This window comes from Bidens hawaiensis, unplaced genomic scaffold, assembly GCF_021521415.1.
Source record: "Bidens hawaiensis isolate Kalapana, Puna unplaced genomic scaffold, B.hawaiensis_p1.1 tig00029067_1, whole genome shotgun sequence".
Classification (NCBI taxonomy): domain Eukaryota; kingdom Viridiplantae; phylum Streptophyta; class Magnoliopsida; order Asterales; family Asteraceae; genus Bidens; species Bidens hawaiensis.
In genome coordinates, this window is record NW_027494794.1 from 47,659 (window position 1) to 119,747 (window position 72,089).

At 37.6% G+C, this 72,089-nt stretch overlaps 1 long non-coding RNA gene and 1 pseudogene across 3 annotated transcripts; both read right to left on the reverse strand.

The window, feature by feature from the left end:
- Nucleotides 1-13,601: 13,601 nt before the first annotated feature.
- Nucleotides 13,602-39,493, reverse strand: LOC143578240 (pleiotropic drug resistance protein 3-like; annotated as a pseudogene). Its single transcript, XR_013143224.1, has 24 exons — nucleotides 39,050-39,493; nucleotides 38,825-38,948; nucleotides 36,912-36,997; nucleotides 36,736-36,820; nucleotides 36,224-36,425; nucleotides 36,129-36,169; nucleotides 35,755-35,808; nucleotides 35,581-35,671; nucleotides 35,191-35,492; nucleotides 34,798-35,079; nucleotides 34,398-34,711; nucleotides 34,028-34,188; nucleotides 33,853-33,956; nucleotides 33,689-33,778; nucleotides 33,587-33,632; nucleotides 33,411-33,484; nucleotides 22,392-22,724; nucleotides 22,011-22,301; nucleotides 21,856-21,939; nucleotides 21,616-21,749; nucleotides 21,267-21,494; nucleotides 14,986-15,151; nucleotides 14,193-14,447; nucleotides 13,602-14,106 (listed from the first exon to the last, which is right to left on the reverse strand). The product of XR_013143224.1 is annotated as a pleiotropic drug resistance protein 3-like (transcript).
- Nucleotides 39,494-44,747: 5,254 nt separating this feature from the next.
- Nucleotides 44,748-46,125, reverse strand: LOC143578239 (uncharacterized). 2 transcript variants are annotated; one of them, XR_013143223.1, is made up of 4 exons: nucleotides 46,024-46,125; nucleotides 45,473-45,946; nucleotides 45,348-45,390; nucleotides 44,748-45,195 (listed from the first exon to the last, which is right to left on the reverse strand). It is a non-coding gene; the product is annotated as an uncharacterized LOC143578239 (long non-coding RNA). The 2 variants fall into 2 exon arrangements; XR_013143222.1 differs by having other exon boundaries at nucleotides 45,473-46,125.
- Nucleotides 46,126-72,089: the final 25,964 nt, after the last annotated feature.

A 72,089-nucleotide genomic window follows, 5' to 3' on the forward strand; every position in this document is an offset into this window, starting at 1 on the left:
CATAATGTCCATACCTTGTTCGAAAAGCGGTCTTTGGGATATCCTCGGATTGGACTTTGAGTTGGTGATAGCCGGAACGAAGATCGATTTTAGAAAAGAAGCTAGCACCTTGAAATTGGTCAAAAAGATCATCGATTCAAGGGAGTGGATAACGATTTTTGATTGTGACTTTGTTTAACGCACGATAATCAATACACATACACATAGATCCATCCTTCTTCTTGACAAATAGGATTGGCGCTCCCCAAGGTGACAAACTCGGTCGAATGAAACCTTTCACTAGTAGCTCTTCGAGTTGTTTCTTTAACTCCTTCATCTCAGTTGGCGCTAAGCGATACAAAGCTTTGGCGATCGGAGCAGTACCGGGAATGAGATCGATCCTAAACTCTACTTCGCAATCGGGAGGAATTCCGGGAAGTTCATTAGAAAAGACATCAGAAAAATTAGAGACTATAGGTACGTCCTTTAGCTCCTTTGGCTTTGACTCTTCAGTGACGTAGGCCATGAATGCTAAGAATCCTTGATTTAAACATTTGTTAGCCCTAATCATGGAAATTATGCTAACTTGACCAGCGTCTTTGTCCCCTTCAATTCGAATCGTTCGTTTATCGGGGGCTTGAAGTTCAACGGTTTTGCTATTGCAGATGATACGGGCATGGTTATCGGATACCCAATCCATACCAAGTACAATATCAAAACCAGCAAGTGCCATTGGTAAGAGTTGAATAGGCAGGATATAACCAGCTAAGTGAATTTTTCCGTTTTTGAGGGCTTTGGAGATCTTAACAATTTCACCACTAGCAGTCTCGAAGCTTAGAGTTTTATTTAGTTTTGTTAAAGGTTCGTTTAATAGACTACAAAAGCTATAATCTATAAAACTTAAATTGGCACCCGAATCGAATCAAACTCTAGCATAGGTGTCGTTTACTAGAAACGTACCGGTAATGGTTTCTGGCATGTCAGCGGCCTTCTTTGTGTCGAGTACAAAGACTCTCGCGTTTCCCTTCTTGTTCTGGCCACTTCCACCTGCACCACCATTCGTAGGTTTGTTCTTTGGGCACTCAAAACTAAGATGGCCCATCTCTTTGCAATTGTAGCATGTCATCTTCTTTTTCCAACAGTCAGCAGCCACATGAATCATATGGTTGCATGACTCACAAACTTTAGGAGGCGGAGCGAAGTTACATCGACCCTTGTGATACCTTTTACATGTTTTGCATGGCGTATCATTTGAATTGAATCGGTTTTGGTTTACGCATTTACCTTTGAATTGATAGTTTCCTCAAGCTTTTTTCTGGTAGTTAGTTGACACAACCTTCTTATCCTCTTCTTTATTGCGGATCATGCCGCCCATAAAATAACCTGCCAATTCCATCGCGGAGTCGGCGATTTGTGGTAAGTGTGACCTCACCATGTCGCGGATTTCCCGCGGTAGTCCCCAAATGTATCTTGTAACTTTGCTGGATTCCGGATTAACCAGCTGGCGAACTAAACGACAATACTCATGGAAATTGGTGTTGTATTCTCGAAGATTCGTCCCTACGACCTTAAGATTGAGGAATTTAGTTTGGATTTGGTCGGTTTTATGCATGGGACAAAACTTTCCCATCAACATTTCTTTTAATTCATCCCAACTCAAATTGTACATCACATCTCTTCCTTTGCTCATAATCATTGTATTCCACCACTCAAGTGCTTCTCCCTTGAACATCAAGGCAGAATATTGGATCTTCTCCTCATCAGAACACTTTCTCGTTATTACAACCGTTTCCATTTCCTCAAGCCACCTCACGGTTGGGATGGCTCCTTTATCACCATGGAACTCCTTCGGTCCATAGTATTTGAAATCCTTGAACGACCACCCAACGACCCTGAGTTTCTTAAATTTTTGTCTAACACTTCCATCAGCATTCGACTCATGAACGCTTTCTTCGACACGAGATGGGTTCGGACGAGATTTTACGGATCTTCGGGAAGAATAACGGAATGAGAATGTTTTGAGTTTTTCGATTGAGACCTAGCCATAGACTCTTCTCTAACTGCATCCTTAATCATCTTTTGTATTTGGCTCATATATTTATTAGGAATAGGTTCCTCTAATTCGTTCACGGGGTCTTTCCCCTTGTCTTTTATTTCTTTCTCTTTTCGTGCATTCTCGTTGTTATTACTTTGTTCAGACATTTTTCTTTTAATACATCTTTTTATATCTGAAATTTTAACAACGTTTCCTTTATTAAACATATATTTTATTACACGTTTATATATATATATATATATATCACAAAAGGATATATATATATATATATTTATTTTACTATACATACATACATATATATATCATTTGATATATGTATATATGAATCATCCTATCTTTATTTCAAGAATGTTTCAACGTTCTTGTTACACACATAATTCACATAACATATAATATTATATTATACACACAACTTCACATTCCATCCTTCTCCACCATCTTCAATCTTTCATGAACTTCCTCACCACTTTCGTTAACTTGTTGCACTTACGAAGAAGTGTCTTTCCTATTTTCTTCTTTTTCTCTCCTTTAATGGCCATCTTCTTCCTCCAATCATCTGTTTCGTGCAGAGCGCGGTCCAAGTGTTCTTCATATGACTGTCGAACTTCGTTGGGGTTCCATATTGTGGAGGTGGGTCGCGGTAACCCAATGTCACCATTTCATAGTGATTCCTTGGTTCTGTATATGGAACTTCAGTCATGTTGGATGAAAGGTAGAAGAAAGCTTTAGCAGTTTTGTTTTGTTCTCTGATCTCCTCAGCTTGCTCTTCTTGTCCTTCACTGTTCGTCTTCTTCCTTCACCTTAAAGTCACCCTATTCAAAATTTTCTCTGAAATCTCGACTTTCATATTTTGACATTTCAAGAATATCTTTGTGTTTCTCAGGTATAGATGGTCACGGCGATATGTTTTTCGTCAAAAATGAGTGTGATTTGATAGACGAATTATGTTCTAAGGGTTTTCCGAGTCTTTAAATCTTGATTTGTTTATGCACCATTGTGATAATATAGATTATCAATGTTTCAATGTAATCGGAATGTGATTTCGATACTCTTGGTGGACTTTAATCGACTTTTGATTATAGTTTGTCGGGTTGATTATGTTTACATAGTTTTTGTGTTTCTTTTTGCTCCGGTTAACCTTGGTATCTCTGGGTTTTGAGTCTCAATCTCATCACCATGAGCTTCATTTTGTGTTTCCGAGTTCAACACGTTGATTGTCTTGATGATTCATTGATAGTTATGGACTAATTGCTTATGGGTTCATATTGTTGACTATCTGTGTTCATCTTCATTTTGACTTTGACAATGCAGGTCAAAGATTAGGTCTAATTAATGGACCATTCGTTCTCCTTAGCGAATTGGAACTGTTTCGTGTCCAATTCGTTAAGGACATATACGAACTAGCTTAGCGAAGAATGGAGTTCACGAATCAGATGTGGATTCGTTAAAAGTATAACGAACTAGATCCTTAGTTTGTCATTTTGAATAGTAATTCGCTAAGACTACTTCGTTAGCTTATTTACCTGATAGCGAATCGCACGATTCATTACTGTATATTAACGAATCGGTGAGATATTTAACGAATGACATTCAATTTTAATTAAATAATTAAAGTATTTAAATTTTCTAAACGCGTAAATAAATTAAATACACATATCTTTTGACACTGAATATACACCATTTATAAATAACTAGACATATATTGATGTTTAATACATATTACGTCTTCACATTTCTCATATTTGTTTATATTTATACAGTAAACATGGCTGATCAAGTAAATCAAGATCCACCAATTGCCGATCAAGGGCAACAAGTTCAACCACCACAACAAGAGCAACAAGACGATGTTATTTTACTACCATTTGACAAGAAACATAATATCTGTGCTTACGTGAATCAAGATGTGGCAAATGTGGATTTGTTTGGGGATATGTTAGCCTTCTTACGATGCTCAGTGATACACTATGCTATAACTGCTAGACCTAAAGTGTATCTGAGTATTATCAGGCAATTTTGAAACACAGCTGAATATGTTGAGGATGATAAATACATTCGAGCTACAATCAATCAAACTCCGATTACAATTGATGTTGAGGTTATTCGCCGTGTACTTCAATTTGGTGATAATGATAACAACCCGAGTGAATTTGACAAACCATTGGTCAAGGGTTTATTCACACGCTTGCGCTATGGTGGCGACATTAATAAATCTATGTTGAACAAGAACAGGTTATGTCCACCATACAAGTATCTTCTACATGTTTTACTTCATTGTATGAATGGTCGTCGTGTTGGGTTTGACGAATGTAGACTTAGCTTACAGTCAGCTTTTGTAGCGTTGATCTTAAACAGGCCATTTAACTTCTTGGAACTAGTCTTTGATCATTTGAAAGAACAAGTTCAGCAAATACTTCAGTCAAAGAAGTTCTTGATGTATCCTCGCTTTCTACAGCTGATTATTCAAGATTTAATTCCGAATTTGGCTATTGATCAGACGTTGGTGAACGATGTACTTCATATGGAACACATGACAGCTGAAACTGTGCATTGAATGTTAACTTATAGAAAGGAGAAGCCACAAAATAAACGGATGATTGGTCATATAATCAATCCGAATTATGTATGTCCTCCTAATGAACGCTGGATCCATGACGATTCGGATTCCGAGCGTAAAGGGGGAGAAGGTGGGAACGATGATGGTGTAAATGATGATGATAATGATGGTAATGGTGGAGCTGGTAATGCTGCTTTTCAAGAGCAACAAGAGACAGTCAATGCTGCTTTAGCTGCCACCATTGCAGCTCAAAAAGAAAGGAAACGGAAAGGGAAAGCGGTGGCAACTGGTGAGACATCAAAGAAGAGACGTGTATCAAAGGGGGCTGGGGTAATTTTTGGGGTTCCACCACCACGTCAATCAACGCCTCAACACTCGGCAGTGCCGCCTACTACTAGCACTCCGATGCTTAGATTGACGACGACGTTAGTGTCCCATGAAAGGCTTGGTTTAATCCCCCAAATGGCGTTATCTGAGATACCAAGGCCTCCTGCTACATTATCTATTGTCCCTTCAACACCCTCGATGAGGCCTCCTCCTCCTCGTCCTCCTACTCCACCACCTCCAAGTGATGTCTCGTTTGTTAGAATCACGCGGCCTCAGGGACCAATCCAACCTGTTCATCCATCACTATTCAACTTGCCATCAAACCGTCAGACTGAGATGCTGTTGAATATTCTCCACCTATATGAAAATCAAGTGACAGCTGATCGTCAGAATCAAGAAAGACTTATGGAGAATCAACGACGGTTGATGAGTTATATCTCATTTTGTCAGAAAGATACTAAGTCGTTTCGTACGATTGTTGAGTCTCAGGGGGTGAAATTAAAGGAACAAGAGGAGTTAATCCTTCAACTGACATGCAAAGAAGATGCCCTAAAGAAAATCAAAGATGATGATAAAGACCCTGATGATTCTGGTGCAGGAGGTGAGCCTAAACAATCGCATGGTTCATCTTCCGGTGCTGGTACTAGTGGCGGTGAAGACTCGGGTAAACAGATTATTATATATCAAGATCCAACTGCTGCTAAACCAATGGAGATGATTGCGGCTAATACTGTGATATTTGTGGATGGATCGGGGGTGGTTAAAAGTGTGGTTAACAGGGATGAGATAAAGGTTGGGAAGTTTGTGGAGAGGTCTCTGACACGGGAGCAGATTTCCATATTGCTTGGGCTTAATGACGAACAATTAACCGTGTTAGAAACTGAGCCTGATGTCGAGGTGGTGAATGAGGAAGGTATATCAGATGATCCGTCAATTCAGATGAATACGGACTTTATTTATGAAGATGAGGATGTTGAGATGGAAGATGTAACTGCTGAGGAGTATCCGGACTTGTTTCAACACACTAATGTTGATCAAGGTGCTTCGGTATTTGATGAACATACAGTTAAAGCGACAGAAGATGAATTGGAAAAGGTGTTGAAGTGTAAGCGGACAGTTCAGTCACTTGAAGTCATAACTGATGATGATATTGCAAGATGGTTCAAACGTCAGAAAGTGGGTAAAATCATCAGTGCGTATCGATACGTTGATCAAGAACGTAAAGACACTGTTGCTGCATGGGTTAAAGAAAACCAAGTGACCTTCTTCAAGACTGTTTCCAAGGTACATGGTGATATTGTCTCATGGCTCTATGATTCTGAGCTTAAAGTATGTATAGTTAAGTGGGAGAAGGGGGTCCAGTACTACGAAACGATGAAGGACGTTCTTACTTTACCATGTTAGGATGTTCATACCCTCGCGAGACGTCCATTTATCAATCGTGGGGGTTACCGAACAGTTGAGTGGTTTCACCAACACTTACTGTTCGAGGTCAATCATGGCTTCAAGTTCTTCAAGCCTCAGGTCCTTAGGTGTAAACGTGTTGACGAGATTGATCCGAGGACTGGCTGGAGAAAACTTGTCCTGAGGGTGAAGCCGCTGAAGACGATGAAAAAGGTTCCTGTGAAGACGATACCTCGAAATATGCATCTCTCATTCAACCGCTGGTACTATGAAAATCGTACTGGCGAGGCCGTCATTGTTCTTGGTAGAGGACTGAAGACTGAGCTCATCAAGATAATCGACCCGATGTGGTTGGTTAATTTATCAGAGACAGATAATGACGTGCTCCATAGGAAGCAAATTTTGTTCGAGCGCCAAGAAGACTACGACCTGGCTATGCAATTCCAACGAGTTGTTCGTGTATGTCATGAGCATGGAATTCATAGTTGCAGAGACTGGCAGTCCAAGCGCTTCAAATAATTTAAAGGCAAAGAGCTCAGACGAGGGGGTGTCTATTAGTCATGGTTTTGCGTCTTGAGTCTTTGTAACTGTCGTTAACGTTTTGTTTATTATTTAATGTAATAATTAGATTAATTATTATCTAGTTCGTTATGTGTAAAGTCTAGTTCGCTAGGGGATGTTAGCGAACTAAGACATTAAGTGTATTCCCTCCTGATTCGTTAGGGGATGTTAACGAATCAGGGGGTGTTTCGTCTAATTAATGTATGTAACGAAGTAGTGTCTGGTTCGCTAGGGGATGTTAGCGAACCAGACCTATCTTCTATATATATTGAACACTGTTCACTGTTAATAAAAAAAGTTTTGAGAGTTAATTATCGAATCCCAGTCCAATCGCTCTCTCGATCTTCAACCTAACATTATACAAACAATTGATATACATATATACTGATAATATATAAACACATACAACACTGAATCTAAGGTAAGTATGAGCTAGATCTATATAAACGTATTAATCGATTATCCACAGATCTGAGATCTGTTAGTGTTATAGTTATTAGATTGATACGATTGTTTATTCGGGTTCCAACAAGTATTTCTGTGTGTTTAATCGGTTTAGGTTTATGTTGATCTGAACGATTAGTTACCAGTTGCTATAATAATTGATCATAAGGTTGTTTGATTAGGTTGAATATGATAAAGCATATAACTGCCCTTAACTGAGTCACAATGGCAGGGACTGTTTGATAACCAGTGCCGTGTGTAAAGCGATTATTGATGCCTAAGGTTTTTTATAGTTGATCAGTCTATAGTTAACCGTTAATGATTAATCTGTTAGGTTGCGTGAGATTACTGTAAGTTGCTTACTTGAAGTCCCAGGTGCGATTTGCTTTTACTATTTGATTGAAACTTGTTTACTTGTTCGTTTGCTAATTATAAACTAAACTATTTGCTTGTGTGATCAGCACTAAAACTTGCTACTTCATAATATTGAACTTGTTTACACGATTTGCATTGACCACATACTTCTGGTGGATACGATACCTTACTTATCCTAGCTACTTAGGTTAATTAGGTTTTTGCATGACTCAAACGACGGTCATCAGAGGGTGAGTTTGTTGATCATGCCCTGTCTCGTGATCAGATTTCTTTATTACTGGGGTTGAATGATGAAGAGCTGGACGCATTAGAGGCTGAGGAAGATGTTGAGGTATTTAATGATGATGAAGTCCAGTTTGACACGAGTATTCCACATGGGAATATGTCGTTTATTAATAAAGACGAGGAGATTGAGATTGAAGACGTTATGACAGAGAAATACCCTGATCTTTAGACACGTTCAAATGTTGATCAAGGTATTCCAACGTTTACAGAAGAGTACGTCAAAGCTGCCGAAGATCATCTCGAGAAGACAACCAAGAAGAAGAGTAAAGTATCAGCTGAGAGGTCGAGTTCGTTGGATCATGATGCTGAGGGATGGTTCAGAAATCACAAGAAGTCCTTGACCTCAAAGGTTATTGAGGCTTATCGGTATGTTGATCAAGAGCACAATCTGGATGTCAGTGCACGAGCCAAAACTAATAAGAAGACTACGTTGAAGGTCGTGCAAACAGTCAAAGGTGACATCGTCTCTTGGTTATATGATTCAGAGTTGCGGGTATGTATTATCAAGTGGGAGAACAACATTCAATACTTTCTATATATTACTGACGTTCTCTCACTGCCAAGTTGGGATATGCGGACGCTCGCTAATCGGCCATTCATTAACCGTGGTAGAAATCAATTAGCAGGATGGTTTTACCAACATCTTTTCTTTGAGGTCAACCACGGGTTTAAATTCTTTAAACTGTAGGTGCCAACTAGGAAATACATCAATGTGATTGATCCTCGTACTGGTTGGAGAAAACTCGTACTTAAAGTAAAGTCGCCTAAGATTATGAAGCGAGTAACGGTGAAGACCTTTCCGCAAGTTCTCCATCTGTAATTTAATCGATGGTACTACGACAAAAAAATGGGTGAGGCAATCATTGTTTTGAGCGAAGGGCTCAAGACTAATTTTATACGCGTCATAGACCCAATGTGGCTCGTTAATTTATCCGAGACAGAAAACGCGTTGCTGTTCGAGAACAAGATCCTCTTTGCAAGACATGAAGATTATGACCGCACTATACAATTCTAACGCGTTGTTCGTGTTTTTCACGCGTCTGGAGTTCATAGTTATGCTGACTGGAAATCAAAGAGGTTCAAGTAAGTTAAAGATAAAGAGCACGAGACGAGGGAGTGTTTGTTAGTGCACGGTTTTGGTCGTCTCGAGTCTTTGTAATCATTTGTATTTATTGTTATTACAATGTAAGGGTATTTTAGTAATTACAAGCCCATTCGTTTAATGTTAAGCAGTCATTCATTAAGTCTGCTTAACGAATGATAGTTAATTTGTTATTCATGTCCACTCGTTATGGATGTTTAATGAATGGACCTTAATCGTTATTGATACATATCCATTCGTCATGGAATGTTGACGAATGGGGTATAGCGAATGAGTCATTCGCTATACCATTTTGTTATTTAATGTAATGAAGACGAATGAACGCTAATCTATATATAGGCTAATCTAGCGTGCAATCGTCTTCTATATATAGGCTAATCTAGCCTGTATAATATAAGTGTGTTTAGAGTATTCTCTCTCTAAGTCATTACTCTTCCAATTTAATCACACACTTCGTTCACAAATTAACCTATTATACAATTACGCATATCATATAACTAGATCCGTTTGTTAATTGATATGACTTGATCAATCGACTATAGCTCAAGATCTCTCAGTGGTTTATCCAAATCCGTGGTATTAGTCCAATAGTTTCAAATTTGCGATTTTCGTCCCTGCGGTTTAATTTCACTTGCAATTAAACCCAAATTCACTAATGTCGTTAAACCCATCAGTGTTCCCGTCATGTGATCAATGTGACATTTGTCAATTTTGGGTCTCGATTGTATTCATATTTGTATTGTTTTATATTGTAAACCGACCCGTTTTGTAAAACTCATGATATATAAAATATTGGATTTTTATGTTACCAAATCATTCCCATTTGTTCAATTTGAAAAACCCCTTTTATGGATTCAAAAACGGCTTTAAAACGATCAAAATACATCAAAAACAAACTTCTGGATGCATAACGAATCACACTAGACGAGCTGGGCCAACACCCCTAGGCACGCCGCGCCGCGCGGCCAGGGCATGAAAGGAGGTCGCGCGGCGCCTAGACCTGTCTGCACATTATTAACGAGTTTTTGTTGTTTTGTGTCTTGTCTTGACCCTTTTTGCATGAAAACTCTTGTGTTTCACACCCATATTTGACCACCAACATTACCCTATAAATACACCACCATCTCCTTCATTTTACACCTGCTCATACTCCAAAAACACTCTCAAACATCAAAGATTCAAGGTTGTTATTATTAGTGTTCTTAAAGGTTTGACTTCCAAAAGTCAAACTGTGTTCAATCTTTCATTATAATTAGTTAATATGGTCTTATTAATAGTTGTTTATGGTGGTGAAACATATATATAATATAATACCCCTTGTTACCTTTGGTAGTTACTTCTCCGATTCCGGTCGGTGAGGTTTCGGACCTCGTAAGGCAAGGCTTCATTGAGGACTTCGTGTTCTTGATATATATAATATCTATATAACTTGTTTATACATATTAATCTTGCTTAACTTCTGTTCATTTTAGTTTGTTTGTCATATTTACAAGTTCTTGGTTATTTGGTCATGTGGAAACCATCTATTGTGAGATGGAAACCGAACCAAATCGAACTTTTGTTTAAAGATTTTGTTGTTAACTTTTTGGTTGTAAAACTTAAGTATTTTCATTTGTACATTATTATACAAGATTTTTGATATTTGGGCATGTGGAAACCATCTATGAACTTGTTGTGAGATGGAAACCTAACCAATCCGATTTTTACTCGATAAAGACACACAAGTGTGTTTTTAGCTATCAAGACTTGTATATTTCTTTAAAAATAGTTTACAAACTGATTTTAATTATTTTCTTAAGTACCTGGAATTGTTGGATCTAACTTGATATCATAACATAGTTTGGACCGACAAAACCGAGCACTCGCTTAACGTGCGTTGTTAGTTCTAAAACAATAGAACTACATACTTGGTTAAGTCTTATTAAGTTTTATTGAGTTATCTCATAACATTCATTATTTTGGAAATTTGACTTTGAGTTTGACCAATTACCAAGACCCAAACCAACAACCCGAACACTCGTTAAAGACCCGTTTTAGTATCTTTATCCCAAAGGAACTTGCACTTTTGCATTTTTCCCACCTTATTACTTAACATAGGTTAAGTAAATGTTAAGGTTAGATACTTTTACCCGATTTCGAGCAAACTTACATTTTTAAAGGGTTATTATTTATAAATTCTTAAATAGTTATGTTTTAAACCTTGAACTTTAATTGTTTACATTTCGCAACATTTACTTTATTAATAGACTTTCAAGACAACCTTTCTAAATCCAAGACTTTCTTTTATTTAGGCTTCAAACGTTAAACTCGTCGTTCCGGCAAATCTCTAAATTGTCATACTTCAAGTTTATTACTTGAACGTGAGTACTTTCATACCCCGTTTTCCATCTTTTGTTTTGGGGGTGACATTTCATCTTATCTAAACTAAATGTTTTATACTTGGGTCTTAAACCACAAACGTTATTGTATCCCTTACTTAAATAAATGCTCGATTTGGTGTTCTTTGATTATATGCTTATGTGTTTATCGCTCTTGGTTGGTTATGTTGATCAATAAATCCTAGACTATTTGGCATCCCCTTATAGCAAGGTGTCGTTAACGTAATGCAATTAACGATAACTATAAAATCCTAGACTATTTGGCATCCCCTTATAGTAAGGTGTCGCTAACGTAATTCTATTAGCGATTTTATCTATTTATCCAAGTTATTGCTTTTATTTATTGTTTCATATACAAGTTGTGTGGCTTTTCTTACTATTTACTTATTTGCTCAAACTTATGAATTGCTCACCAACTTTTGTGTTGATAAACTTTATCTTATGAAATGTTACAGGTTTGCATCTAGGTTGATTATGGAGTTTGGAGAAGAAAACGTCACAAATACCTCTAGCATATTAGCAAAAATGAACAATATTTGATTTGCTATATTTTGTTATACATTGTTGTATTTGACTTATGAATATTGTTATGTGACATTTTCGATGTTGTGAAATGAAATGAGTTTGTTAAATATTGTCGCTTTAAATAGTGTCATGCGCTTATGAGCAATCGTTGCACCCCGGCATGATCCGCCGCCTTTGGTCGGGGTGTGACAATCAACATATGGCTTAAACCTTTCTTCTTCTATAGTCTTGCAAACAAGATCTTCTATGCTCTCGAGATTCATCCCTAAGTCACGAGCCAACCTAATCGTTGCATCAACCTTCTTCTTTGTATGGTCATAGGCCATAGGACAATCTTAACAGCATCTTGAGACTCATCAAGCCCTTCCTCACTCAGCCCGTCATCTCGGAGATGCTCTTCAAGCATACGATTATCAACAATCTCCTCCAACACCATATGATCCGGCTGGTTAATTTTGACATTTTCAGCCACCAATTTTTTAAGTTTAACACTAGAACTATAGTTCATTACTGAAAAGACGAGTCTGGTTCCTCATCAACCCGATTACTTGCATCAATAAGATTAGAGAGCACTTCAAATATGTTATTTTGGCCAATTGGCCCATGAATAGCCCGAGAATAGTTAAATCCCGTCTTAATCTTGTTAGCACCACTCGTGTACTCATACCCGAATTTTTATCCTTACTTGAAACCGGTTTCTCATTATCACTTTTCCCCAACAATATATTACCTGTAGTACTGCCACGAATATAAGGACAAACTCTTTATGACGTCAGAGCATGATTAGGTGGCCTGTTAGTGGTACCATTACCTTTTCGGCTCTTTCAAAAAACAAGGGTAAAATCGACCAATTTATCACTAGCTAGAGATTCAACAATGATATGTGTTTTTTAATGAATGCTCTTTGGCAGCCTTCTCTGCAATCTCTTCCTCAGCATGAGGCATTTTATTACAAAGTTTAAACGAGTGGCCAAACACACAACAGTGGGAACATGTAGCGGGTTTCCATTGGTAGGAATCCTTCAAAACACCTATACGAGCAATATTGTTTGGACTGGCTGGTTATTCCACCTCAACTTCATCCGGTAAGTTAGAGGTGGCCTTTGCTTCAACCAATATACGGGCATGCCCCATTTTACCAGTGTTACCTACCACACGAGGTTGAGTAATTTTATCCAACAACCGAGGAACACCAATGCCACTAAAGAGTTTGCTCATACCCTTTTCCATCCATAATTCCATAGGAACATTATGCATGGTAACCCACAAATGTATAGCCGATGGTTCAACTTTCTCAAGACATAAGCCCGGTTTCCATATATTGAGAAAAATGGGTTCATTATTAACCATCCAAGCTCCCTTTTCTAGCACCGCATTCAACCCGATTTCACTCTTGAATTTGAAGAAATAAAATCTGGCTATATTATGCGAACTCATCTTATTATAAGAAGCTCACAAGTTTTGTAATTTATCAACGTGGGAGGAATTTCTCCTTCCTATTTATACCCATGTGGAATGACTCCACTTTCTTCTTTCTTCCAATTTGAGAACTTTTTTATTTCCTTAACATGAGATGCTTGTCGTTTGACACTACATATCATCTCCATTATCCTCCCATTTCAATTTTATTTTAGTATTTAAATCCGTCTATTTTTATTTGTTGTGCTTGCTAAGTCAATATCGTTGAACAACACAACAAAAGATATGTATGCCATATGATCAACAACCATGGCTGGAACAAGATATCCAACCAGACACCCGATTATTCACTTATATAATTTAATAGTTCATATGGTCCTTACAGAATTTACAATGATATGTACATGCTTGACTTCAACTTCAAATGTTACCTTCTTTGGAAGTTCAGTTTTGCTATACAATATGCAAACAAAATAACAAGAACGATCGGCCATAGAGTAAGAACAACAAAAATGAGTGATAACTGTTCATGATCATACCCGAAATAATCTCTTAAGAAGTCTTCAACGGATTTAATTTCCTCAAAAACAACAATTTTCATCTTCATGTCTCCAAACTGAGAAGTAAGCATTGCATTAAGTGACCATGAAGTAGGAGTCATATAGTACAACCATAACCACCAATTGGGAATTTTCTGCAAGAAATAAAATAAAATAATAAATAGTACATAACAAGTAAAATAATAAATAAAAACGAAGTTAAAGAGTCAACAAGACTTACCGGCTTGGGAATTAAAAATCCGGAAAATAAGTTAAATATTATGTAAAAGGCAGATTGTAAAATAGCAGCAACAGGAAAGCTTGGTGTGATGGCAACAAGCAACATTCCCAAATAGGTGAAGTACATTAATGTGCACAAGAATGCATAAAAGTAGCAAAAAATCTTGTATGTTGACCAAGAATATCCGATCATTGGATATGTTATGCAAACGAAAGCAAGTGCTTGCACGAAGAGATATGGAAACTCAACTGCCACCTTCAAGACAAAATAAAACAGAACTACTTTCAGCGGGTATAATATGGTTCAATATACATAGATATTTATCTTGTGATTTCCAACTATCAGAGAAAAATAAGCAAGTTGGATGGGCTGGTTTCGACTCAAAATGGGTTCAAGGCAAAATGCTAGCTTAATTCTTTTATTTTATTTTATGTTTTTTGTATTTTGTAAATATATTAAATGTTACATATGATATATAGTTTACATTGTTTGAATCATAAGATAATTTCTTTTAAGTAAAAACATTAATGGATATTGCAAACATTAATTTGAATACAAGATAACCGATTTTGACCTGTTTCGGTAGGCTTCATTTTTAGCTAGCTGGTTTCAGTGTTTGACCCATGATTAATCAGTATACAACCTGAACTGACCCGATTATGTAGATATGGATTAAAATTGCCAGCTTTACTAATACCCTAGGTTGAATCTAAGATAAAATTAAACTAGTTTATGAAGTAACTTATGTTAATCCCGACACAAAGAAAAATGAGAAAGATTGATGTTTTAATACCTGCGCGAGTGCATAAGTCCATGATGCATACATACCAGAAAATCTTTCTCTATACAGAACAGTTCGCTCCATTGAAACATGTGAAATAACTGAAGAATAATTATTTATGCCACTGAAAAGTACAACAGAGTAGATGGATCCAAGTATATTGAATAGACTTTGGGGGCTATTTTAACATGAAAGGAAGGATATATAGTATCACATGATTCAAGAGTTGATCTCTAACTACATAAGGTCAGCTAGGAACTTCTATTAAGCCATCTCGTTAAATGCATGCTATATTACACGTACACATTTCAAAAGAACTAACTAATTAATGGTTGTTAGGAGATAATGAACATATTAATTGAAAATCCAGGAAACAATGAAAAATTTGATGTACAAAATCCTCATCATTTATAATGTATTTGCTGGTGCAGATGCGTGAACTCTATTAGGATGCCGATATTAGTAGAATATATAATAGCCGGAACTTACATAAGCACAACTCAAGTTTTGATGCTTGATAAACTTGTCCATAATGTTTCTAACAAGTTTTTTCATTTGCAATATGAATAATTTAGATGTTAATTTTAAACGTTAGAACTTGTGTAGACCACTATATTGAAGATCAAATATCAGCATCAAGAAAGATGAAAAATCTATCTCCAAAATTTTTTAACTATAAATAATGGTGTTGTGTTTCTTCACACGGCTTTTACATAATTTTTCATGTGATGCTTGTTTACTTTTCTGAAAAATATAAAACAATATTACCAACATCCTATATATTCCTCTCTAGATTCTCTTACAATAACATACACCAATTCCAATAAAAGAACCAAATGACTGGAGAGAGAGAGGGAGGGAGGGAGGGAGGGAGAGAGAGAGAGAGTCCAAATGGTGTGTTACATACCCAACTCAATATGGGTGGGTCAAGAGGATAAATCAAATGGGTCATTACAGTTAATGAGCAATAAGGGTAGTCGGAAGATGAAGAGCTAAGATTTAAAAATAAATGCAGCGGTTATTAGGCATTTAAGTTTATATATATGCAGCGATTAATCCGATTAATTTTCAAATATATATATATATATATATATATATATATATATATATATATATATATATATATATATATCTTCTATATATAATGCAGGAGTTATGGGCAAAAGTAAGAGTATGATTTTTAGAGATTTACAATTTATTAAACATATGGTACAACTTCAAAGAGGGACGGAATGATAATTTAGAAACTAAATCTCACGTGTTTTGAATTTTGTTTATAATAATTACAACTTTACTCCTTTAAGTTTAGTTATCTTTTGTTAATTTTAAAAAAACTTACAAGTTTACCCCTTCATCTTTAACATTTTAAATATTTGACAACTTTATTTATAATTATTATTCTTTCAATATATTTTAATATATTATGTTAAAAAAATCACCGATCTTACCGTTGCGACGTGTATATTTTTGTCAACGATATAAAAAACTTTCAAATCCGATGTGTTAATTATAGTGTACAAGTCAATAAAGCATTGAAGTACAAGTGTCTCAAAACGTAGGTATTTATAGTTTAATACTTAAATTCTGCAGTTATCTTATTAATTATTATGTTGTTTATTTTATCTCTTCTAGTTTTCGGTTCCACGTACTCCTCCTGAATAGTTGCTACTTGAAACCACCCAAATTCTAATAAATTTATCCAACAAGAACTTGTATTTCATTTTTGCCTTTCATCTTAAATTAGGGATTTTTTTTGGCGTTCGCGTGCTCTATTGAATCAAATTGCTGAATTTTTGTGGTGAATTGATTAATAATGACCAAATTATCGATTTGGTTAGTAGAGAGTCGACTATTTGTTGGTTGTTTTATCTCAGGCAGTTGCAACATATTTTGATTCTTTTTGTTTCAATTTGTGAAATCGAATTCAGGTAAACCCTCACTTGACGACAAATGACATATATACTATGAAATCGAATTGCTTAAGAAATTTGTTTGTGCAGTTATTCAGGTCTTCAATCAGCCTTGGGGGATTAAATTTTCAGAAGGCTATGTGCAAATTAGGTCAGTTCAGTTCATAAACTGATCTTCCAGTCATCCCAATTTTAAGGTTTTAATCGATCAGAACTGTTTATATGTTGCTTCTTCCTATTGATATTTTCTATTACAACTCCATGATTCATCATGCTTATTGTTAAAAACAGACCAAATGTGTCAAAAGTGTATTCAGAATGCATAAAATTACTTAGTAAAAATTGATTTTTATTATAATAATATAGTTTGAAAGTGATATTGTTGAACTATAGGTGACATTACTATAGAAGCTAAGACTAAAATGCACTTCATTAGAAGAATTTGAAGGTGTGTTGTCATGTTATCATATCTCTTCAAAGTCGATATGAATATTTTTTTAGCTTAATAGCATTAACTATGGCTTGCCTTTATATGATCTCCTATATGATGTTGAGAGGTATTCATGTTTTACTAATTTATAATTAAAAACAAATTACTTTTCATTTGATTTATTTATCCTTTTTTATTTTAGGTTTGTATTTATTCACTAATGCTTCTGGAACTGGTCAAACATTGACGGTAAATGACCTCACTTGATCTTGTAATCATTTTGTTATTTATATAAGTATATATGTTTTGTAAGAATTAATAATTTAACATACTATTAATAGCAACAAATATGGATGTTAATAAATTTTAGGAACTGTATCTGTTTTGAGTTCGGAAATATTGTTTTGGCTATACTCTCTGTTTGAATTATAGGTAGATCTGTTTGCTTACATACATCCTAACTTAGAAAGCATGAGACACACTTGTTATATTCATTGCATTTTTCTTTGATTTATTATTTGAAACCACAACGTCTATAAATGTGCACTTTTATGCAGGTACACTTATGTGAGCTTATTGTCGGTTCCAGTGATCAACAACTACTTCTTGGCTACCCTGGAGAAGTACATATGATTTTTAGTTAAATATATTTAACTTAACCCATTTGACCTGTATTCTTTTTATTTAAATATTTTAGCATAACCCACTTGACCTATTAGATATAAAATTGGTTGGAATTACTTTAACCGTATGTAATTACTATCTGTTACTATGGATGTTATTAAAGATGTTAGAAGGATACTATAATAGGAGCTCCTAGGATTAGGTATGTAACTACCTAATATACTTTGCTGTCCATTTTCTCTATTTGTTTTCATTTTTAAAGTTACAGTGAAAAGAAAAAAAAACAATTATTGTTATTATTTAGTATCCCTACCAGTTAAAAAGAATGCAACTTAGAGTTAGCGGGACACTTTGCATGAGACCTACATATCTTTTTTATTTCATCATTTATGCTACAGCCTACATGTACTTGGAATTCGTAAAAATATCGTTTGATGTTTGGATATGATACTGTTGTTCGAAGTTATAGTAATAATTTGATCATTTAACAGAAAAATCAAATCAGGTAAAGTCTAATGCCATTTACCTTTAAATTATCAGTTTCTTATTAGTTACTCCCTCCGTCCCATTATAAGTGTCATAGTTTGACTTTTAAAGTCTTTCTTTTACAACCTTGACCGTAAATATTTTTGTTCGTGTCTATAATACTTAATGAAAATTATATCAATGTAAAATACATTTAAAACCCAATCCATTCATATATTTTACATCAATATTATATAACACAAACAAAAATATTGTCGGTCAAAGTTAAACAAGAAAGACTTGAAAATCAAACTAGGACACTTATAATGGGACGGAGGTAGTATTACTTATTACTATAGCAAGTTGACTTTTCAGAAGACATTTTCACATTAAATATTTACTTTTTACACATTAGAGGTTGAGTTGTCAAAACGGATTTAGGTTGAAAGACTTCGTATTTAGTATGGGTTGAATCGTGTTTGGTTGAACACAAAACTCTTTTTGTCCATATTTTTAAATAATAATGCTTTAGTGTTAAACATTATTACATGTATAATATGAATCTTTGAGTCAAGTAGGGTCGAATTTGGGTTGCTTTCTACCTATTTAACATGTTCCCCATTTAATCAGGTTTCGTTTTTCCAACCCATTAAGAAACATCACAACCGGTTGTATTGGTTCGGTTTTATTTTTTTGCATACAACCCCCGAGATATATGAAACAAATATTAATTATTTATAGACAAATGTACCCAAAACTATTTGGGTCAACCTAACCTAGCCTAATCTACTTTGACCTGTTACACAAATTAGTAAATAGAAACAAAACAAAGCTAAAAAGGCAACGGATCAATGGTTTTAATTGCCCAATGTGTAAATGCATATTACCACCAAAAATAGCTTTTTTTTAATAAATTATTAGTTTTTTATAAACAAATGAACAAAATGGGTCAATATGTGAATCGTTATGGTGGTTATAGGCATTAGTGGACTGTTTAATGCTTTCTGCAAGTGAAAAGAGTTGCAGTTATAAATGATGTAAACTTACACACCTCTCACATTGCCCACACAAAATGATGTAAATAGTGAATCTTTTTTTTATTATAATTGTAGGTTCGTTGTGAAGTTTTGATGCATGTTTGTTGAGATATTGCAGAATCTTGACGCAAAAGAAGGTCAACTGTCTTAGACTGGTTTGTTTAGGGAGCCAATATTCTATGTTCAAAAAATTTTTGTTTCTCTGTTACGGTTACAAACAAGATGGTGAATTTGTTTATGGGAATGAGAGAAAAGAAGGTCAACTGTCTTAGACTGGTTTGTTTAGGGAGCCAATATTCTATGTTCAAAAATATTTTGTTTCTCTGTTACAGTTACAAACAAGATGGTGAATTTGGTTATGGGAATGAGAGAAAAGAAGGTCAACTGTCTTAGACTGGTTTGTTTAGGGAGTCAATATTCTATGTTGAAAAAATTTTTGTTTCTCTATTACGGTTACAAACAAGATGGTGAATTTGGTTATGGGAATGAGAGAAAAGAAGGTCAACTGTCTTAGACTGGTTTGTTTAGGGAGCCAATATTCTATGTTCAAAAATATTTTGTTTCTCTGTTACAGTTACAAACAAGATGGTGAATTTGGTTATGGGAATGAGAGAAAAGAAGGTCAACTGTCTTAGACTGGTTTGTTTAGGGAGTCAATATTCTATGTTCAAAAAATTTTTGTTTCTCTGTTACGGTTACAAACAAGATGGTGAATTTGGTTATGGGAATGAGAGAAAAGAAGGTCAACTGTCTTAGACTGGTTTGTTTAGGGAGCCAATATTCTATGTTCAAAAATATTTTGTTTCTCTGTTACAGTTACAAACAAGATGGTGAATTTGGTTATGGGAATGAGAGAAAAGAAGGTCAACTGTCTTAGACTGGTTTGTTTAGGGAGTCAATATTCTATGTTCAAAAAATTTTTGTTTCTCTGTTACGGTTACAAACAAGATGGTGAATTTGGTTATGGGAATGAGAGAAAAGAAGGTCAACTGTCTTAGAATGGTTTGTTTAGGGAGCCAATATTCTATGTTCAAAAATATTTTGTTTCTCTGTTACAGTTACAAACAAGATGGTGAATTTGGTTATGGGAATGAGAGAAAAGAAGGTCAACTGTCTTAGACTGGTTTGTTTAGGGAGTCAATATTCTATGTTCAAAAAATTTTTGTTTCTCTGTTACGGTTACAAACAAGATGGTGAATTTGGTTATGGGAATGAGAGAAAAGAAGGTCAACTGTCTTAGACTGGTTTGTTTAGGGAGCCAATATTCTATGTTCAAAAATATTTTGTTTCTCTGTTACAGTTACAAACAAGATGGTGAATTTGGTTATGGGAATGGGAGAAATGGTAATGACTTGTATCTAAAAATGTTTTTATATTTTGCTAGGCGTTTGTTGTCAACCTAAGCTTTACTAGAGTGTAGTTTTTTTTTCTTTTGGATATAGGTTTGGCTTTTAAAAGTCAAGATTTTATCGTCGCCGCAGCACTGCGCGGGTTTCCAACTAGTATATATATATGTGCTTGTTCTGGTTTATAAGATATCCATGTTTTATATATTAAAAATATTAGGGTTTGTTAACCTTGTATTTGGAGAATCGCCACCTCGAATCGGCTAACCGGAGACTAGCCCATCTCGAATCGGGCCAACTATCCTTTAATTTCTTGTTTAAGTTTCGGGGTTCTATCATGGTGTCAAGAGATCAATCTTTTTATTTTTATATTTTACCGTGTGCCTCTTTTTCATGGATTTGTAATTAGAGTGTTACCAGGCATCAAACTATGCAATAAGAACGCAAGAAACTCATGAAATGCATGAGTATTTGAGCTTACATTTTCCTCCCTTGATCCCAGAAGAGTAGCCCGAAGATAAACGAAGCAAAAAGCACATGCAAGGCACGCATCAAGTTGTAGGAAGGACTTCTCCAGTATGACAACCGTTGTTTCCATAAGCAGGCCTTGAACTGACTCCAACCAGTTTGCGGGAAACGTGTTGGAAAGTGCAAATCTTTTGATACAGGAGGTGGTTTACTTAATGAGTTCACAAGGTCTTTATTGCTCCTAATATAGTAGAAAAACACATGAAAGTAATCAGAAAAAAAAAACAAAAACCAAACCTTATGAATAATGGGCTACAAATGGTCGGCTACCATCAGTTAACAAGTTTCAAGGTTTAACTTACTGATTTAAATTTGAAGTAGAATAGATTTGTCCAAAATCAACTCCAAGTTCAACTTCCATTGATGATGAAGCAACCTCTAACATCCATGTTGCTGGATTATAATTGTCTCTAACCTTTGGCACCCCTGAGATGCCCTGTAGTAAAGCATTTCGAATGAGAATAAGATATACTTGTGTTATAATTTTCTTAGTAAGATATGAGTGGCAAACCAAATCATGCTATTTTTTTAGCTCAACTAACCTCAAAGAATTCAATAACTTTACTTGAATTGCAACCTAGTGGCCCATAGTAGATCATTCTCCCTCCATTTTTCAACAAGATTAACTGCATGAACATGGATAAGGAAGTATATAACATCTTTGAAGAAAGAAAATTATTTAAATGTCTCAATTTACCTCATCAAAGGCCTCAAATATGTCAATACTTGGTTGGTGAATTGTACAGACAACTGTTCGTCCTGTTTCAACAATATTCTTCACCGCCCGCATGACGATGGCAGCTGACCTGGCATCCAGTCCAGTAGTGGGCTCATCCATGAAAATGATAGAGGGGTTGGCCACAACTTCAACAGCAAGCGTGAGGCGCTTGCGTTGCTCTGTTGATAGACCATTAACTCCTGGAATGCCGACCAAGGCATCTCTGATATCATTAAGTTCAACTGTTTCCAAGATTTCGTCTATGAATCTCTATACATGCCACAAGAAAAAATAGCCGACAGTTGGAAAAGATATTGATGGTCAAATGCCTGAAATTATTCTATAAATATATCTCATTACATATTTAGTTTTTGAATCAATTCCAGGATGAAGACGCAGCCATGCGGAAAATATAATTGATTCTTCAACTGTAATTTGTGGAGAGTGTATATCAGCTTGCTCACAGTAACCTGAAACTCTAACAAAGGTATCTCGAACTTTGGGATACCCCTCAATCTTTATCTCTCCTTCAACAATGCCACTCGTTTTCCTTCCGGCAAGAACATCAAGAATTGTTGTTTTTCCAGCACCACTTATACCCATTAACGCTGTAAGAACACCTGGTCTGAAAGCCCCTGTTATATCATGAAGTAACTGAAGTCTCGTTCCTGTGAAACCATGCTCTCTCATTTCCTGACAGAACAATGGCCTATTATTCTGAACAACATGTCACACCCCGGTCGTAATGGCGGAAAACCGAGGCGTGGCGACTAGGTCGTGATTGATTGAGCACAATAGTATAAAAGTCTAAATGCATAAACATAACCAAACTGTCAAATATTACATCATCCAGGTAACATGAAACAAATTGTTTTAATACAAAATATCAAGTTTCCAAACAACTCCTAGCCTAGCCTTCATCTCTCTAAGGCCTCTATCAGCTATTAGCTACTTCCTGCTTCATTTCCTGAAAACATGTAATAAAACGTCAACTACAAAAAGTAGATGAGTGAATTCATAGGTTAACTAATACTGTAGTGATAAGCCCTACACAAGCATACTAGGCTAAGTTGTAGGGGTTTATATATAGGGTGTACCATCGGCTAACCCACCACTCCTACAACTTATCCTACTATGCTTGGTATGCTTATCATCTCAACTGAATCTGCAAGAGTTTCGTATAAAGATTCCAATTATTGTTTCCATGCATGCAGGAGGAACGGTATCAAGGATATATGTATAAGATACCCAAGAATCATATGTAACCATGCCATGATGAAAAATGATAATGATGCATAATGATCACACAAGACCTGACATCGACCCCACACAAGACCACACTATGCTACTTGATTTCCTTGATGGTAACCCAAATCGATCACTTTGGGTACCATGAGAGAATTCTAAAGCGTACTTTAGTATCTCTTGGATTCCTAATCGATCACTTAGGAGATCCTTCGGATCCTTAATCGAACACTTAAGAGATCCTTCGGATTCTTAATCGAACACTTAAGAACCCCATAGGTCACGTGTATTCTAAATCGATCACTTTAGAATCCCACATCTAGTGACGGCCTGTCTACCAATCGACCACTTGGAGATCAAACCTATGCACTATTGTGACCTATATTGCCACTGTTCACACGATCACAAGACTGACCAATGAATAATGTGTTTTCATGATAAAGTATAACGGGTACATGACTTTGATTTCCAAACGTCCAATGTTCCCTAAACGCTGAGTGATTCCCATATTTACTCCTGAATATTTGATTATGCATACACAACTTCCGAGAAAGTTAAGGTACGCGTAACCTGCCATGATTACTTGTTTTCCCAATGTTCATTGTTTGCAAAAGATTTGTCAAGTGTTTATGATAAGTAATGTTTGAATAAATGTGTTTTGTCAAAACGTGTACATTTACCATGTTTTCACCCCCAATGATTTGAAAGGCTTTAAAAGAAAAATGGGGGCTATGAACTCACCTTGTTGACTAGGTGTGGTTGCTAGGGCGGTCGGGTGCTGTCAAACGTCGATCCTCTAAGTCTAGACAAGGACATAATAAGTTAACAACGCAGTTTAAGTCTAAGAGTGTAAGCCTTACACGATCTCGAGCAAAAACTAGGTTTTAAAGACGAAACAGCTTGGTTCTGACCTGATTCGATCGAATAGGAACACATTCGATCGAATAGACACACATTCGATCGATTAGACACACATTCGATCGAATAGACACACATTCGATCGAATAGAAACACATTCGATCGAATAGACAGACGTTCGATCGAATACGAAGCTCATTCGGTCGAATGAGTTGGAGACCATTCGGTTGCTTTCCTATTCGGTCGACTGGACTGGTTCGATCGACACATTCGATCGAATGAACTGATTCGATCGACTGGTTCGATCGAATGAACTGATTCGATCGACTGAAAGCTGGGCGACGGAGATACCCACGGGTTTTCCAGATTTTCCAGATTTTTGACCCAAAATCGAAGTTTTTGACATGGAAATGCTCGGGATTGAAAGGGGTATCGATTCCCAGTACTTTTAAACACAAAAGCTTGCATTTTGACACCAAAAATGACGGTTTTTGACCAAGAACACACTTGACACAAAAGTCGGAGTTTTTGCTCGATTCGGGGCGGGTTTTGGTTGTAAAAACGTATGATTTTCAAGAAGATCTTACCGACAACAACGATAAACAGATTGGTGGACTCGAATCTTAGATTGGATGACTTTCTCTCACTACTCTCTCTCTAGAAGTGGGAGTGTTTGGGTGGGAAGTGTTGGTGGAAATGAAAGAGATGGTGTAAGAATACTTGATTTTCCGCTTAAATACTCGGGTGACTCGGGTTCGGGTTTAGGCTACCGACGGGTCAAGACTAGTCGAGTTCATAAGTTTTTAAACAAACTAAAACTTTTTCAGCAAAACTTTTATAAACCATTTTCCGAATAATTATTTAAAATCTTTTTTTTTTTTTTTTAAATAAGAACATTTTATTTTTCAAAAGCATAAAAATTAATATTTTCCAGGCGTAAATGTCGTTTTATAAAATAAACATTTCAAATGATAAAAGCAGATTTCTCCAATGATATGGGTTCCGAACTTATCGTCCAGAACCCCAAAGTGTATAGTTTCCGATGATTCCTTGATTTTTGTCTACCAGTCAAATTCCAGGGCGTTACATCCTCCCCAACTTAGGGGAATTTCGTCCCGAAATTTAGCTTTTTAGTATACTTGATGCATCGATGATTAAGATTACATGATCCCATGATGACCACTATGCGCCACCACTTCTAATATTCGTCTCAGGCACCACCCAAATCAAGCCGAAGGGGCTTATATATAGGGTGTACCAGCGGCTAACCCACCACTCCTTCAACCTTACTTGGGTGTTTCCTTCGACTCCTATTAGATCAATGACACACAGGACGACACACTATTTTCCACTACGAGGCATCATCCTCAAGCTTTACATCAGACATATTCATTTCGGATTGAAGGGGTTTATATATAGGGTGTACCAGCGGCTAACCCACCACTCCTTCAATCTTCCGCGAATATTACCCTCGGTAATTCTTGAATTCAATGTCTCACAGCTGCCACGCTAACTATAAGTCCCTAATTCCAGGTTTCGCTTCAGACATATTCAACTCGTGCCGAAGAGGTTTATATATAGGGTGTACCAGCGGCTAACCCACCACTTCTTCAACCTTTGTCGAATATTTCTCTACACGAACCTTGAGTTCACGACTTCTAGTTACACAATAGCATATTGCTTATACACGTATACACCTGTGACCTTGATGTAATTATATTCCGGACTATAATTACGAGCTCACCTTGTATCAATGTATAAGCTCTATTGTGTGCGGCTAGAAAATTTGACACGACACCACACACATACACACAACCATGCTCCATGAATGCAAGAATGAATGACAAATTTTTGGCTTAAATAATGTATAAATTTCCCCAAAATTCATATGATTGAGTAGATATGACTTGTGCTCCCAGCATGAGCCCTGAGTAGCCAAATTTGTGGATGCAAATAAAAGAATACTTATAAGCATAATAAGGCAACACGATATTCATTGAATAACACAATTATTTGATACATGCTGCAAATGTCATATTGACTTCTAGACAATAGATTACAAGAATAGAGACTAAGAGAACAGATGAGGGTATTTCTCCTTCATTTGATCTTCGCGTTCCCATGTAAACTCGGGTCCGCGTTTGTTATTCCATCGAACATTCACAAGCGGTATGCGGCTACGCTTGGTCTTCTTGACCTCGCGATCCAAGATTTCGACGGGTTCTTCAACAAAAAGCAGATTGTCGTTAATTCGAACCTCGTCGACGGGAATGAGAAGGGCCTCGTCAACAAGACACTTCTTTAACTGCGAAACATGAAAAACATTGTGAACTCTACCGAGTTCCGGCGGCAGCTCAAGACGATAGGCAACTGGTCCGATCCTTTCAAGGATTTTGAATGGTCCAACATACCTAGGAGCGAACTTTCCCTTCTTCCCGAAACGGACTACGCCCTTCCAGGGGGAAACTTTCAGCAGAACACGGTCACCAACTTGAAACTCGAGTGGCTTGCGTCGTTTGTCTGCGTAGTACTTATGCCGACAACGGGCGTCTTTGAGTCGCTGTTGAATGATAGCGATTTGATCGGTTGTTTCCTGTATTAGTTCCGGGCCGATGATCTGTGAATCCCCGGTCTCGGACCAACACAAGGGTGAGCGACACTTGCGACCGTAAAGAGCTTCAAACGGCGCGCATTTAATAGAAGAGTGGTAACTATTGTTGTAAGAAAATTCTGCCAGCGGCAGATGAGCTTCCCAACTATTACCGAATTCAAGGATACAAGCTCTCAACATGTCCTCTAGGGTTTGTATGGTCCTCTCGCTCTGCCCATCAGTTTCTGGATGATAGGAAGAGCTAAGCTTCACACTTGTCCCAAAGGCCTTTTGCAAAGATTTCCAGAACCTGGAAGAAAAACTGCTGTCGCGATCAGACGTAATGCCCTTAGGCACACCATGACGGGAAACGATCTCACGAATGTATACCCGCGCCAACTTTTCCGTAGTGTAGTCCTCACGAACCGGGATAAAGTGAGCGGATTTAGTTAGAATGTCCACAATAACCCAAATTGAGTCATGACCGCTAGGCGTCCGCGGTAGCTTGGTGATGAAATCCATAGCTAACTCTTCCCACTTCCACTGAGGAATAATAGGTTGCTGAAGCAGCCCAGACGGCCTTCGATGCTCTGTCTTGACTCGCGAACAAGTCAAACATCTCATCACGTATAAAGCGATGTCTTTCTTCATCCCGGGCCACCAATAATGAGGTTTAAGATCTTGATACATTTTGCTGCTGCCGGGATGAATCGAGTATCTGGACTTGTGGGCTTCACTTAGAATAAGCGTTCGAAGAGGCTCAGAGTTTGGGATCCATGCTCGATCAAGAAAATAGAGGATGCCGTCCAACTTGGTTTCGAATTTCTGTTCGGCTCCACACGACAAAACGCCCTTGAGATCTCCATTCACAAGCGCCTGATTCTGAGCTTCGCGAATTAAGGAGGGAAGATTGGATTGAATTCTAATAGAGTGCAGCTGGGTCCTTTCTTTACGACTCAATGCGTCAGCCACCACATTAGCCTTTCCCGGGTGGTAGCGGATTTCACAATCGTAATCGCTGAGAAGTTCGACCCAGCGTCGCTGCCTCATGTTCAACTCTTTCTGATGGAGGATGTGCTGCAAGCTCTTGTGGTCGGTATAGATGACACACTTCGTGCCGTACAGGTAGTGTCTCCAGATTTTTAAGGCAAACACCACAGCACCCAACTCGAGGTCATGCGTGGCGTAGTTCTTTTCGTGCACCTTGAGTTGTCGAGAAGCGTAAGCGATGACCTTCCCTCGTTGCATTAAAACGCAACCGAGGCCTTGATTTGAAGCATCGCAATAAACGGTAAAGTCATCGTCACCTTCCGGAAGCGATAGAATCGGTGCACGGCAAAGTTTATTCTTCAGAGTTTGGAAGGCTTCCTCTTGATCTCGTCCCCACACGAAGGGTTCTCCCTTCTGAGTCAGAGTGGTCAAAGGCAAGGCAATCCTGGAGAAGTTTGAGATAAATCGGCGGTAGTAACCAGCCAATCCAAGAAATGAACGGATTTCGGTAGGTGTTTTAGGCGCTACCCAATTTCTGATGGCTTCTACCTTGGCAGGGTCGACGTGTATGCCGTCGACATTGATAACATGTCCCAAGAATTGAACTTCCTTTAGCCAAAATTCGCACTTGGAGAACTTGGCATATAGTTGTTCCTTCCTGAGAAGCTCCAAAATAAGCCTGAGATGAAGCTCATGATCGGTCCTCGAACGAGAATAAATGAGAATATCGTCTATGAAAACAATGACAAACTGGTCGAGATATGGACGGCAAACGCGATTCATCAGATCCATGAAAATAGCGGGGGCATTGGTCATTCCAAAAGGCATAACCATGAACTCGTAATGACCGTAACGAGTTCGGAACGCAGTTTTCGGGATATCCTCTTCCAGAACACGCAATTGATGGTAACCAGAACGCAGATCGATCTTAGAGAAAAACGTAGCACCCTGAAGCTGATCAAAGAGATCATCAATTCTCGGTAACGGGTACCGGTTTTTGATGGTCAGTTTATTAAGCTCCCGATAGTCAATGCACATACGGAAAGTCCCATCCTTCTTTTTGACGAAGAGTACTGGGGCTCCCCATGGAGACGAGCTAGGGCGAATGAATCCCTTGCCAAGAAGTTCTTGAAGCTGATTCGATAATTCTTGAAGTTCCAGCGGAGCTAGACGATAAGGAGACTTAGCAACAGGGAGAGCACCAGGAATAAGATCGATACGAAATTCCACCTGCCTGCTAGGAGGAAGTCCAGGCAGCTCATCGGGAAAAACATCAGAAAATTCACGCACGACAGGGAAGTCCTGCAGTCTCTTGACTTTGGATTCCTTGAGAGTAACACGGGCTAGAAATGCGGGATACTTCTTTTGAAGGTACCGACTGGCTTTTAAGCAAGAAACGATTCTTAGGCATCCACCCGACCTATCCCCTTGAATGGTTAGAATTTCACCAGAAGACAGAGGGATACGAATAAGTTTCTCGGCGCAGATTACTTCCGCGCGATTGCTAGACAGCCAGTCCATTCCCACAACTAGATCGAAGCTTCCAAGACGAAAAGGTATAAGGTCAATACTGAACGATGTGGTGACAAGAGTAAGGGTGCAATATCGAATGACAGACCTCACTTGTGTGGACTCTCCACTAGCAAGTTCAACAACCAAGGCAGGTTCCAACTCGGAAATTTTTAATTTCAGCAAAGGAACCAATTCGCAAGAGACAAAACTCCTATCAGCTCCTGTATCAAATAGGACAGACACCCAATTGTTGTTAAGAGTAAACGTACCAGTAATAACATCGGGGTTTTGGCGTGCTTCGGCAGCTCCAATGGTGAAGGCCCTCCCGCGAGCCGGAGGAACGTTGGTGACGCGAGGGCATCGATTTCTGTAATGGTCCATCGCGCCACACTCGAAGCAGCCTCGAGCAGGGTTAGGCTGAGGGTTAGCATTCCCCACAGCCAATTGGTTGCCAGGACTCCTGCAGCGCTCCACCAGGTGTCCGAATCGTCCACAATTTGTGCACTTGCGGCACAACTCACTTGTTGGGTGATGATAAGAACATAAGTTGCACTTGGGATGCGGCCCAGTATATTCCTTTCTCGGTCTTCCCTGGACTGTTGCGGCTGAAACGGGGGCCATGGAGTTGATAGGCGTAGCACCAGTGATCGCAGTTAAGTAGGTCGCTTTCCGCTTCCTATTGTTCCCCTTTTTCGCTTTCCCATCGGAAGATTTGCCCTTATCCTGATGCAAAACACCGGACCTGAGCTGTTCCCTGGTCAAACGGGCAGTGAGATCGATCACTGCCTTAAGTGTAGTGGGGTCAACTGCAACCGCAATGCCCCTCATAGAGTCCGGAAGACCGCTGATGTATTGCTCGACAGCGCGAGAAGCTGGGGTAACCATGTGGGGCACCAATAGGGAGAGTTCATGAAATCTCTCCGTGTACTTCATGTGATCGGCGCCCTTCATCGTGTGCGCCCTAAACTCAGCCTCCAATTTCTGGAGTTCGGTTCTCGGAACGAACTCCTGCGTGACTAGCTCAACAAACTCGGCCCAGGGCAAGGCTAAGACCGCGTCTCGCCCCCTGGTTCTAATCTCGATATTCCACCACGTGAGAGCCCGTTTGTGGAACATACTCGCCGCGAATTTGACCCTGAGTTCATCCGGGCAAGAGCACATGTTGAATGAAGCTTCGACTTTCTCGAACCACTGGAGAAGACCAGCAGCTCCCTCGGATCCATTAAAGCTCGTAGGCCCAGTGTTAGTAAAAGCCTTATAGAGCCTGTCGGCCTGAAGAGTAGGATTCGGTTCTGGGGCTTGTGGCGCACCCGAGGTTCCTTCTTGCCTTAGGTTGTTAACCAGACCCGGAAGAACTGCTGCAATTTGCTGCGCTATGATGGCAGCGAGGTCAGCAGGGTCAGCATTAACGGACGAGCGACGAGGAGGCATTCTGAAAAAGAAAAAGAACGCGCAAGAATGATACCGGGAATAAGAATAACAGGATAAGGAATAGCCAAAGAATACATCGCTACGATAGACACAATTAAAGATGCAGCACATAAGCACATAGCAAGCACATAAGTGTGGGCGTGTGATAGTGATGCATGAATTATCTAGAGTTAAGGGTCCTAGGTTATAGTCTAGGTCGGTTTCCTAATTCCCTATAACCATTGGCTCTGATACCAATCTGTCACACCCCGGTCGTAATGGCGGAAAACCGAGGCGTGGCGACTAGGTCGTGATTGATTGAGCACAATAGTATAAAAGTCTAAATGCATAAACATAACCAAACTGTCAAATATTACATCATCCAGGTAACATGAAACAAATTGTTTTAATACAAAATATCAAGTTTCCAAACAACTCCTAGCCTAGCCTTCATCTCTCTAAGGCCTCTATCAGCTATTAGCTACTTCCTGCTTCATTTCCTGAAAACATGTAATAAAACGTCAACTACAAAAAGTAGATGAGTGAATTCATAGGTTAACTAATACTGTAGTGATAAGCCCTACACAAGCATACTAGGCTAAGTTGTAGGGGTTTATATATAGGGTGTACCATCGGCTAACCCACCACTCCTACAACTTATCCTACTATGCTTGGTATGCTTATCATCTCAACTGAATCTGCAAGAGTTTCGTATAAAGATTCCAATTATTGTTTCCATGCATGCAGGAGGAACGGTATCAAGGATATATGTATAAGATACCCAAGAATCATATGTAACCATGCCATGATGAAAAATGATAATGATGCATAATGATCACACAAGACCTGACATCGACCCCACACAAGACCACACTATGCTACTTGATTTCCTTGATGGTAACCCAAATCGATCACTTTGGGTACCATGAGAGAATTCTAAAGCGTACTTTAGTATCTCTTGGATTCCTAATCGATCACTTAGGAGATCCTTCGGATCCTTAATCGAACACTTAAGAGATCCTTCGGATTCTTAATCGAACACTTAAGAACCCCATAGGTCACGTGTATTCTAAATCGATCACTTTAGAATCCCACATCTAGTGACGGCCTGTCTACCAATCGACCACTTGGAGATCAAACCTATGCACTATTGTGACCTATATTGCCACTGTTCACACGATCACAAGACTGACCAATGAATAATGTGTTTTCATGATAAAGTATAACGGGTACATGACTTTGATTTCCAAACGTCCAATGTTCCCTAAACGCTGAGTGATTCCCATATTTACTCCTGAATATTTGATTATGCATACACAACTTCCGAGAAAGTTAAGGTACGCGTAACCTGCCATGATTACTTGTTTTCCCAATGTTCATTGTTTGCAAAAGATTTGTCAAGTGTTTATGATAAGTAATGTTTGAATAAATGTGTTTTGTCAAAACGTGTACATTTACCATGTTTTCACCCCCAATGATTTGAAAGGCTTTAAAAGAAAAATGGGGGCTATGAACTCACCTTGTTGACTAGGTGTGGTTGCTAGGGCGGTCGGGTGCTGTCAAACGTCGATCCTCTAAGTCTAGACAAGGACATAATAAGTTAACAACGCAGTTTAAGTCTAAGAGTGTAAGCCTTACACGATCTCGAGCAAAAACTAGGTTTTAAAGACGAAACAGCTTGGTTCTGACCTGATTCGATCGAATAGGAACACATTCGATCGAATAGACACACATTCGATCGATTAGACACACATTCGATCGAATAGACACACATTCGATCGAATAGAAACACATTCGATCGAATAGACAGACGTTCGATCGAATACGAAGCTCATTCGGTCGAATGAGTTGGAGACCATTCGGTTGCTTTCCTATTCGGTCGACTGGACTGGTTCGATCGACACATTCGATCGAATGAACTGATTCGATCGACTGGTTCGATCGAATGAACTGATTCGATCGACTGAAAGCTGGGCGACGGAGATACCCACGGGTTTTCCAGATTTTCCAGATTTTTGACCCAAAATCGAAGTTTTTGACATGGAAATGCTCGGGATTGAAAGGGGTATCGATTCCCAGTACTTTTAAACACAAAAGCTTGCATTTTGACACCAAAAATGACGGTTTTTGACCAAGAACACACTTGACACAAAAGTCGGAGTTTTTGCTCGATTCGGGGCGGGTTTTGGTTGTAAAAACGTATGATTTTCAAGAAGATCTTACCGACAACAACGATAAACAGATTGGTGGACTCGAATCTTAGATTGGATGACTTTCTCTCACTACTCTCTCTCTAGAAGTGGGAGTGTTTGGGTGGGAAGTGTTGGTGGAAATGAAAGAGATGGTGTAAGAATACTTGATTTTCCGCTTAAATACTCGGGTGACTCGGGTTCGGGTTTAGGCTACCGACGGGTCAAGACTAGTCGAGTTCATAAGTTTTTAAACAAACTAAAACTTTTTCAGCAAAACTTTTATAAACCATTTTCCGAATAATTATTTAAAATCTTTTTTTTTTTTTTTAAATAAGAACATTTTATTTTTCAAAAGCATAAAAATTAATATTTTCCAGGCGTAAATGTCGTTTTATAAAATAAACATTTCAAATGATAAAAGCAGATTTCTCCAATGATATGGGTTCCGAACTTATCGTCCAGAACCCCAAAGTGTATAGTTTCCGATGATTCCTTGATTTTTGTCTACCAGTCAAATTCCAGGGCGTTACACAACATATGTTTAATTTCTAAGATTTAAGTATGATAGGTTTGACCAATTACCGTTGGGGGCTCAACATGGTATCGCAGATTTTGAAAGGTAAGTGTTAGTGGTTCAAAAGGTAAAACCAACTTTCCTGTAAGATAAGAGAATGAATAAGTGTCCATTTAAGTCATAAACTTGGCAAAAAATGATATAACATGTCCCATATATGAATTAACTGGTGAGTTCTAGAAACTGCGCTCTAATTGTGAAAGCAAGGAAGTATTGATTAAGATCCGAAACTGTGATATAAGACATGCATCATTGAAAAAAAAGACAATTCTAACCTTCATAAGGCACCAAGTGATATCCAAAAATAGTACCCATCAAAATCTAGTCCATGGCTTTGAAGTATTTGTAGCCCTATGGTTGTGTTTGTAGACATTATCTGCTTTTAAAAGTTTTAGAAAAATGAATATTGTTAAGTAATTCAAAAGTTTGATAAAATGTCTACCAATTTACCTTGTTCCATCTAGAAGATAGGAATTCATTCACTGTAAGACCTATTTCACCATATGACAGTGGACAAACCCAAAATCCCCACTTTAGCCATGATGGCATTGTATCTGTAATTCAAATCCCATTCTTGTTAATTTTCATAGCTCTATATGTAGGAAAATAAATTTAAAAAACTAACTGTATGGTAAAATGAAGCCTCCAAATGATAACAGAAACAGTAATGATATACTACCAACAGTTGTAGAAGCAATCTCAGTTTGAAAGACCGATGCTAAAAACCGGAACAATGATATTGACGTGAAATGCATCGCGAAAAATAGCACTAGCTGACGTAAGAACCTGTAAAACACATGCCACTAAAAACTTTATTTAGTTTTAAAGGAAGGGAAAATTTCATATACCCCTCAAAACATGGTATAGTATCATATTTACCCAAACCATATTTGATATTAATCTTTTTTTGTGTGTAAATATGATAATATGCAAGTTTTTAAGTTATATATGCAATTATCCATAAACGAAAACACATATGTTTATAAGATGATTACCTCTCTGGTTCAGGGCTATATCCAATAACATAATAAGTGAGACATGTCCATATAATGGCTACGAACATTGACAGGGGAATTTTAAGTAGGGATGCTGGAATTGCATATGCCCAAGCAGGATAGAAGTACATATCCCTTTGTTTATAAAAAACCGGAAGTCTGGCAACTGTCATGGATAATTCTGGGAATCCATCAACTAGAAGAATTACAAGTGCAAAAAACAGTGAACCAAGATAATAATTTGCATAGATGGCATCAACCTTCAACTTAGTTCGGATAAATACAGTCATTGTGATTATCGCAATAATTAACAGCTGCAGACAAGTAGCTCAAATAGATTAGAAATTTTGTAAATAAGGATAGTAATAATAATAACAAAACAAAAAAAAAGAATTTGAACCTGGATGAACTTGAAGATATATAAAAAAGAATTCCTCTTCATGAGAAGAATCTCCCTAGACATGCAAACTCTAAAAAGGTCCCATTTAGAAAGTGAATATTTGTGGAAGGACATTGCATTCTCATGGCTTTGCAATCTTGTTAAGGGTTGGGAGATATTTTCATTTACTTCTTTTCTCAAATAAGATTCTTTAAATCTCATGGTTAACGTAGGCACTGAGATGTATTTATATGCTTGGTCAGTTCGGCACCAGTACTTCTCTTGATCTTTTCTTGAACAAACCTGTATACCAGTCTTTATTATCTTGCAAAAAAAGCAAGTGCATGATATTCTAGAAAAGAGCACATTTTTTTATTCTGAAAGTAGCAAATTTTAAAGAGATGAAGGCATTACTTCTTGGAGAAAGTCAGCTACGCCTTTCCTCTCGGGGCACTTAAAACCAAGACCCTCAAAATACTCTAGAACGTAACTGCAGGGTCCGTGATACACGATCATACCTTCGGCCATTAACATGATGTCGTCAAAGAGATCAAAGGCTTCTGGTGATGGTTGAAGAAGTGAAATGAGTATAGAAGCATCTGTTATATGTGCCAACTGCTGAAGACAAACGATTATCTGATACGTAGTGGAGCTGTCTAATCCATTTGATATTTCATCCATAAATAAAGCTTTTGCAGGACCAACAATCATCTCCCCTGCAAACAACCAAACAAGTTAGATTCTATTTACTTGAAAATTAATCTTACTCGCTGAATTGGTAGACTAGTAGTATGTAGAGGTTACCTGTAGTCAATCTCTTCTTCTGACCACCCGAGATTCCTCTCCTCATGGCATCTCCAAACATTGTATCAGCACACATATCAACTCCAAGAATCTGGCATAGCAAGATAATGGTGGAAAATCAGCAATCATACAAAACATTGTATACCACACATTAGGTAAAAAAAAATGTACCACCTTCAAGATGTAGTTTGTCTGAAGAGTTGTCTTTTGTCCTTCAATGGAAATTGCCTATTAAAATAAAGTTAACCTGCTTTATGTATTACTAACACCAACTTCAAGTACATCATCACATCTACAAGAATTACATGAAAAGAAATTCCACAATAATAACTGGACATTATTCACACAAAGTTATATTTTCATTCAGGAAGAGTGAAAAATGACTTCCAACTGCCATATTCCATTATAGGAGACATAAAGTTAGGATTTACAAAAAAGTAACTTTACCTTATAGGAGACATATGTTTCAAGAACTTTAGCTGAAGAGAGACATATGCATTTCTACCGCTAATTAAGAAATGAATACACAACAAAGACTAAAACTTTACCTTCATGAAAGTGTCAAGATCAGGATCTGGAATAATCCCCTCTTGTTAACCTCAAGCATAATCTCTTTACCAGAATAAAACTATTAATTAGTTACTGAATCATCCTTGGAAAGGAATAAACAACTATATGGTGTCTATGAGTGAGTTAGGCTGACCCTGACAACAGGATGAAAAATCAAGTGTTTCCCTCACAGTCATCTCAGGAATATGCAAATCATCTTGGCTTATAAACGCAGACGTTTTTTGGGGGACAAATTCTTTTAGTTTGTATCCATTGTAAGAAATTTCACCACTTATCTGCTTTAAGTAAGGAAGAACCATTAGTGAGTGAAAGCAGGTCATAGGTAATACCTCAACTCTATAGTACATAGTAGTCGAGTGCACAAGGCACCTCAAGCATATGCGAAGGCGCAAGCATTGTTGGAGTTGGAGATGAACAAAGAAAGCAGGGACCAAATCCATAAATAGGATTGATGAGAGATGATATCCATAATTTACAATCACAATGAGGATTTATGTAATTTACCGTAAATATAAATGTATTCACACTATTGTTGGCATGAATACATCATTCAAATATAAAATAAGTAAGAGGGAAGTCTAAAACCTTGAGAGATTTGTTTAGGTTCCCTGAAAGGGCTTTCAACAAAGAGGTTTTCCCACATTCAGGAGGACCAAGAAGCAAAGTCATCCTAAAAAAACCTTATAATAAAAAAATATTGAAAAAGACGGGTTGAGGACTTTCGCATGAGGTTCGATAGATTAACATGATTGTATTTCTACCTTCCGGGCTTGATGACACCACTGACATCGTTTAAGATGGTAATCTTGGCCCGTTTAGACTTCAAACCAGGTATCATGACCATCCCCTTTTAGAAAAGAAAACAAAAAATTATATTGAAATATTAGTAAAAGCAAGGGAGATAACACAAAAAGACTAGACCTGAGAATTGATCCTCTAGATTAATTTAGTTTATGGATAATTTTGGTATCTATCAAAAGTGGCACAGTTATTTAAGACCTTAATTCTTTGTTAATGTGTTTCTGTTCATAGGCTACATCCTTCATCTTAGTGGTGGCATGATAATGCAAACAAATTACAAACACAACGTTTGAATGTTGATCAAAAAGACTCAAAATAGCTTAACCTTTTTTTTTGGCACAAATAAAAATTAGATACATTAACTTCAAACTTGAAGGGTTAATCTAGATAAGTTGTGAGGGTATTTATTGGCTAAATGAGCTAAAAAGAGTCAAAGGATACCTTTTAGTTTATTTTAAATAATTTATTTGGAGTTTGAGTTAGTATAGGTTTATATAGTTGGCTATTATTAATAGGGTTTGAGTCAATGATTAGATTTAGGTTACTATTCATCAAGTTTTGTTAGTTTAATAGGGGGCTTAGGGTTATTGTAGTATTCGGTTTTTGTTTTCCGGTTCATAATAATATTAAAAATTGTCTTGGGATTTTCCTCAAAAATAACTGTATGTTTTTCGTGTCTGATATATGATTATGGACATCAAAACAAGCCGAATCACACAAATTTTGTTAATACTATAATTCTTCTTCAATCAAGATAGTTGATTAAGAAATTTGTGGTTGTGACTAGGACTTTGCTGAATTACAAGTTGACTTTGACCCAGCAAAATTCCATCTGTTCCCAGTTAATATCAGTTCATATCTATAATCTATAGTGTCTAAAATGTGTTGGATTGACTAATAAATTGATCTGACCCATGTCTAAACATAAACCCATCAAATAATCAATCAGGAGCACCCTGACCCTATCATATATAAATATTTGGTTCCCTACCAAACATATACATTAGTGATAAACATTCTCTTTATTTGGTTTTTCATAAATATCAAAATGTGATGATTTTATAACTCTACAATACTTTTAAAAATATCTGATTATATATATCCAAAGTCAAATTTGTAAATAAGAAACTGGGGTCATGAAACCAGAAATAGTTCAAAAAGTTTTTGGAGAACATGTTACTCAAAATTAATAATACTTATCTCCACAAAACTACTCATGTTGTTAAGCCTTTGTTGTCATGAAGGCACATTTTAAATTGTCGTTATCAGAGATCACATGAAACATGTCTCGCCTAAACATTTTGTCACTGTAAAATCCTCATGTTTTATGAAACTTTGTCATCATAGCATTGATAAAACTTTAAACAAATCAACATCATTGAGACTAATCAAAATTTTGTGACGAAAAACGGATCGTTCTTGTGGATCAATAGGTTGGGTTTTTGATATGCTAAATCACATGAATAGATCATAAAATGTATATCAAATACCCAGGGCCGGCTCCGAAAAGACGAAAAAAATTTTGGGTCAAAGGCAAACTTTTTTTTGGGCCTTAAATAAAAGAAACTTTTTGTTGGGTGTAAACAATTTAATTATAAATGGACTTATTTGATTATGATTTAAGTTGTGCAAAAAACTTTTGTATAAAAATAAGCTTAAAATTGTCTCAAATAAGACCAAGCTAGTGGTTATGTAATTGTGTTGAAACATTGATTATACACATGTTTTTGATAAAAATACATATAATTGTTTTTTGAAAAAAAAAAAATTTCGGGCCTAGCGGGGTGTCGGGCTTGTGGCCGTTGACTACCCTGCCATGCCTCAAAGACAGCCCTGCAAATACCTAACTTCACGGTCACGATTAGATACTTACATTAAGCATACTTTGCAAAGAATTCCAGAGAGTTGGAAGAGGCTTGCCATGAACTACTTCACACTCAGCTTTCACACAAAGATTCTTATATCTCACTTCCACTGAGGGAAATTTCACACCAACGCTAACAATACCGATGTATATACATATTATGATGAATTTAACATTATGGTCTACACTTAGTACAGATTAAGTATTTAAACAAAAGAATAAAAAAAATCCTACTTGTCTATTCGTTCTCTAAGTTTCTGCAACAACTGAAGGTTGTCATGCTCAATGTGTTTGATGAGCTTCTCAATAAACAGTTGTCGCTCAGGCGGAAGGAGCTTTGTGACGTCAACCACCTTCTTATCATTTTCTTCACCAAACAAAGAAGATCTCAACCGTGAAACTGTTGGCAACCGATCAATTGCAGCCCACATAAGAAGATTTTCATCTGTCTCGTCATGGTTGTTCACAGGACTTGAATCAGAATTAGCACGCGAATGAGACGTTTGCTGAAGAAAATATCTTAAACTTCTTCTCATCTCAGTTCTGAATACCTCTATTTCATTTGAACCAACTAGTTGAGCCATGCTGAATGACTTTTGTATTTTCAACAAGACCAATATTAGAAAATAGCAGTCTACGAACACATAATTATTGTACGGATCTACACAAAAACACAAACACACACTCACACATGTACATGTATAAGAGAACTCTGAACCTTCATACAATGTTAAGGCTATGTGTCATACATTATGCACCAATAACTTAATAAAATCTTTTTAATGGATAAAGCATAACTTATTAGTTTAAAACAACCATATAGTTTTTAAATGAGGGAGAAAGTTCAACCACAACTAATGAAGGAAGAAAAACTAGTTGATGAAGTTTTTAAATGAATTGACCCATGACCAAACAAATGAAGTACGATGGATGAAAGTTTAACGAACTATACTCTCAGTCTCAGCTATCATAGTTTTAAATAAAATAATATTTAAAAAAGGGATATTGGTTTTTAATACTCTCAACTTTTACCCATTGGTAGATATCATTCCCAACTTTTGATTTGTTACCAACCACTCTCAACTTTCACCATATTTGTTTCTGGCACTCTCGAACTTAACGAGCTCTAGCTCTGTTAGATTTTTTGCTGACGTGGAATTGTTGTTGCTGATGTGGCATTGTTTTTGTTGACCTAACACTTTCTACTGAAATAATAATAAAAACTAATAACCGTCATCATCATCACACCCAAAACCCACTTTGTCTCCATCTTCTTCCTCACACCCAACCACCATCTTCTAAACACACCGCCATCATCTCCATTGCCACACTCATCGGAGTTCAACGGCGGCAAGCCTTCAATGATCTTCTTCAACTCGCCAGTCTCGTGCAGTTGCTTTACCTCCTCCGCTCCTCCGACGTACCAACCGCCAATGAAAACACTAGGTAACGTCAGTTTCATATTTTCTGTCGAATCTCCGCCGCACTCCACCGCCTTGATTCCGTGAAGTTATTCAACTCGATGAACTATGAGTCCATTGAGAGATCTCGTTCGTCGATTGAGACAGGAAAACCTTTCAGAATCGATCGTACGGTCCGGAAAGCCTTGAACTTTGATCGGACCACACAGAGGCTCATCATGTACACAATAACTCGTGCTCCCGAAATCGGAATCGGAATCAAGCGGTCAGGTTTCGTCAATTTCTCCATCGCCATGGGTTTCTCCGGAGCTAGGGTTTGCTTGGTGGAGAAGGTGCCTGTGACATTTCGGGTTTTCGTTTCCTTCTTATTTGTAATCATTACCCGACCCGGGTTCGGGTATTTTATCAATAAATCTCGCGATTGTTTAGTATTTTATTTATTATTTATTTATTTATTTGATTATAGTTATAAGAATGTACAAAAACAACTCTTAACCAACTTTAATTAACTTTTGCACCCACCACCATATAACAAGGACCAAATAGCAAATAATATTCAACCTTCTTTCCCTCCCCTTCTCCATCTCCCGTCGTCGACAAAGACACCCCACACCATTTCTTGGACCTTAATTTACGGGCTAATTGGGGAAATTAATGTTACCATATTATTCTTTACCAAAATCCGATCCTACCGACACCCTAATCATGGAAATTGTCAATCAATTGACAGCTATTTCGTTAGTGGCAAACCACGGCCTAAATGGTCCCTAAAACACTATATAAACGCTAACATAATTCAATTAAACTCGTCCACACATCTCTTACTACCTCGCGACACTAAACCCTAAGTTATTTGGCCCGTACATTGTCGTTAAGATCAAGATTCATCACCTAGTTGAGCCGCGAACCCTAATTAGCCGTTTTCCCTCAATTCGTTAACATACAAGGTAATTATGAGATGCATTATGATCGTTTTTATGCGATTAACAGAAACCCCAACTCAATTTAACCAAACTACGAACAAATTTGACAATTTAAATTCTAGGGTTTGTATGGGGGAAGAACGTAAATAAAATGTAGTATATATTATATGGGTTTCAAATTATTAACGTGTTAGACATCTTCCCAGTGGCAGGTGCAAATACTCTAAGACCTTTGAACCGGTATGGGGACGCGGGTTCGAGTCTCCCCAGACCCGGTTTTGCTTTTTTTTTTTTTGTGATTATCCTTTTAGCAATTTTTGGTTGTTATTGGTGTTCAAAATGCTAAATAAACAATATTTTGATAAACCAACCTCCGAGATAACTCTTTTGTGTTCATATTTATGAATATATACACTAGTAGGTATTCGCGCGATGCGGCGGGATCCGAATTAGACTTGTAATGACAATCAGACCAAAAAAGTAGCAAAACGCAACTTCAATACATACCACTTATCACCATAAAACATTTTTTGAAATCTGTCACACAAGACTAAATATCTCTCTTTCATGGCGATCTTATACATCTATGCCGGGAGATGAAATTACATACATATTGACATCCAAAAAAATTTGTTGGATTTTGTTAAAAGCTCTCTTGGCTCTTATGACTCTTTAGACCCAAAAAACGGCTTGCCAAAATTTCCATTGAAGAATAACTTTTAGAAGCACTTGTCTTTTGCACTTGTCTCTTGGCTTTAATGATACGCTGATCTCTTTAAGTCCAACCTGTAAAATCTTGTATTTAGCTTAAGGTGACATAAAAGTTGTACTAAATATTTATTAAATTTATGAACATAAAATGAACATACAAAGCTCTCTGAACAGAAGAGGCTCCAGAATAAAATATGAAGGCGGCAGGCTTGGATGTATACTAATAAGTTGTTTAACAAAAAAGCCCAAAATTAACAAAACAAACCCATTAATAACCTTACTTGTAAACCAACAAATAACCTTGTAATTAATATGCAACCTATTTGTTCAAAGTTTATTTAACACTTGCAGTCTGACTAATAAAAGTCAAACAATTGACTATTACCAAATTATCCTTGTACCTATGTTGCAACAAGATATCTTTGTCCAAGGTCTAATTAATGTTCCCTTTAAAACTTTTCATTGTATACTCATAAATATCAACTCCCAACTTAAGATTTAGCTATTTAAATAATTAGTTCATATGCTCTATTACTTTCACCAGCTGTGATTTAGCCACTACTTGAAATCTAAGATATAAGAAACTAACAAATAACAACTACTAATAAAGTAATTTTAAATTGTGGGAAACCACCAACACTACAACAACACACATTACAGACTATAAATCAACGTTGCACATCGCCAACTAAAAACTAAATCAATCCTAAATACCAACAGTGGATACAACAAAGCTATCAATGACCAGAAACAAATCTTACATCTTCATAAACAAATCATACACAAATATGATTACAATGCATTTGCCTATAACAATAGTGTCTTCGAAACCAAACAAACGGAAGCTCAAAAACAACTTACAAAATCAGATACGGAATTAAAATAAAATCACACAACCTTATGGTCTTCATCATCAAAAGCATCAGCCCTATGGTCCTCCTGCATAATAACATATACACCACATTCATTAAATCAAAATCAAATACAGAATATATGAATTAATGATTATGACTTTGTTATTATATATGGGTGTTCATCGAATTAAATTTCAAAAGCATGCGCCAATTAAATTTCAAAAGCATACAAAAGCATGAGTTTGGTTTTGTTTTCTCAAAAACCAACTTTCCAATTCAGTTTCGCTTTTGCAGGTATTCATTTCTGAAAAACTGAACTAACTCACGCACCTATACAATAGTAATAATATCCATATTCTTATAACAAAGCTCAAATATACTAACCTTAGTATTTGCCAACGTAACCTTCAACTGATCAAATCTCTTCTTTTAAAATAGATGACATCAAGCCAATTACCAAATCTCCATATTAAGAAACGAATTTACCATCCAGGCTTCGGCTACTCACGTCCCTGTGACAAAAAACACTACCTTAAGTGTTCTTATTTAAAAGTTGAAACTATCAATAGAGTTATGTGATTATTACCTTTAAAAATATTTTAGCTCCTATATATAACAATTATGATAAACATTTTTGTAAGCTAATACAAATACCAACCATCTGTAATAATATAGTAGATGGTATAACCAGCGAAAGTGTAACTTCAGCAATGCCTAAAAGGGTGTTAACGGTCCAGTTTTGACGGTTCTTAGGACAAACCGTTCGCCAAACCATCCATAACAGTTTTTGATATTCCCAAACAGAAACCGAACCGTTCAAAATTAAAACCAAACCAACCAAATCGAACCGTTACTAATTGTTAGGCTTGGTTCCGGTTTGGTTTCATGGTTTAAGTTAATTGAGCCTAGATAAAATCTAAATAAATAATAAATGGAAAATATTATTCAATATACATAGAAATATTCAAAATAACCAAGTAATTAACTAACCATATAATGCAAAAGAGTTTTTTCTCAAAAGCACTATCCATATAATACCACTGAATGACTGACTGATTTTGTCCAAAATAACCAAACTTATTACTGGGCTGCACAATGCATAAGTAACACACAGACATAGTTAAAATATTTTATTAGATCTAATGATACGGAAGATAAAATATTGTAAAATAAATATACAAAAGCTAAAATATATATTGTAAAATCTAACGGTCCGGTTCGGTTTAATACGAACGGTTTTTGGTATAAACCAAAAGGCAAACCATTCACTACGGCTTAATGTCTTTGAAACCAACCAACCAAGAGTTAAAGAAAATAAACCAGCCGTGAAACCAAAATAACAAAAAAAACGAACCGAAAATGTTCTATCCGTTCGGAGTCTAAACTGCCTTGCACAAACTAAATTTATATAAAAGTTGTTCTAAATTGATGCATGTAGATGTAATTGGTCTAAAAAGTTTTTACATTAATTAGTTGGTGAACGCCTTCAGTAGTCCGTTAAACCTACTGTAAAAAACTTGTCCAAATAATGTGTATTTTTTTATTAAACCATCACTATAAAAACTGAAAGGTTCAACAGTTTCAGTTTAACCTTCTGCGACTGAAACCATAAGTAGTCAGTGTCAGTTTGAATTTCAAGCCAATACCTTTATAAAAATGACCCATTTTGACACAAACCAAACTGATGCCTTTTTAAAACTTCCCGTTTTTCAAACCCAAATCGGGCCCAAAACAAGTTTAGTGATTGTGACTGCGCACTGGCATACGAACCCTACAAGTTGAGTTGAGTCCAAACTGGTTTTGCCAAACAGAAGTTACCGAACTTTTTGGTGAAGTGGACCGAGTCAGAAACCGATTTACAAAGCCCAAAGCCCTAGACCAGATTTTTTGTACTTTTCTAGTGCAACTAAAAATTAAGTATGGTCTTTTTTTTGTGCATCACTATTCTTTTTTTTGTGGTAAAACTATATTAGTTGAATATTTTTTTAAATACAAAACAATTTAGGACATTATAGGCATTTGAGTATACCCACCCGTTTAATTTTAGCTCTCTTTTTCATTTTATCCATATGACCTTTTATCAAACTATAGGATACAACAGTTAGAGTATGATGGGCCTACGCATATAACCAAATGTGCATTTCAGAACCAGTACCGATACCAAGTTTTTTAAATAATCCGGTATCAGTGCTGGTATTTACCCAAAATTTTTGCCTATGGTACCGGTACCGGTATTCACCAAATTTTTTACTATAGTACCGGTACCGAACCAAGCATTTTCAATACCGGGATGCCGTGACCAAGTTTTTGGGAAATTTGGGATCTGTACTAGTAAGTGCGGTATGGTACCGAGCTTATCACTACTTCATATGCATAAAGGTTTTCATCACCTTACTCTATCCCAACCAGCCGATGCAAACATCTCAGCGTCATGACTCCAATCGAAAGCAAAAACATTAACAAATTGGAATCTGAAAACTAAGAAAATATCCAACAAGTTTAAAGATCATAAGAGATTAAAATGTGGCTATAATATCAATCATAAGTTATTTAATAATAAGATTTAGAAATTAATAATGAAAAAGACATCATACATTAATTAAAAAAGAAATAAAAAATGTACCTCGCTGTGCAACTGCAACATCTTTCAGGAACTCGCAATCTCCCTGGAACAAAACGAAATCAATTAGGGATATGTTATTCAATCAAACAACAAGAGTAAAACGCTACCAATATTTTTAATCTAACCTTTGAGATTTGACAACCAGAAAATGATGCAATAAACGAAATCAATGATTTGACAACCAACAATAAAATCCCTGAAACAAATCAACATCAAAAAGCATAAAGATTCGTTCAATTTTTAAAATCTGGATAAGTATAAGAAAAACGGTATGAATCGAGTTCAAATGGTCGCCAATGGAAAACCGAGTTAACCGGAAAAACTTACAGGTTACCAGGAAAACAGCTTGTAGTCGTCGATTTGTTACTATAAACCACCTTCGCTTCCTCTGTTTAACAGAACCATTGCCGATTAACACCTACAGCCACCGCTACAGTTGAACACCACGTGAGCCGCTGCTCAGATGCTTCGTCTTCACCGTCGTAGAGTTAGGGTTTGGAGAGAACATGGTGGATGAGCAGTTTGATGTGAGAGAGGCGACAATTACCCTTACCCGAGCAGTTTGATGCTTCGTCTTCATCGTCATAACCCAACGGTCACTAAAGTTTGACAAAATAATGAACAACATCACCATCAGTCCCTAGATCAACCGATTAAAGAAAGAAATTGTACTTACCAAGAATATTAGGTAGCTGGAATCCTCATAGCCTGATTGAACTCACCTGAAACTGTTATTACAGGCGTGCGTGAAACAAAAATGAAGCCGTCTGGAAGCAAGACGAAATGGAAGATAAAAAAGAGGTTGTGCTAGGGTTTTTTTTGGGAGCAAATATTATACATGTTTAAATGCTATAACTGAGTCTACATATATTATACACACTTACACTTTATATATATTTATATTCTTTTTACGACTCTCGTTAATGAACCAAATTATATTAAATACTCAAAATATTCCATTTCACTTTTCCCTTAATATATACTATTTATTTTTATTTATCAAAAATATTTAATAATAATGATAATTAAATACTAATAATAATAATAGTAACAATTAAAACGTAATAAATCGCAACAACCGTATGATTATGATAATAAGACTAATTACATATTAATAACCTCATCGAGACCCAAGATCCGTCATATTATTTTGTCATTTATATTTAACTCTCTTTATCATTAACCACCAAGAATAATTGTCGGCAAACCTCGAGGAGCTTGACCGTTTTTCATCATTGCCTTTTCTTTTATTATCTCGTCCTCGTTTATCCTACTTATAAGGTAAGTAAATTCACATCCCCCTTTTTACCGCTTTACAATTTTGGGGGCATTATGCGTTCAAAATCAATTTATTGTTTTCACTACAATTCCGTTATATGCATAATTGTAATTGCTCGATTAGTTGTTACGTGCGAATATGACTATGTGTTTAATTTATGTTGGTTGATACCTCATCCTCATCCTCATTAGTATGATCATACGCCGTCGGAGTAAACCGTTATCAATGCGATTCGGTTGAAAAGACAACTTTTATTTATTGTTTACTAGTTGTAGTAATTTACGTATTGCATGGAATTGTCATTTTAGTATTATATGTATTTCAAAAACTGTGGTTTACTTGCTCGACATTATGTTGACAAAAATATATATATTTTCACGCATGACGCAAGTAGCTCTATTGGATGAATCAAGTATGGAAGTTAGATGATACCTTAGGTTGCTATGATGAATGAAGAATACATTAATTATGATTTATTTATGTTTTGAATATTTAATTGTAATGGTATTTCTTTTAAGACAATGTTTGTGCTTTGAAATTTGATATATGAATGAATAACTTAATATTGACACGTGTATTTCACTTAGTGTGTCAGCTCCCGGATGAATATCGATCACTCACACTCAAGATGTCATAACCCACACATTATATGTGTTGACAAGAAGGTTAATGACGGGCTGCTAATTTGGGTAAGAAAACTGTTTGTTAAGGGTGGAATCAGAAACAAACAGAGTTGTTGTTTAAGGATTAATAAATGTAACAAACACAAACAATCACTCAAAAGATTTCCATTTATAGAATAGATTCATACAAATGTTAATCGATTAGGGTTTCTTGTAAGGAATGTTTTATCCGTACTATTCCTATGACAGTCGTCACACTCAATCAGGAATATTCGATTAGGTCTGAAAAGTGTAAAGGCTGTCGTGTCTCTTCTGTGGAGGCGTGCCCTAAATTATTCTATTTATAGACTTGCCACCTCCTGACAGCTGTCATTCCTTCTAGAAACCCTAATGATTGGTACATAATCAAATTACATATTCAAAACTATACTAAGTGTAAAAACAGGTCTTCCGGGTAGACTTTGTGATAATTGTCTTCTCCGAGTAGACCTGGTAACCTTGAAGTGTGCTCGTGAACAGTTCTCTGGGTAGACTTTACTTAAAGTATTTTCCAAAGAAAATACTCACCTAGCAGACTTCAATCTTCTTGACCATAGCAAACTTTGCTCGATATGGTCCTACGAGCATGATGTTCTTCATGAGTCCCTTCAATCCTTTGGTGAGAGATAACTTATAAAGCAAACTGTAAGTATGCTGGTTACACTGTAGCCTGCTCAGGGTTGAACCTTGCTAGGGAAAGTACTTAGAATATTTCTTGATCACTTTCCACAAGTATGCTCGGACTCCTGCTTATTAATCAAACCTTGTTAGATCTTCCAATTACTTGGCTTAAATAGCTTGGTTCAGTCAAGGGTTTGCTAGTAGCAAACTGTGCTCGACTAGAAGAACACTTCTACTAGATGAAGTAAACCCTGCTCGGATTTTCACTTAGGAAGACTTCAAGAAGATAACTCTGCCCGATAGGCAAAATACCTTGCTAGATCAAGTAAGCCCTGCTCGGATGTCCAAGTGTGCTCGGTTTCCATACTTAGCCGTTTCAAGGAGTGTTGAGAAGATTCTAATCTCCCTTAAACTTTCTTAGGTCATTTCAGGTCAAATTTTTGACTCGACAATCTCCCCCTAGATTGGAACACCTCAACTGTCCCAAAACACCTCTATGGTTACTTACACTTAGTCAAAATACACATCAAATCAAAATCAAAATCAAATTTACATATCAAAGTCAAAATATTACATAGTTGAAAGTTTGTCCAGTGGACATTACAAAGCAAACCCTATTATAATAATCATATTCTTCTTGCATTGAGGGCTGCTTGTTTTCTTCCAACTAGTACCGATCCTGCCCTTTGCTGGAAAATGAAAAGTATCTGATGGTGAGGGTGATTCTCTGGAATTGTCAATTCTACAATGTCCCTCAGATCTTCCTATGCAAAAAGGTCAGGTCCTCATCATTTCTGATGATTCCCAATATCAGTCCATCTGAGTTGCGAAGAATGTAGTGGTCTTCTCTGCTGTTCTAGTCCAATTGAGTGATTCGACCATTCTTCTGCACCTCATAATTGGGTCTTATCATGCGCCTTCTCATGCTGATACAGGTGTTCATGTTAGACAAGGGATTGTTGTTTCTTACTTTTGAAAGATAATCATATTCTGCATCCCTTATCTTCCTCATACGTGTCAATCTTTTGGTCCTCTCATGGGTCAGTTCCCATATCTTCTTTTGATTCAGTAGAGGAAATCCCTTCTCAGCTTCACCTTTCAGGTGCTTTGAAAGCTCATGTTGTTGTCTTCTAGCCAACTTCCTGGTATCATGATAGTCATACAAATCAAGGCTGGCCATTTTCTCCAACTGCTCTCTTGTGTAGTCAGCAAAATCATCTCTGAAGATAATCTCTCTCAATTGTCTGCTCTGCATAATCACTTTCAAAGATTGAGAGACTGAGTCGTTGTAGATCGTCATAGGTAGATCCACATCTGATTGTGGTCTTGTTTCTCTTTGGATTCCAGATCTACTTGACTCACCCCTGCTTGTTGAGGTGTATCTTCTTGAAGCAGAGGCCCTAGTTGGAATTGACTTCATCGGTTTAGTAGGCCCTATGACTCCAAATGTTTTCTTGTACATTGCAACAATCCTCTCAGCAGGCAAATTTATCAACTCAACAAGGTTTTCTCCACCCTCTCTGAACAACTTTCCAATCATTTCATTTATCTTTTCATCATGAAGTTGTCCAGCTGGTACAAATATTCCTCCCACAAAACTTCCTAGGTTCACACCCTCTAACAGTACTTTCTCCCATTCTACTTTTTGTTCATAGAACAGTTGCTTGAGCTGTGCTTTACCCAAATTATCAAACACTTTTTCATTCATCCCCTTTTGCTTTACCATCACATCTCTCAAAATCTGAATCATTTCATTATTCTTCCATGGATCTGTGGGTTCATCCACTTGCTCTTGCTTAATTTCCACTAGGATTGAAGTATCTTGTGTTTCAGTTCTTTTAGATTCAGCTTTTTGTTTCTCTCAAAGTGTAAACCCCGTAACCGCAGCGGAAACGTAAACGGGATGCAACAGACACATCTGATATCAACAGCATTGCTTATAAAGAAAACACCACTACATTAATTTAAACGTATTACATTGTTCCGAGTTTCGTTACCGTCTAGGCGTTATCACATAGTTTTACCGATAGTACGTTAACATGTTTAATACAAAATATAGACCCTTAAGCTTCCACAAAATAGCACACATCATCAAGCACGTATCACTCATTCCAATTTGGGTGTACCTAGAAAGCATGTAAAGAAAACGGGTCAACTACGAATAGTTGGTGAGTTTCACTAATTTAAATAAACCATGACAAATCATTATAATAATCATAAATTAGCGATGTAATTATGCTGAGCCTACAAGTGAAACCTCTATTAACCCAGAAACACATCTAATAACCTCTGGGGACACTGTTAACCCAGAAACACATTTAATAACCTCTGGGGACACTGTTAACCCAGAAACACATTTAATAACCTCTGGGGACACTTTTAACCCAGAAACACATTTAATAACCTCTGGGGACACTGTTAACCCAGAAATACATTTAATAACCTCTAGAGACACTGTTAACCCAGAAATACATTTAATAACCTCTTGGGACACTGTTAACCCAGAACACTGTTTCGGGCCTTACAATATTAGCAACTCAGACAATTACCATCTTAATACATTACCGTACGATTCCCGTACAATAAACATTATATAAATACATTCATTTCCATGCGATCGGCATGTACTTAAACACTTTGATAAAAACATGCTTTCCTCCCCGGGAAAATATTTAAAACAGTTCAGTAGAAAGGGGCTCGTGAAACTCACCTTTTCGTGAGTAAAGATGTAATACTGTGCGCGGCTACCGGTCCGGATCTGTAATATGATCCCTAAGTCGTTACTACACAATTTCTATTAATATAACTTAAATTCGTGTTAACCGGTACGTCTGGGGACACTGTTAACCCAGTACCGTACACGATCCGGGGACAATGTTAACCTCGAAACACTTCTCAGGACTTAGATTGTGATATCACTTAGAGTTCTTTAGTCAAAACTACCATTAGTTTGTTTTCTCGTTTTGCGTGCCTAGCACGGTTATCCGTCTTTATGTTTTCAAAAATGAGTTTGGTCACATACGACCCGAAAATAGTTGTTACTGATATTTTAATTAAAGTGGTGAAATTAGAGCTCGGTTTAGACACCCCGTTTGGCCGCGGGGCCCGTTTCCGTCTTTAATATACCGGAAACTGCTAAATCGGGTAAAATTACCCAAATCATCCGAATTATTTTCGGATGATTTATTTTTACTTGATTAACTTAGTTTCATGAAAATAGTTCATTTTTAAGGTTTTTATACACCGGTCAGCTCGCTTAGGCGAACTTTGCCGGTTTACGCGTTTTAAGCTTTAAAAGTTTGTTTTATGTTCTTTTTAGCACAAATAAATATCCGCTTAGTCTCGGATCTTGAAATTTTGAACAAATCACTTTTTGACAGTAAGGAATTTTATAAAAATATTTCCAGAATTAATTTTTATATTTAACATTTATTTATCTATTTTTAAACGTCATTGAAACACCAAATATGTCGAAAATACCAAACGACCTTAGAAAAATCCCAAATTTTTCTGGGATGACCCCCTGCCATCCACATAGTTCCCTGTAATTTTTCCAGAACCAAAATCTCATTTTTCATGCAATTTTCACCAAAACCGAGCTAGAAAACCCTAGAACTCGTTTTACCGAAAAGCCTACTTAGACTCCTCCAATGGACCTGAAATTTTGTGTGTGACTTTTACATGTTATAAGAAACTTATCTGAATTTGTCCAGAATTTTTCATGATGTTTAGCTATTTTTCACCATTTTTTGCCAAAACCGAGCATTAAATTCACCAAATATTCATCCTTTATCCAAAAATTACCAGAATTTCACAGATCTCATATTTTCATGTGTAGATCATCTCTGTGAAATTTCATGACCCAAATCTAAGTCTATCACAATCTGTCCAAATCATATAAATCATACGAAAAACCGAACTACCTTGTGTTTCTAGCTTTAGATCGCCAAGATCTTGCTTTCTAGCCTTTGCTAGCAACCAAATATAACACCTACAAGCACAATAACACCACACCAAGCAAGTTACACCCACAATCAAGCCATTTCTTTCATGGTTTCGGTTAAGACATCAAAACAAAGATTTTAACCGTAAAAATTCGTTTTTGACTCTTTTAACTCCTTTCTTGGACCAAGATCCCTTGTATAACTTGTATACATCACTTGATCATGCAAGAATCGGTTTCATCTCGGGTTTTCACCCATTTTCCACTTGAAACATCATTTTCTCAAGATTATGGAGTTAAAACTATGAATCAACCATTAAAACCATGTTTATACCTTGTGAATCTTGTTAGAAATCAAAGGTTTTTGGTTGAATGTATGTAGGGTTGAGAGGATTTGGAGTGTTGAGATGTTAAAAAAAAAATGATATGTTAAAGTGTATGAAGTGGACCGATCGGTCCATGTTATGGTGTGGGGTAGGGCCCACATCTCAAATCTTGGCCACACATTCGGATTGCGTAATCCGGATAATGTTATGGATAATCTGGTCCAGTTCGTTTTTCGGTTAAACGTTTAATTCCGCTCAAAACGAGGCCAAAACGGTCGTTTTTCGGCTTAAAAATAAAATTTATATAAAACCGATTTAAAAACTTTAAAAACTTAAACCATGACATTTATTGACTTAACACATCATATTGTCGGTAATTGTGAATCTTTTTCGGCTTGATCGATCGTCTCTTGCTTGGTTTGATATTAAAGGTTTCGTTTAACGTACCGACGTACCATTAAATCGAAATCCTTTTTATGTGCTATAGTTCACTTATCCCGAAGCTTTAATACTTCGTAAACCTTACTAAACATCATATATTTCGTCTATAATGTAATCCCCGATTCGTTCGGGTTTCAATAACCGTTCATCGGTTAATCGTAATTCCAATACGACTAGCTGTACATTCGAGTATAATTCGTACTGTGAATCTTATATACTCGTATAAACACATTATAATTCATATATTCAGTATTAAATAACACATAAATGGTATATTCCGGCTAGGGTATACCTGAATTTGCCGTAATCGTTACATTCTCCCCCCGTTACAAAATTTCGTCCTCGAAATTTTACGCGTCAACTACTTCCTTTTGAGGAAATAGGTGGGGGTATTTCTTCCGAAATTCGTCCTTTCGTTCCCATGTATATTCTGGGCCTCGTTGCGAGTTCCATCTAACTTTGACCAACGAGATCTTATTGTGTCTAAGTTGCTTGATTTTCCCGTCCACTATTTCTATGGGTTCCTCTACGAAATTAAGCTTATCGTTTAATTGGACACCCTCTAGTGGTAACACCGATGTCTCATCCGACAGACACCTTTTCAAGTTCAACACGTGAAACACGTTGTGAACTGCACTTAATTCATCAGGCAGTTCTAATCGGTATGCTACAGGACCGATTTTTGCAGTAATGTCGAATGGTCCAATGTATCTAGGGGCTAACTTCCCCGCCTTTCCAAATCTGACTACTCCTTTCCAAGGAGATACTTTCAAATACACTTTATCACCTTTCTCAAATAATAACGGTTTTCTACGGGTATCAGCATAACTCTTCTGCCGATCCCGTGCGGCCTTCAGATTGTTCTTAATTTCAAGGATTTTGCTGGTCGTTTCCTGGACCAGATCTGATCTAATAACCTGTGTGTCACCCACTTCAGTCCAGCAGAGTGGTGATCGGCACTTCCGTCCATACAATGCTTCGTAAGGTGCTGCCTTTATACTGCTATGGTAACTGTTATTATAGGAAAATTCAATGAGTGGGAGATGTTGATCCCAATTTCCCTTAAAATCCAGTACGCATGCACGAAGCAAATCCTCCAGTGTTTGGATGGTCCTCTCAGACTGACCGTCGGTCTGAGGGTGGTAAGCTGTGCTTAGATCAATACGCGTTCCCAGCGCTTCTTGTACAGCTTGCCAAAGATTGGAGGTGAAATGGCTATCTCGATCGGAGATGATTGAGATGGGTATCCCATGACGAGACACAATTTCATTTATATAAATCTGCGCAAGTCTTTCGGTGTTATAATTATTTCTAGTCGGAATAAAATGTGCCGACTTGGTTAGTCGATCCACGATTACCCAAATTGCATCGTGTCCACGGGACGTCTTAGGGAGATGTGTCACAAAATCCATCGTGATTTGCTCCCATTTCCATTCGGGAATTTCCGGTTGTTGTAACATCCCCGAGGGTTTCTGGTGCTCCGCCTTAACCCTCGCACACATCGTACACTTGCCGACGTATGTGGCTATATCCTTTTTCATACCCGGCCATCAATAGAACTCCTTCATATCCTTGTACATCTTATCCGATCCCGGATGTATGGAATATTTCGATTTATGCGCTTCGTCCATGATTAATTCTCGAAGGTCATGGAGGGTCGGGATCCAACCCGATTTTTGAAATAGAGAATTTCGTCCACGCGCTGTTCGAAATTCTTCTCGTTACCGTAAAGTCCCTTTTTTTCCAATTGTTCCTCTTTCAACGCCTCGCGTTGAGCGACTCGAACCAGGTCCGAAAGGTTCGACTGGACTATCATTTCCAGTGCTCGCACTCGCAATGGCTTAACCCGATCCTTCCTACTCAAGGCATCGGCTACGACGTTAGCCTTGCCGGGGTGATAACGGATGTCACAGTCATAGTCGCTTAACAACTCGACCCATCTTCGTTGCCTCATATTCAGTTCTTTCTGATCGAATATGTGTTGCAAACTTTTATGATCGGTGAAGATGGTGCACTTTGTACCGTAGAGATAATGTCTCCAGATTTTAAGTGCGAAGATAACTGCTCCCAGTTCTAAGTCATGAGTAGTGTAATTTTTCTCGTGTATTTTTAACTGTCGAGAAGCATAGGCTATAACCTTATTATTTTGCATCAACACGCATCCTAACCCTCTCCGGGATGCGTCACAATACACGACAAAACCATCGTCTCCGTCGGGGAGACTTAAGATCGGCGCTTGGCACAATCTTTGTTTTAGCGTTTGAAACGCCGTTTCCTGCTCTTCACCCCATTCATACTTTCGATCCTTTTGGGTCAGAAGGGTTAAAGGTTGGGCGATGCTGGAAAAGTTCTCTATAAATCGACGATAATATCCAGCTAAGCCTAAGAATTGGCGGATTTCCTTTGGCGATTTAGGCGCTTGCCAATTCTTAACTGCTTCAACCTTACTTGGATCAACGTGTATTCCTTGATGGTTTATAACGTGACCAAGGAATTGCACTTCTTGTAACCAGAAGTTACACTTGGAGAATTTTGCATACAACTTCTCCTGATTTAGAAGCTCTAAAATTAATCTTAAGTGTTGCTCGTGCTCTTCTTTACTCTTCGAGTATATCAAAATATCGTCAATAAACACGATGACGAATTTATCGAGGTAGGGTTTACAGACTCGATTCATGAGATCCATGAACACTGCTGGCGCATTTGTTAGCCCAAAAGGCATACCTAAGAACTCGTAATGGCCGTAGCGAGTCCGGAATGCGGTTTTTGGGATATCCTCCTCCTGAATTCTAACCTGATGGTATCCCGAGCTAAGATCAATTTTTGAGAAGTAGCTCGCACCTTGCAGTTGGTCGAACAGGTCATCAATTCGGGGAAGAGGATACCTATTTTTGATTGTTAACTTGTTCAACTCCTTGTAATCAATGCACATTCTAAGGCTCCCGTCCTTCTTTTTCACGAATAGTACAGGTGCACCCCACGGGGAATAACTAGGACGTATAAATCCTTTATCCAACAATTCTTGCAACTGGTTGGATAATTCTTGCATCTCTGATGGTGCAAGTCGGTAGGGTGCCTTAGCAACAGGGCCAGCTTGAGGTAATAGATCGATTCTGAATTCGACCTGTCGGGTTGGCGGTAATCCAGGAAGTTCCTCTGGGAAAACTTGTGGAAATTCGCGTACCACTGGGATATCGTCCACCCGTTTTTCCTCAGGATCCGTGGCCGTCAAGCTCGCTAGATACGCCACGCATCCTTGGCGTATATATTTTAACACCTTGAGGTGGGATATAAACGGTATCATATTGCCCGACTTCTCACCCTGCACTAATACCTCTTCGTCATCCGACACCCGGATCTTGACGATTTTCTTTTCACAGTTTATTTCTACCTTGTTACGTGCTAACCAATCCATTCCCACTATCACGTCAAAACTACCCAATTCTACCGGTAACAAGTCAATCAGAAAGGATTGTTCGTTCAGAATAAAAGGGCAATTCCGAACTATCTGATTAACTATCATGGTTTTACCGTTAGCGACTTCTACAGTGTAAGGTTCTATGGTTTCACTAATTGGAAGGTTTGCAATCGATAGGAATTTAACAGAAACAAAACTTCTATCGGCGCCTGTATCAAATAATACAGAAGCGTAATGATCAGAGACGAGGAATGTACCTGTCACTACGCTGGGGTCCTGGCGTGCTTCGTTCGCCCCCATCACGAATGCTCGGCCTCGCGCCGGGTTGGACGACGATGTCGGACCCGCGGTTTGCCGCCCATTTCCTCCCTGGTTCAGTTTCGGACAGTTTCTCTTGAAGTGCTCTGTGCTGCCGCATTCAAAGCAAGCACGGCTGGTGGTCATCACTTGATTTCCTTGTGGGTTTTGTTGTCGGGCTGGTTGGGTCCTAAATGGCTGCGCACGGATAGGTTGCGGTTGTCGATTCAGGTTGTTCAGGTTTGTCCTACATCTCGGTGCGGAGTGCCCTTCCCTGCCACACCGATGGCACACTACCACCCTGCACTCGCCTCCATGTTGGTAACCGAATTTCCCACACCTGGGAAACGTCCTTGTCTGCGGTTCCTGACTTCCGCCCGAACTAGTCATGGCGTAGTTCTGGGCAGCGGGCCTGGCACGTTTACCTTGCTGCTTTTCCTGGATCCTATGGTCATGTGTACCCCGCTTTCCCCCAGCGGATTCTCCTGCCACCTTCAGTGACCCGCTCCTTACGAAATCATACGTAACGATACCAGCTTGCGTCACCGCACCCTCATACGTCTGGTGTCCCCCAGAATTGACTATACTCCTTACAACTGGAGTTAGCCCCCAAATATAACGCTCAACCCTCTTCGACTCTGGGGTGACCAACCATGGTACCAATCGCGACAACTCATTAAACCGGTTCGTATAACCCAAATGGTCTGCCCCCTGCATCTCCAGGTTCCACAATTCATTTTCTAATTTCTGCAATTCGTTTTTCGGGCAGAAATGTTCCAGTACAAGAGCCTTAAGCTCTGTCCAGGTCATGCGGTTTGTCGCCGCCTGACCCCGGGTCTGCACTATCGTGTTCCACCATGTCAAGGCATGGTCCGTGAATGTGCAGGTGGCGTACTTTACAACACAGTCCTCGGGGCAGTTGCTGATGTTCACAACTGATTCTATTTTCTCGATCCACTTAACCAACCCATTTGGTCCTTCAGACCGGCTAAACTCTAGAGGTTTGCACAACATAAAGTCTTTGATCGAACATCCCCTGGATGCAGGAATCGGTTCAGTACGGTTCGTCTCTACAGTTGGTATAGGACCATTACTGTCCGTAACGACCACCCTAGGCGGTGCGTCATTACTCGGAATCGTGTTATCATTCTGTGGAGGATTAACATTTTGTTCCCCGTCTTTATTGGTGGTCGTTTGATTGCTCGGAGGGGTTGGATTGGTCGAATTGTTAATACTGGCGGCGATGCGCGATACTATATCCGGTATCGCCGCCTCTAACTGTTGAGCAATCAAACGGCTCACATCTACTTCCGACATTTGAGCTGATCGTTTTGGTGCCATTCTACACATCATCAGAAAATACATATAATTAATACAAGTTCCAATCATAAAACACAACAAACATTCCATTCATTAACAAACATTAGTACATATTACATCCATGTCAGTTCACATACTTTCCTGTCATCATTACATAAGTTAAGTTTTCATACATAGGGCCTATGTCGGCATCATCTCGACATAACCCGCAATGGGTCAGTGCTTGAATGATACCCAAAAGTATCTATAATGATATACCCCAAAAGAGACCCCCTAAGGGCCAGTGGTTGTATTATAACTACACAAGATTCACTCTATGTTAGCATCACCACTTAACTGCTTACATAGAGTATCAAAAAGCAGTCTATGACTTCTACCATCCTAACATCACTAAACACGGTGGTATACCAACCCCACCAACACAGCCACCAACACCACCATCACAGCCAGCATAACCCGGATCCGCGTCTCCATCCGGCCGATCATCCACTGGGAGTATGAGCACTCCCTCTTCAGCTGCGCAATCGCATACTGGTGGTCCTGTATGCAGTCCCCCAGATACATCCGCCTCTGCACTCCCACTGTCAAGGCGGCGGAGTGCTCATTCACCTGCTCGGTGAGCACTCTAAGCCATGCCGCCGCGTCCCTTTCCTGCCTAGGGAGACCCCACACAGGTGGAGTCACAGGCTCGGGCTGGGAGCGGGAGGACTTGCCCCTGCGGGTAGCAGGTCTGGGTGGAGGCGAGGTAGGTGGGACATGAGGGACACTGATCCGCGCCGTGAGGCGGGGTCCGAATCCGGGAGGGACAGGGATGGCCTGTGGTGCGGGTGGGGTAGGGGATCTGACAATCCTGACTGGGGAGGACTGGCCAGAGCTCCTACGACTAGCCTCGCTAGGCTCAGAGCTGGATGATACGCGTAGGCTCCCAGAGTTCCCGGAGCTGACTTCCTCCGGGTCCTCCTCCACCGACAAACTAGGAGTTCTCGACATTCTTACCTGCACACAAGTTAACAAACATATAGTTCTTTCCATAGTGTAAATCATAATCAAATTAATATGCACTTACTTATACAACTTGACCACATAACAATATTATCATATATTTGCACATATGTTGCCAATTTTACCTATTAAAGTCCCCCGTGACTTCCCCTGAATTCCCTCGTGCGGACAAGTCTGTTATTATGTTCCGGACCATAATAACTCACTTGTCCATCCAAGTTCATCCAGACCTTGTCACAATAAATTATTAGTTGATATTCAGATCCTATAACACTTGAGCTACTGGTTATATTTTAGGTATCTTTTAAAGACATCCTAATTCTTTATAACCAATGGCTCTGATACCAAGTTCTGTAACACCCTGTAACCGCAGCGGAAACGTAAACGGGATGCAACAGACACATCTGATATCAACAGCATTGCTTATAAAGAAAACACCACTACATTAATTTAAACGTATTACATTGTTCCGAGTTTCGTTACCGTCTAGGCATTATCACATAGTTTTACCGATAGTACGTTAACATGTTTAATACAAAATATAGACCCTTAAGCTTCCACAAAATAGCACACATCATCAAGCACGTATCACTCATTCCAATTTGGGTGTACCTAGAAAGCATGTAAAGAAAACGGGTCAACTACGAATAGTTGGTGAGTTTCACTAATTTAAATAAACCATGACAAATCATTATAATAATCATAAATTAGCGATGTAATTATGCTGAGCCTACAAGTGAAACCTCTGTTAACCCAGAAACACATCTAATAACCTCTGGGGACACTGTTAACCCAGAAACACATTTAATAACCTCTGGGGACACTGTTAACCCAGAAACACATTTAATAACCTCTGGGGACACTGTTAACCCAGAAACACATTTAATAACCTCTGGGGACTCTGTTAACCCAGAAATACATTTAATAACCTCTGGGGACACTGTTAACCCAGAACACTGTTTCGGGCCTTACAATATTAGCAACTCAGACAATTACCATCTTAATACATTACCGTACGATTCCCGTACAATAAACATTATATAAATACATTCATTTCCATGCGATCGGCATGTACTTAAACACTTTGATAAAAACATGCTTTCCGCCCCGGGAAAATATTTAAAACAGTTCAGTAGAAAGGGGCTCGTGAAACTCACCTTTTCGTGAGTAAAGATGTAATACTGTGCGCGGCTACCGGTCCTGATCTGTAATACGATCCCTAAGTCGTTACTACACAATTTCTATTAATATAACTTAAATTCGTGTTAACCGGTACGTCTGGGGACACTGTTAACCCAGTACCGTACACGATCCGGGGACAATATTAACCCCGAAACACTTCTCAGGACTTAGATTGTGATATCACTTAGAGTTCTTTAGTCAAAACTACCATTAGTTTGTTTTCTCGTTTTGCGTGCCTAGCACGGTTATCCGTCTTTATGTTTTCAAAAATGAGTTTGGTCACATACGAACCGAAAATAGTTGTTACTGATATTTTAATTAAAGTGGTGAAATTAGAGCTCGGTTTAGACACCCCGTTTGGCCGCGGGGCCCGTTTCCGTCTTTAATATACCGGAAACTGCTAAATCGGGTAAAATTACCCAAATCTTCCGAATTATTTTCGGGTGATTTATTTTTACTTGATTAACTTAGTTTCATGAAAATAGTTCATTTTTAAGGTTTTTATACACCGGTCAGCTCGCTTAGGCGAACTTTGCCGGTTTACGCGTTTTAAGCTTTAAAAGTTTGTTTTTATGTTCTTTTTAGCACAAATAAATATCCGCTTAGTCAAGGATCTTGAAATTTTGAACAAATCACTTTTTGACAGTAAGGAATTTTATAAAAATATTTCCAGAATTAATTTTTATATTTAACATTTATTTATCTATTTTTAAACGTCATTGAAACACCAAATATGTCGAAAATACCAAACGACCTTAGAAAAATCCCAAATTTTTCTGGGATGACCCCCTGCCATCCACATAGTTCCCTGTAATTTTTACAGAACCAAAATCTCATTTTTCATGCAATTTTCACCAAAACCGAGCTAGAAAACTCGTTTTACCGAAAAGCCTACTTAGACTCCTCCTATGGACCTGAAATTTTGTGTGTGACTTTTATATGTTATAAGAAACTTATCTGAATGTTTCCAGAATTTTTCATGATGTTTAGCTATTTTTCACCATTTTTAGTCAAAACCGAGCATTAAATTCACCAAATATTCATCCTTTATCCAAAAATTACCAAAATTTCACAGATCTCATATTTTCATGTGTTGATCATCTCTGTGAAATTTCATGACCCAACTCTAAGTCTATCACAATCTGTCCAAATCATATAAATCATACGAAAAACCGAACTACCTTGTGTTTCTAGCTTTAGATCGCCAAGATCTTGCTTTCTAGCCTTTGCTAGCAACTAGATATAACACCTACAAGCACAATAACACCACACCAAGCAAGTTACACCCACAATCAAGCCATTTCTTTCATGGTTTCGGTTAAGACATCAAAACAAAGATTTTAACCGTAAAAATTCGTTTTTGACTCTTTTAACTCCTTTCTTGGACCAAGATCCCTTGTATAACTTGTATACATCACTTGATCATGCAAGAATCGGTTTCATCTCGGGTTTTCACCCATTTTCCACTTGAAACCTCATTTTCTCAAGATTATGGAGTTAAAACTATGAATCAACCATTAAAACCATGTTTATACCTTGTGAATCTTGTTAGAAATCAAAGGTTTTTGGTTGAATGTATGTAGGGTTGAGAGGATTTGGAGAGTTGAGATGTAAAAAAAAAATGATATGTTAAAGTGTATCAATTGGACCGATCTGTCCATGTTATGGTGTGGGGTGGGGCCCACATCTCAAATCTTGGCCACACATTCGGATTGCGTAATCCGGATAATGTTGTGGATAATCTGGTCCAGTTCGTTTTACGGTTAAACGTTTAATTCCGCTCAAAACGAGGCCAAAACGGTCGTTTTTCGGCTTAAAAATAAAATTTATATAAAACCGATTTAAAAACTTTAAAAACTTAAACCATGACATTTATTGACTTAACACATCATATTGTCGGTAATTGTGCATCTTTTTCGGCTTGATCGATCGTCTCTTGCTTGGTTTGATATTAAAGGTTTCGTTTAACGTACCGACGTACCATTAAATTGAAATCCTTTTTCTGTGCTATAATTCACTTATCCTGAAGCTTTAATACTTCGTAAACCTTACTAAACATCATATATTTCGTCTATAATGTAATCCCCGATTCGTTCGGGTTTCAATAACCGTTCATCGGTTAATCGTAATTCCAATACAACTAGCTGTACATTCGAGTATAATTCGTACTGTGAATCTTATATACTCGTATAAACACATTATAATTCATATATTCAGTATTAAATAACACATAAATGGTATATTCCGGCTAGGGTATACCTGAATATGCCGGAATCGTTACACAAAGTCATGATCCTCCTTTTCTTGAGAGGGGTTCAGATTCAAGTTGAGCTTCCCTTGCTTGTGTAGCAGATGGCTCAGGTTGATCTCTTTTTGACTTTTCTTTCTTTTTGAGCCTGTTATAATGAGATTCAATAGCAGCTTTGGACAAGCTGTTCACCATTTCTGGTGCCATACCCCTATCCATCAAGTATCCACACTTACCAGCAAACTTCTTCCTCAATGCTTCAATCTTCTTAGCCAGAGCTGCAATTTTTTCTTTTTCTTCTTTATCAACAGCTTCTCTGGTTGTATTGTAGGCTCTTTCAAGATCTTCAAATTTGAAGTGGGTTAAGTCTTTTTCAGACCAGTTATGTTTTCTGAGATATTCTCTGAATCTTAGACTGTCCATGTTCTTTTTCTCCATCATTTTTTTATAGCATCCCTCTCTCTGTCCAACTTTCTTTGTAACTCATCATCAGTCATAGAGGTTAGATTTTCAAATTTGAAGCCATGACTTATCAGTTTTATCACCAAAGGATTTTTCTTTTTAGCCTCATTCAAGCTTTGTTGTATGTTTGCCCTTTGATCTTCTGTCATTTTTACTTGCGGGGACAAGACATCAACTCTCTCTACTGTACCATCTTGGTTATCATCATTAGATGAATCTTCTTTCTTAGTTGATTCATTTAATACATCAATCTTTTTATCATCAGTTTTTGGAGCATCTACAACTGGAACATTTGGAACACCTTGAGCTACTTCTTCTGGCCTCAATGTTTGAATAGGAACTGGCCTTAAAGGGCTTTCTTGATCATCAGGTGTTTCCACAAAATATTGGTTCTTTTCATCCCATTTTCCCTTTTTTGCAGATCTTTCTCTCTCAACCTGTTCATGTGCTTTCCTCTTTCTCATATACATTTTTGCAAACATATTGACCTTTTCTTCAAACTTTTCATGTAGCTTTTAAAGCTTTTCTTTCATTTGATCAATAGTTTCACCAGTTTCCCTCTCAGGTTCCTTTTGAGGTTCTTTTTCAGGTTGATCCATAGATTGACTAAACATGCTCACTACCATAGTCATTGAATTATGCACTTCTTCAACCTTTTTCAAATTAATCAGTGTCTCAATCACCACTTGATCATCAATCTCTTCATCAGCAAATACTTTGGCAATATTGGCTTGATCAAGTAGGTTCTCCTGCTCTGCCAACTCCTCTGTAGTCAGGGTTTGGGCAATAAATTCCCTCTCCCATGTTTCTTTCACAACTTGCTCAAGTCTCTTGGCAGCAACAGTGCTTTCATCATCTTCTTCCTCTTCCTCAACATTTTCTTTTTCAGGCTCATTTTCCTCATCATTACTGCTTTCAGCAACAACTTTACCTTTGTCCATTCTTCTTTTCAGTTCCTCCTCTATTTCTGGTGGAAAGTCATCAATATCTTTATCTAAATCACCCATCTCAGCATCTTGCTCTACCCTCTTGGAACTTATTTGACCATGTTTCTGTTTCTGTTAATACAAGTTCCTCAGTAGCAGCATTTTCCTCTATCACAACATCAGTCTGCACATCAGATTGTACATCAGTTGCCACATCAGTAGTCACCTGATCAGTATTTATATTCTCCACATTATCCTCCACATCCTTCTCTCTTCTCAACACATCATCCTCATCTCTTTCAACAGTGTTTAAAACTTCATTATTCACATCATAGTTTTGTTCTTCACCCCCAGATTTATCAGCTTCATAATCTTCATCAAATATCATTCTTGCACCACTGTCCTCATCATCACTCTTATTATAAGCATTCAAGATACATGCCAAACCATCAGTATCAACTGTTGTAACTCCGGTTTCCACATTCTCCTCATTCACCTCCTTGTTTGCTCCAGTTGCCACATCATGTGTAATATTCTCCCCCGTTTTGGGGAAACTGAGGTCTTCTCAACCTCCTACTCCAGGGTTTGAATTCTAGAAAGAGCCTAGGCCAACTGAGCTCTCAACTCCTCATTCACCTTCAAGACTTCCTCATTCTTCCTCCTCAAATTAGCATTTTCAAATATGAGGTCCATATTTCTATCAAACAGGTAGATGCCAAAGGGAGGGGCTGATGGTAATGGGTCAGGAGAGGATATAGGTGTGGTTTGGGTGTGGATAGATTTGATGGGTTGGATGGGTTGGATGGGTTGAATGGGTTGGATGGGTTGGATGGGTTGAGTTATGGGTAGGTTTAAGATTTGGTCAGTGGATGAATCTTGGGTTTGAAAATGGGTAGGCTGGGTTTGGTCTATGTTAAGTGGTTGAGTGATGGTATAAGATGTTGTTTGGTTTAATGTATCAGTTGGGATTTAGGTTTGGGTTGGTGGTGGGGTTTGGTATGATTGGTTATTTGGTGATGGTGGGTAAGGTGGTGTTTGTGGTGGTGTGTTTAAGGGTGTGTGTGGTGGTGTTTGGCTTAAGGCTTTTGGCTGGGTTTGGGTATGTGTGGGTGGTGTTTGGATGAGTGGTGAGAGAGTTTGGTCATATGGTGGTGTTTGGGGTGGTGTGTCCAAAGGTGTTGTTGGTGGTGTTGGTATTGGTTGGTTCTCCCCCTGAACTTGTACATTTTCAACAAAGTCACCATCTCCTCCTCCTTCATTACCATCTTCATCATGATCATCATCACCCGAATCATCTCCATCACTACCTTCCTCCTCACTCTCACCATTCTCTACGTCCTCCTCTGAGTTCAACTCAGGTAAAGGAATAACCTCAAAATCTTCAATTAGCAGCCATGGTACAATTTTAAATACTTCTTCAGGATTGAACCTGCTTGTGATAGCCAGATTTTCAATTCTTCTATAGGTATTTAGATCTTGCAGCACATGAGTTGTACCAGTCGTGGGCAATCATTCCAGCTCTGAGTTAAAAATAATTTGAAGAAATTTGGGACAGGCCAAAAATTTCTTATTGTTCGCTTTCTTCATGTTGCTCACCAGTCCTTGAAACATAATAGCAACAGTGGCGTTGGCCAAATCCCGACTCATAAGAGTCCATGAGCCTTTTCTTGGAGCGAAGCCATGAATGATGTGGTGTATTAATAACTTGTAGAGATTGGGGAACATTCCCTTTTGGAATTGTCCGTCGTGTACCGTCCCCTGGTATCCCATTGTTTGAACAAATATCTTAAGTAGATGTTCTGTTGTGAGGAGTATAGGGTTGGGATTATCATCATTCAGCTGGAGACATCGTCTTATTAGTGATTCAGTTATCCTTATCTCCTAGTTCGCGACTGTGGCATCTATCCTTCTTCCATTAACATCATCATAAAGCCTCGCTTATCGCCAAAAATCAAGCGAGTGATTCCTATAAATCACTGGGCACTCTGTCAACGCGAACCGTATATTCGACCATTGGAACCATCGAATCATGAAAGCCACATCTTCATTATCAGGCGTAACTGCAACAAGGCACACATATTGTGCTTGTGCTCAAATGGATACCTCGGATTGTCTTGATTAGCCATATCTGAACATACACAAACAAAACAACATATTCAAAGCAGAAATTAGTCTTAAAGTTCACAGCTTTCATCAAGAACCTGATCTTCGACAAGTTTATAACCTACATAGAAAATAGAGACTTAGTAATCATGAATAATCAAAGCCCATTATCACATAATCGTAGTCGGAAAACACTTAATCGATGCTTACCGAGTCGGATTGTGAGGGCTCTCAAATTAGGGTTAGGAATTATTGATGAATGTGATAAGTCAGTTTAGGTTTTCTGAGAGCAATCAGTGGATGGAGAGAGAGAGAGAAGGAAAATAATGTTGAAAAACTTCTCTCACTCCCTCTTTATACCTTTTGAAAGTGGGTTTTAAATGCATTTTGTCGTTTAGTGAGTAACTAGTTGTCATACAGTAACATTATCCATTTAAAAATATTCATTTAAAACCCTGCTCGAAAAAGTTCATTTAGCAAACCTTGCTCGGAAATGTCAGTTTTTACAAAGTGTGCTAGGTATAAGATTCCACTTTCACACAGCTTGCTCATTTCAGAGTATTTTAGAAATGTATCTAAGTATAGTGAAGGAAGCTTACTCGACAAACAGGATTGCTCGAGAAATTAATCACAAGACTAATAATCAAGTATAAATCATCAAATAGGCTACCTTGCTAGGAATCAACTAAGAATCCCAAACTAATATCATAACACATTTCTAATTGTCATCCTTGCTCGAACATTTGACTAACTCAAACCTTACCCAAAAATGTATAAACAATTAAATAATAAATCGAGTAAACTGTTACACAAAGTGTGCTCGAGACATTGTTGAAAGTGTACTAGAGTTGAGTTCTAGACACAAAGTGTACTCGAAAAGCAAAAGTAAGAAAAATTACCAAGTATTTTGAGAGACCACTTGAGAATTTCAAAGTGTGCTCGAAACATAAAGTGTGCTCGGGAAACTAGGTTTTACCCAAAAACACTTGTAATTTCAAAGAAATATATTCAAATTCGCATAATCATCAAGTGTGCTAGAATTGTTAATTTTCCAGATCATGACAGATTCAAGCACACTTAAGAACACAAAGCTTGCTAGAATGAATTCAAAATAGTTAAAACAATCACATAAGTGTGCTAGAAAGTTTAAAAACATTAAAGCTTGCTAGAGTAACATGTTTAAAGACAAAGCTTGCTAGACTGACTTACAACAACCTAAAAATAGTTAAGTGTGCTAGAAAGTTTAGAAATCAACAAAGCTTGCTAGGATAATTAAACATATCAAATAGCTTGCTAGAAACAGATAACACTTGAAAACACAACACTAAGTATACTCGAAAGTCTTAACTATATAAAAGCTTGCTAGTAAACGTATTCAAACATAATCAGATATTAATCCTGCTCGGAAGGTTAACATTTCAATTTAAGTAGTAAACTCTACCCGAAAAGTATAAAAACTTCAAAGTATGCTCGATAAGGATAAACTTAGATCAAAATGTTTAAGTATGCTCAAGAAGGTTATAAATCATCAAACCTTACTCGAAAGTACATATTCACACCTTTTTAGGTAAAATGCAACTCTTTTTGACGTAAACCAAATATCAAATATATTTTTCATTAATGACCATTGTTTAAGAGCAAATGGTGCATTTAGAGATCAAATTTCAGTCATGTTTCCTTTCAAAACAGTTTCTTTCTTTCTTTTTGAAAAGATCTCAAGGATGGGATCATATTAACTAAGTAGCTTTCTCAACACTTCATTCTCAGCATTATTATGACAGTATAGACAGGTTAATAGCAGGTTTGAACTTCACATGAATTTCTTTGGTGATATGGTTAAGGTTCATTTAAGAAGCATAATTCAGAAATGGTCAACACTGTGCTACGATGCCTCATATCTCTTCTCAAAGATTATTTGGTTTTCCCCAGATCACCCTAATTTGACTCCAACCTCCTGATATTTTGGTCAAAATTTTGTTTTTGTATGACATAACTTATTGAATATTTTTGTATTTTTGTTTTCAAACATATAGCGGTTGAACAGTGTACTTATATGCCATCCGGACTTACATGCCTTTCATTCAAGATGAGACAGATTATGTCAACATCTTTGTAGTTCTAGTTGGAACCCTCTTTGTTTGATAAAATATTTAAAACACTTATCAACTTTTGGTTGATTTATTCTTATTTTTTATATTTTCTCAAATTTTCTCAAGTTTGTTCTTTGTCATATAGAAAGATGTTTCGTTTTTGGGTTGACCAAATAACAACAGGCTTGTGTATGACTGGGTAATCACTTTTCTGCCTATCATTTGGAGAGATGTATCTTGAGACATGCAAAGACAACTATGTATCTCCACATAAAGATTAGCGTTTTCATTATGTTTATATCACCTTAGATTTTACACATTTTGAGAAAGCAACCACACATGTTAATGACTGTACTAAGTGCCTTTTTAGCCTAATAAATCTATATGATTGGCTAAGCAGTCAACGTACTATCATTTCCCATTTTAACAGATTCAATCACCCCAAGTACTCTTAGCTTCTAGGTTAATGGCTATCCTGCTGTCTACAAGTAGTCAGCAGGACCAAACACACACATAAGTATATGTCCTTTTGGCTTAGAGTCAATGGCATAATTTTAAGTGAAAGAACAAATTACAATTGCCCCATATGCTTTAAGTCTTTGGACTAATGACTATCCTATTTGTCTACAAGTAGATAACAGGACCAAACATATACAAGTATATGCTCCTAAGACTTGGGCAAATGACATAGTTCTCAGCAAAAGTAACTCTTTTGAGATTTTTCTTTAAAAAACCTTCTTTTAAGCTTCTATAAAGCTTGAACTGAATAGTATTATCATATCTCTACACCATTAACAACTTGCTCATGTTTTGATCAAAATCTTGTTATTATGCAAAATTTATTTGAAAATTCATTTGAGCATTCAATTTTGACATAAAGACATATTTTGACACAAACAGTTGTAACATATTCAAATCTTAATCATCAATGACATTATCATAACAAGCAGGCATTACAAAGATGCAAAGTCTAGTTTATCCTAACAATATCATCAGATCAGATTACTCACATAATCAAGCATTTAAGAAAGATATCAGATAAGCATGCATAATCTAGTAGATTAATTCATAACACTTATCATGACATTGCACACATATCATTTGATAAACAAGCACAAGTATCAAAGATACCTAATTTGCATAAATAGTCAAATAAGCATATATCAGTCAACATTAAAAGTATCATATTCAAAAAAACATGCACAAAAACAACATTCATCAAGACTTTGAAAAGATAGTCAGTTTGCTCAACAAGCACATATCATTAATCAGACTTCATTAGAGTTGATCATTCCCAGGGCTTTTAAAAGAAAGTTGAACCTGGTTCTATCAAGTGGTTTTATGAATAGGTCAGTCAAATTATCACTTGTATAAACTCTTTTCATCTCAATTAAACCTTTTTCACTACAATCTCTTAAGAAGTGATGTCTGATTTCAATGTGCTTAGTCTTGGAATGCTGCACAAGATTCTTAACAATAAAAGATGCAGCAGTGTTATCAATGTAAATAGGTGTGTTTAAGAAATTCAGACCATAATCCAGCATCTGATTCTGAATCCATAGGACTTATGCAAAGCAGGCAGATGCAGCAATATTCAGCTTCTACAGTTGATATTGATACTGTGGTTTGCTTCTTGCATTGCCATGGCACCAATCTGTCACCCAAAAATTGACAACCTCCTGAAGTTGACTTCCTGCTCATTTTGCAGCCATCATAATCACTATCTATGTAGGCAATCAGTTTAGATGACTGGGTCTTTGGATTCCAAATTCCTAGATTTGGTCTTCCCTTCAAATATCTAAAGATCCTCTTGATAGCATACATGTGAGAGACCTTAGGACTTGACTGGAATCTTGCACATACACATACTGCAAACATGATATCAGGCCTTGAGGCAGTCAAATACATCAGTGAGCCAATTTTTTCTCTGTATTCATGCTCATCCACTGGCTCCCCCTTTTCATCAGCTACCATATTTTCTTTTGAATCCATAGGAGTTAAAGCAGTCTTCAAATCATTACACTTGAATTTGTCTAGTATGTCCTGTACATACTTAGACTGGTAGATGAAAATCCCATCAGCCTTCTGCTGAACTTGCAGTCAAAGGAAGAAGTTCATTTCTCCCATTGATTTCATACTGTACTTGGACTTCATTACCTCTTCAAACTCCTTACACATCTGTTCATTGGTTGACCCAAAGATAATGTCATCCACATAAACTGGCAACAAGAGCAAATCTCTTCCTTTCTTTTTGTAAAAGAGGGTCATGTCAATAGCTCCCCTTTGGAAACCATTTTCAAGTAGATGATTTGATAGCTCATCATACCAAGCTCTTGGAGCTTTCTGCAGTCCATACAAGGATTTTTTCAGCTTATACACCTTGTTAGGATACACAAGGGCCTCAAATCCTGGTGGTTGAGATACATACACCTCTTTTGCTATCTTTCCATTTAGGAATGCAGATTTGACATCAAGTTGGAATACCCTTATATTCTTTGAGGCAGCATAAGCTAAGAAAATTCTTATTGCTTCAAGTCTTGCAACTGGTGCAAATACTTCCTCAAAGTCAATCCCTTCTTCTTGTAGGCATCCCAAAGCTACAAGTCTAGATTTGTTCTTAATCACAATACCTCTTTTATCCCTTTTATTTCTGAAAACCCACTTGGTTCCAATTGCATATCTGTTTCTTGGCCTGTCCACAAGTTCCCAGACTTGCAGATCTCTAAACTAAGTCAACTCCTCTTGCATGGCCTCTACCCAACTGTTCTCCTTCAATGCTTGAACAATGTTCTTTGGTTCTATTTGAGATAGAAAGCAGGAGTACAAACAAATGTTTGCAGATTCAGAATGACTTCTTGTAAATCTTTCATTTATGTCTCCAATAATGTTTTCAGAGGGATGATTCTTTTCAACATAAGAGGTTTGAACTATCATATCAGTAGACACTGTGGTTTCAAGATTTGATTCATTGAGTTCTGGTTTATCAATGACCAAATCATTTGTTGTAGTTTCAACTTCAGGTGATTCTTCATTGTTTTGTCCTGATGTAGATGCACCATTGTTTCCCAAATCTAATCTGTCAAATAAATCTTGAAACATTGACCTTGTGGCAGTTCCATCTTCACCAGTTTGGTTGTTTGGATCTTCCCCATTTTGAACTTGATCATCTTGCACCTCTTGATAGTCTTGAGTGTTATCTGCTTGATCTTGTTCTGGACTCTGATTGTTTTGTTGATCATTATCTTGAACTTGGGCATCATTTGCATTTGGGGAACTCTTGATGAATGTATATTCACTTTATTTTCTTGCTACCTTGTTCCATAACTTTTCCAAGTCTAATGTCTTCTGATTTGACTTTTCACACACACTAGTCTTGTAAAAGGATTCATCAAGGTCTTCTGGATAAATCTTGAAGGACTTGATCAATTTCTCAAGGTCAAACAGCCATGCTGCTCCATCAAATGTGTTGAATTGGTTTTCATTGAAGACTACATCTGAGGACTCAATCACAACCAAATGCTCTTTCACATATACTCTGTAGGCCTTTGAGTGTGTAGAGTAGCCCACAAAGAAACAGTCTAAGGACTTTGCTTGAAACTTGTTCAAGTAATCCTTGGTGTTCAAAAGAGAACATTTGCATCCAAAAGGCTTGAAAAACTTGATGTAGGGCTTTCTTTTAAAGAAGATTTCATAAGGAGTCTTGTTGTGACTTTGGTTAATCAGTACCCAGTTCTGAACATAGCAAGCTGTGTTAATGGCTTCTACCCAAAAAGTAACAGGCAGATTAGCAACAGTTAGCATGGTTCTTGCTGCTTCAATGAGTGTTCTGTTTCTCCCCTCAGCAACACCATTTTGCTTAGGAGTTCTAGGGGCTGAGAATTGCTGAAGTATTCCTTTTGAATTGCAAAATTCTTCAATAACTCCATTTTTAAACTCAGTACCATTGTCACTTCTCATCACTTTAACCCTTTTATCCAGTGATTCTCAATCCTGTTTACACAGTTCATAATTAACTCAGCAGCCTCATCTTTTGTACTCAGGAAATAAACCCAAGTATATCTTGAGAAATCATCTATGATCACAAGACAATATCTTCTTTTCCCAATGCTTGGCACACTTACAGGACCAAAGAGATCCATGTGAAGCATCTCAAGCACTTGATCAATAGAGTTGATGAGTTTAGTCTTGTGTGAAGACTTGTGCTGCTTTCCTTTCTGACATGAGACACAATTTTCATCAAATTTGAACTCTCTAGAAGGCCAACCAATGACATGCTCACCCTTGACTAGTTTGTTCATGTTCTTGAGATTGACATGACACAACTTTCTATGCCACAGTTTTGACTCAGTGGCTTTAGAGATAAAACATGTGCCACCCCTTGAAACAGCTTCTTTCATGTTCAGTTCATATAAGTTGCCATTC